Genomic DNA, 72,089 nt, shown 5'->3' on the forward strand with positions numbered 1-72,089 from the left:
TGCATCAGGTCTTCAGCAACGAAGTAAGTTCAGTTGATGAAATCGTTAGCACAATGAGTGAATGCGAGTCTCAGATTAAGGAAGAATGCATAAAAAGGTAAAACTTACAAAACCTTGCTATGGTAAAACTCAAGGTGGGATAAAAAAAAAACCCATAATCTAAGGAGAAAAGTGAGAAGAAATTGCATTAAGTAAAAACTAAACGTCTTTTGGACACAAGTAGAAAAGCTCACAAGGGTATAACCAACCCAGAATGGGTGGTTTGTTAAAGCCTAGATAGGTAGAACAAAAACTTAGTGAGAAAAATACTTATAATAGTAGGAAAAATAGTACATTAAGATAAAGTGAGTATTCTTTTAGATACTCTGGGATCAAATTGCTTGACTTCAATCTCTTGATGCTTTGCTAATGTGATGTAGACGCAATATTCCTTGTCGCGACTTCGTTGATGTATCATGTCTTGGTCTGGTTGATACATAAGATATAGTCTTTATGGATCGTCATTGGGACTCAATGAAAATAGCAAGTACTTCAAATATGCTCACAAGAGTTCTCAACCATGTCTCACATGTGGCGTAGTGAAGTGTGGTAAGTCTTGGACGATCCAAAGATTTTACAACTAATGTCAGATCGTGGATCTCCAAGGTATTGCAATATCCCTATGGATGTGCCTTACACAATTACATGGGTTTCATAATTGACATGCGTCAGCATAACAAATAAGGCAAGCATCATTTCAAGGATTAGGGGATTGGATCCCTCTAGATGCTTAGGGATAAGCTCAAATCCATATTACCTTCAACATAATGGAAAAACATCTTTAATACCAATTAAGTGGTTGCGTGTAGGCAAAGTGTTGCATCTGTACTAATAGATCAATATCGAAGTAGATGTCATGTCTAACGCAACGAGCTAATTACAACAAAGCTCAAAGTTAAGCTTAAATATGGAACTTCATATTTCATAACCTTTTCAAATGTCTCATTTGCATATAGCATATGGAAGATCAAAGTATACTAAAAGGTAACACCTTCAGAATGTATTTTTCTTTCTAAATATAGAAAGTTTTGAGTGCTGAAGTGCTAATAACACTTCTATATATATATATATATATAATATATATATATATATATTTAGTACAACGATATATTTTACATTAAGGGATGAGGGAGTTCGGCTAAGCCACAGAATGACCAATCTAATTTAGTATTGAATTCACCATTTATGAGATTCAAACCTAAGACTTCTCATTTACAAGTGAAGATGAATCCCACAAGACCGTAGTACTAAATTGTGACATCCCACATAGCTCAGGGGAGTGATCCTTATATGTATATTCCCATCCCTACCTAACACGAGGCCTTTTGGGAGCTCACTGGCTTCGGGTTCCATGGGAACTCCGAAGTTAAGCGAGTAGCGCGCGAGAGCATTCCCAGGATGGGTGACCCATCGGGAAGTTCTCGTGTGAGTTCCCAAAAACAAAACCGTGAGGGAATGGTAAGCCCAAAGCGGACAATATCGTGCTACGGTGGTGGAACGGGCTCGGGAAGTGATCCGCCCCGGGCCGGGATGTGACAATTTGGTATCAGAGCCTAACCCTGGCCGCGTGTGTGCCGACGAGGACGTCGGGCCCCTAAGGGGGGTGGATTGTGACATCCCACATCGCTCAGGGGAGTGATCCTTATATGTATATTCCCATCCCTACCTAACACGAGGCTTTTTGGGAGCTCACTGGCTTTGGGTTTCGTAGGAACTCCGAAGTTAAGCGAGAAGGGGGCTAGAGCAATCCCATGATGGGTGACCCACTGGGAAGTTGCTCGTGAGTTCCCAAAAACAAAAACCGTGAGGGAATGGTAAGCCCAAAGCAGACAATATCGTGCTACGGTGGTGGATCGGGCCCAGGAAGTGGTGCCCCCCGGGCCGGGATGTGACATAAATGGCCTATAATTAAAATATAATTAATTGTCAAAAGATTTACTTGGTCATAGGGCTTTATTATTAAATTCAAAAATTAATTTATTAATTATGGATTAAATTTTTAATTTTTGGTTATTTCAACAGACTCATCCTTTAGGAAGAAGAAATGACCCTTATTTTCAAACAGATGATCCCCAAATTCATACATGTTGCAAATAGGTATATATGTATGTTATATATACATGAATAATGCTAGGGAGACCAAATTTTTGGTTATTTCAATAGACTCATCCTTTCGGGAAGTGGCCTGATAATGCCTCAAAGGGGTCGGGTGGCCGGAAATTAGAGAACCTCGTCATTCCCTCGTCGAAGGTCCAATGACTGAGATTCTTGTCGGGTTTTACTCGTGAAAGGAAGAGCTACCATCCCCAGGTGGTGTGCCATAGTGTTCAATATTGAAAGAGAAGAAATTTGGGTTAGGGTTTTCGACAAACCGAGGTTTCTCAAGCTCACTTCGTCAATTATAAAGACCCATAAGTACAATTGAGACTAGGGTTCAACTGGGTTCGAAGAGAGGATCAATTTGACACCGGTCCCATTGTCAACGGTGGCAGGATTAAGAAGATGAGGCTGGGTCGGGTCAGCGGGTCGAAGAGGGTCCAGGTTTGGCCGGTTCCTCCTTCCCCTCTTTTCTCTTAATTCTTCCCTTTCTGATTAGCTGTCCCTTTTTTTTTTTTTTTTTTTTTTGCCCTTTTTGATTGGCTATACCCCCTTCTTTTCAAACCACAGCCACCACGTGGCTTTTCTACACCAAGAAAAAGCTCCAGCAAATTTGAAGCACTCCAGATTCACGCTAAAATGACTATTTTGCCCTTATCTTCGTTCGTTTCTATTTCATTCATTATAACTCCATTTGGTGAATGGTTTTCGCCTACACGCTTGTGGGACCGAGCTCTATCCACACATGTCAAGAAATAGTTTAAAATATATGAGGATAAAATACATCCTCATATAATTACGTTAAGCCAACTAGGGGCATTTTTGTCTTTTCACCTATCGAACAAATATACACCTAAAATATAAATACGTGGTAACTCCGAATACGAATGCAAAATACTTAAATTAATAATCAAAACTAGGAATGGAATTTCACATTTTCCCATTGAAATTTCTTAACCATTTATTGTTTTATTTCCCTATTTCCTCCACATATTCATAAATATAAATATCGTATTTATATAATTAAAAATTTTCAGGATATTACACGCGTTGGATCATGAATTGCCGATCTATAGGGTGGTGATTATGAGGGTAAGTGAGGTGGAGGGCAAGGAAAGGCGGGGATGGGGTAGTGTTGTTGCAGTTGGGAAAATAAAACCTTCAGGATGAAATGGGAGGTGTGGGGAAGACATACATGGGGGTTTGGCGTGGTGTTGGGGGGGGGGGGGGGGTGGTGGGAATGGAAGTAACCATCTTCTAACAAAAAATTTAGTTTGATTAATCAGTATAAAAATAATTAATTTATATAAGGGTAATTTAGTAATCAAGCTAGTTTTAATTCCGATTTCAGTGAATTAGTAAACAACTTATATGTAACCAACATCATTCCTCTCCGATTCCACACAATTTTGGTAAATAACATCAACATGAATCTGATTATGTTTATTCCAATTCCTCTGTTTACACCTTATTCCAATTCCTTCTTAGTTCAATTCCCCTTCAATTCAATTCCTCTAAATCGGATTACGGTTTAATAAACGAGCCATTGATTTCTGGATTTCTCAGTTCAAGTTGATCTTTCTTTTTGTCTTAGTTGTAATAGACGGCTCAGATTGAACGTTTGCAATCGATGAATGTATGACAGCTGTCATAGCATCTGATCTGTTTAAGTTGTTCGTGTTGTAGGCTAGCAACAGCTATATTCCACACACACTTTGTGTGATAGTGTACCTGAATTCAATCGAATCCATCGTAGATCAGAGAAACTTTTTGTTTTTGCTTCTTTCCTTCTTCTCCATGCAACTTGGTAAATAAATTAACTTTAATTTCCAGTGGCTAAAAACCTCTCAAATTTGAAATATACAGTCTGCAAAACATTAACACGGCCCCATAGCTTGGTTGGACTTGAATCAAGGGGTGTGAATATGAGATTTAGTCTTCTGGATTTTCAATGAAGAACTCAATTGAATCGAAGGAAGAAATGGCCGAATCTCAAGCTGAGCTTCGAGTTCCGAGCTTCACTGGAGTCAACTATAAACGCACATCCTACCCATTCTTATGATTAATGTGTGTTGTCTATTGAGATATGTTTTACACATTTAATGACATTAATATCTTGTTATCAAGAGGAATATGACATACTATTCTTAATTAATGTCACCTATATAAGAGTAAATCATCGCATTTGTGAGACTTGAGACGACTAAATTCTCTAAAGCTTCCACAAAACTAGGATATGTTCAGGACCAAAATAAACATAAGCATATGAGTTGGTGTGACATAATAGATGTGTAGGACATTGTCTCAATTTACTGCTACGGTGAATAATTCAAAATCTTCCATATCCACTACGTCTCTAAGTAAAGCCAATATGCTTTCATTAGGGTACGTTCAAGTCCAAAAGACACTTCTCCCGATGCACATCATGTCTATTCTCTCTCAACTTTGATAGGCAACCTAGCATCTACATGTTTGATATAAATGTGAGGTGTTGTTGGATTTTGAGTAGAAATTCCCTTCCATCTCATTGTCCCACTTTGATCAAGTTGAAAAGTTTTTCACATTTTATAACACCTAGTCACTTTTCATAAGTAATTCGAAAGAAGTACAATGGAAAACAAACAATGGGTTTGAACCTTGGGTTTTGGCTTTGTATAAATAATTAAGGAACTATTGTTGGCATTAAAAAAATTCGTTTTGCACTCCTTACAAGTATATTTTTGTTTTTAAATGGATAAAATTTGGAGTGCAAAATGTAACAATTCTCTAAATTTAAAATATATTTAATTGTCAAATTTTTTTTTAATTATGGGTTTATTTTTTCATTTTTTGGTTATTTCAACAGACTTGTCCTTTAGGAGGGGGAACACCCTCTTCTGTTCGAACAGATGCTCCCCAAATTCATATCTGTTGCAAACAAGTATATGTATGTTATATAGACATTCATCTACATCTCATTTAGTATAGAGAAAAATCATCTTCCTACTAGAATTACTAAAACCTATCCTACTAAAAGGACCGCAAAGATAAACCAAGTTATTCCAAAGTTGGGATCTTGGTTTAGATCGTTGAATGCTGGTGAAGGAGATGCCATTCAACTAATCGTTGAATGCTGGTGAAGGAGATGCCATTCAACTACAGGCACAAAATAGGGGCGAAATTTCGTTCCAAGAATATTGCGGTACATAAGCCTCAATCTTTGTTTTATTCGTTTAATTTGAATTTTGTTTCATTGGAATTGTATCAGTACATATAATTGCAATTTATTCGTTGATTAACATATAATTTATATGTATTTCAAATTTATTCATGTTAATCCTTTGGTTTCATCTTTTTTAGCATTAATTTCATGCTGCATTTTAGATAATGTGGGTTTTTTCTTGGCTATTTTCTCAGCTATTCTATCAACAATTGTTTTGAAGCTGTGAGTAGGGATGGGCAAAATACCTGCGGTTGCCTGCCCATTTAAACTTCACGGTTAAGGCTATGGGTAACCGTTTAGATAAACAAACGGTAATGGTTATGGATATAACTGTTTACCAATGAAATTTAAATGGGTGATTATGAGTATTAATCGCAATTATAAATGGTAACTGTTTACCCATTTATTTTATATATGTAAAATTAACACAAACCAAGTTCTCTATTGGACAAAACTTAGATCAATGCTATTGACTATAGTGCATGGTTTATATAGCTAATTATAATATAATGTAGCTCATTATATATATTATGTTAATACTTTACATTATGGGTTAAATAACCCAAGAATACTGTCTTCTAAATAGTTTTCGTAACCCAAGAATACTTAGCAAATATTATATTACCTTCATTGGTAACAATTAAAAATATCGTCCGTAAACTATTATTTCAATTATTGGAAAGGTATAAGGACTTAAAAAATTAAAATATGGAAATGTATGATGAATGTACGTATAACGGTGTTTAATTGTTTAAAAAAAAAATTATGACAAATTTTTTTTTTTTTAAATTTTCAAGTTGTTAAAAAACATGTAGACGGGTGAAAAATGGGTAATGGTAAAAAAAAAAAAAACAAAAGATAAGTGGGTTAAAGAGGGTAAATGGGTAAACGGGTATTAAACGATTACGGTTAAATAGGTATGTGGTTATGGGTATGTTTAACCGTTTATTAAACGGTTACGGTTAAATAGGTATGCGGTTATGAGTATGGTTAACCGTTTATAAATGGTTATGGGTATGGATATAACCGTTTATAAACGGTTAGGCAATTACCCAACGGGTAAACAGTTATGCAGGTATGAGCATAAACGGTTATGGGTAAATAACCGCGGTTAACCGCCCGTCATAACCGTTACCCATCCCTAGCTATGAGCTTCAACTGGTTGTTTTTCAATGGATTTTGGATTTTCCTTGTCTTTAGCCAAATCTAAATCTTTTCTAGCACTTCTATCTTTTCTAGAGGGTCTTCTAGCCTATCGATTAAGTCTAAAATTAGACTTTCTTCTTTAATGATAACACATAGATTTAGTTTGGAAGCACATTCTTCTTCTGACTCCGTGCTACTAGCATCCATTGCTGATAAACAATTTTTTATCTTCAAGAACTGCAACTTCATTTTCACTTTCTTCAGAATCAGGCGAAATTAGCATTAGCTGGCATAATTGCTTCTTTAGACCTTCATTGAGATTGAGATTGTTAATCTTTTCTTTCATTCGGCATTGAGGTCTTATATGTCTAACTTTTCCACACTTGTAGCAAACAAGGAGTTTTCGATCCGATCCTTCCTTCCCCCAATTTTGTTTGCGAGACTGGAATTTTCGCTTACGAAATGACCTATAAGGTTTTGAGGGCCTATGTGGACTATCTTCCGATTGTTTTTTGTGAAATCGTTTGGTTTTCCTAAAAGGCTTTCTCAAGGATGAATAGCTTTTAGGTTCAAACACAAATTGTTCGCAAAAATCTCCCATCTCTTTGATTGTAATGATCTTTGCTTATTAAGTTGCCTTTTCAGCTTCATATCATTACAAAGTTCTAAACCTTCAACACAAATTTCAGAGGTAAGCTCTCTATAAGTATATAGTCCATAAGATGTGATTCCTCCGAATTTTGTTCTTATTCGATTTCATAATTTCTCAGCAAATAAAGAAGGTAATCCAGAAAGAAACTTTTCTTTCCAGAAATTGGCATTACAATCAAATCTAGTGAAAACCTTGGCATAAAAAACATCTTTATACCACCTAAAATGAGACAGAATCAAACATTTTAGGTTCATTAGGAGTTCTCTAGAAGGATCAAGTTGGAGCTCAATAGGTCCAATGGAATGAAGGGTAATGGTATAGATTCAGTTTTTGTGATTGATTGTTGATTCCGTTCCAACACAACTATCATCCATTTCAAGAAATCACTTGAAATTGTTAATTACTATTATTTGGTAATCACGCTAGAGTTTTGCATAGAGTCACAAAAGTCGATTGTAAACCAATTGCCATACAACAACCAAATTTATCATACTATCAGCGATATAAATCAGAGAATGCCATTGCGATTGATTTTACACCAAGTCTTTATTTAGCTTCAAGTACTCCATGTTCTAAACCAATTCCCATAACAGCACTTCCACCGGGGGTGGGATAGGCCGTCACACAGCCAAAAAAATTAGCCCGGCACCTATGGAACTCTTTCCACCCAGCAGATTGCCTTGCACCCAGCCCAAGCTGGTCTCCAGGCCAGCCCAAAATTGACAGACCTTGGGACCAGCCCATCTGACGCCATGTTGACGTCAGTCTCTTTTTTTTTTCTTTTTTTTTGCGCCTGAAAGTGATGGCCCAAGTTCATCGAAAAATCTGAAAAAAAATGCACCGACAGCATGTTTGCATCAACGCAAAGGTTACCAACACGATTTATAAGTTAGAAACCATAAGAATAGGATTGAGAACTTACCCACTTAAACTCGTCGGAGTTTGTCTGTTTTCCTTTGTTGGGATCACATGCAGGGAGTTAAGCCCTCAAATTAACCACAAAAATTGCAACACAACAGGATTTAAAGCTCAAGAACACAATATAGTGATAGAAACATCACCTAGGTTAGAGATTGAGGCTCAAGCTCTCGGCTTCAATGGTAGGACCTCGCACCATGCACCGATGCTGCATGCAAGGCCATGGTTGGGTTCCTTGAGCTCTAGGGATTACAAAAATAATATTTTGTGTTTGATTTGTTGAAGGGTTTGAAGTGGAAGGAGAAGGAGAGCTCACAAGAGAGAGAGAGAAGGAGAGAGAATTGATGGGGAAAAGGGAAAAAGTGATAGGAATGTTTGATGGATGGGTAAGGAAATTGGTTTTTAAAACCTATTAAAATCATTATTTTAAAGGTCTAATTGAAGATGCATTTTATTTAATCATATTTTAATAAAATGGACTAGGTTATTTTTTCTTAGGGTGGAGATGCATTTGGCCTATTACTGTTTATTAAGGTCTATCACTGTTTACTGAGTGAAAAAATACGCAGGATGCTGGCACATTTTTGCTAAGGGTGAAACTGCTCTAAAGAAATTAAAAAAAATTGTAAAACCCTAATTTCTTATTCTGAGAGGCTTTAGTTGGAGCAAGACTTTGTATTGTTTTCTTGGTGGGTGAGAAATTAGAAGAGAGAGAAGATGAGTGAGACGAAGAAGAAGCAGCAGCACCAGCAGCTAATTAATAAAGATTTTATTGACATTTTGATATGTAAGTGTAACCTATCAAAGAAAATACTAGCATGGTTGATAGCCTACGATTTAAGACTTTTTAGTTATTTATTTATTTATTTTTATTAAATGACAAATTTGTTAGATTAGACAGCTAATGAAATTTGAACCTACGTTGTGATGAAAAGACAATATTTCTCTTAAGGAAACGGATCCCCTTCGGATCCATTATGTGGGGATTCTAGGAATCCTCATATCTCAACCTTTCATCGTATATTGTGCTATCAATTTTCGTCAGATACTATTTGTATTTAATTTTAAATAATAAAAGTTAAATGATTTTTTAACACACGATAAAAGACTAAGATGTGATGATTCCTATAATCCACATATAATGGATCCGGAGGGATTCGTTTCCTTCCCTTAGAGCAGCTCTAGCGGGAGCTTTTACTCTGGGGACAGGCCCGTGAACAGGGCTAGAGAGCCCGACTGATTTGGTCTAGCGTGTGGTAGCCCGAGGGACAGGCCCAGCTCGGGGGAGAGGCCTGGCACGAATTGCCGGCCCGAGAGCCCGAAGTGGGTGTGACGTCAGGGCGACGTCAGCCGCTTTTTTTATTTTTTTTTCTGTCAGGCGCGTGGCCTTCAAGCGCGAGTGGGCGCGCGTTAGGAGACATAAATTCAGAAATGGGCCCCGCGGCCCACTGAGATTTCTTACCGTTGGGGAGGCCATGTGGCTTCCCCATGTCTGTTGAATTTCAACGACTATATTTTATGGACCGTTGGATTTTCAAAGATAAAAAAAAAATTAAAAACCTCATTTAATTTCAGTCGTTGGATCTGTGATCAACGGTCCACGTTATTAGGCTATGGAAATTAAAAAAAAAAAGAAAAAACAATTTAAAATTTTGAAATGTTATAGTTGTGCCACGTGGCACAATCTGGAGTGTTGGAAATTCAAATTTTTTAATCCAACGACAGAGATTAATTAGGTGAATAAAAATTAAAAAAAAATGTAAAAAATTATTATAAATTAGAAAAAAAATGAAAAAATTTAAAAAAATTGATTTTACTTTTCTCAACTAGTTTCAACCACATTCCTATCTTTCTTTCAAAGTTTCAATCCAATTTTTTTTTTCCATGACCAATAATTGTCTTTTCGGATTTTATGACAAGTAGGACAACAAGAACGATTAAAAATCTTATCTGAAATTACAAATAAAATTATTTTGTATTATTTAATAATACTTCGGATAATGACACGTAGCGCAACGAGAACGATTAAAAATCTTATCCGATATTACAATTAAAATTATTTTGTATTATTTTATAAATAAAAAAAATACTAATATTTTATTGCCTATTGCCAGGACTATTGAAGTGTAACGGTGGAGATGCAAATGCTATTGCCAGAGCTATTACTATTCATTAAGGGTACTTACTATTCATTAGGTGGATTGAATAGTGTATAGCCTGGGAAGAGAGCTCCAACGCTAGAGTTGCTCTTAACACTGTGGTAGGGCCACTTGCGCCTATAATTCATGACTTGTTCCACCCTTATTTTTTCTTGGACCACATGGACAAAGGTCTGCTCTGCTGTGCCCATTTTTCCAACGTCCACCATCAGCCTGGATCCTCGTTTCGACACCTGTGTTCTGATTTAACGCCATGTAGCTCAGAAGTTTGACTGCATTCAATGTTCCAACTTCTGCAAGTTTTCTTACATATTTTTATGTCTCTGAAACTTGTTTGTTGATCCTTCTCTGCCGGTAATCCCACCGAGTTTCCCTTGGAGAATTCTGTATCAGAAACACCATAGGCGGTACTGCCTCCAGACTCTAACTCATTAGTTAACTACGCATAATCCCGATCTCTTGCATCTCTAAGATTGTTTATTTATGAGCAAGCCACATAACCCATATGCATATATATGTTTCGACTTGTGGGTTTGTACAGGTTATGGATATAGCTGCTTCTGCTTCTGCTGGTGGCGGCGGCGGCGGTGGTGGTGGACCTGGTGGTGCTGCTGATGTCCACCCTTCTCGAGAAAAGTATGATGTGTTTATTAGTTTCAGAGGTGAGGACACCCGCAATACTTTTACTAGCCATCTTCACGATGCCTTACTCCAGAAGAAAATTGAAACCTACATAGATTACAGACTTGTGAGAGGGAGTGAAATTGCACCTGCCCTTCTAAAAGCCATCGAGAAATCTACGCTTTCCTTGGTCATTTTCTCAAAAAACTATGCATCTTCCACCTGGTGCTTGGATGAACTTGCGCACATACTACACTGCAGGGAGACAGTTGATCAGATGGTCATACCTATTTTTTACGACATCAGTCCATCAGATGTACGAAAACAACAGGGGACTTATGCAGATGCATTTGCTCAACTTGAAATCCGTTTCAAGGACGGTATCGACAAGGTGCACAAGTGGAGGGCTGCTTTGACGACTGTTGCTAATCTATCTGGCTTCGATTACTCAAACAAAACTGGGTAACTAATTCTACGACTTCTTGTGATTTATACTCTTGAACATTTAATGCATACAGGAACAGTTAAGGAATACCTATTTACTAACTATTAGTTGTACATCATATAATTGCCAGGACGGAGGCGGATTTAGTTAAGAAAGTTGTCAACGAAATTTGGGGCAAATTGAATCAAAAATCGTCAAGCAATTTAAAGGGCCTGGTTGGAATGGAAAGACGCATTGACCAAGTTGAGTCAACATTATGCATTGATTCACTTGATGTATACACTGTAGGTATTTGGGGCATGGGTGGCATTGGCAAGACCACCCTTGCTGATGCTGTGTTTCACCGACTCTCTTCTAAATTCGAAGCTTCTTGTTTTCTTAAAAATGTCAGGGAGAAATCAGAACAAACAGGTGGACTAGATCGCTTGCGAAACACACTTGTTAGTGAGATATTAAAGGAAAAAGATCTAAATATCGGCACTCTGACTATAGGATCATATCTTGTTAGAAAGAGAATGGGAGGTACGAAGGTCCTCATTGTTCTTGATGATGTAAATGATTCAAACCAATTAAATTTTCTAGCCGGAGATCCTGCTCTATTTGGCCCTGGAAGTAGAATCATTATAACGACTAGAGATAAGAGCCTACTTCAGAAAAGTGTTGATAATGATAAGATATGCAAGGTTCAGGAATTAAATTCTGATGAAGCTCTTCAACTCTTTCGTTTGTGTGCTTTTGGAAATAACATTTCTAGAGTCGATTGTACAGAGTTGTCAAAAATTGTGGTTGATTATTGTGGAGGCATTCCATTAGCTCTTCAAATTTTGGGTTCCTCATTCCTTCACTGTGAGAGCAAAGAAGATTGGTTGGATGAATGGAAAGAATTTCCAAGAGAAAAGATCTGGAAAGTGTTCAGATCAAGTTATGATGGATTAAAAGAAATTGAGAAGGAGGTATTTCTTGATATAGCATGTTTTTATCAAGGGAAAGATGAGTACATTGTAAAAGAAATGCTAGATATATGTGGTTTTCGTGAGGCAGTAATCAAAGTTCTGATTGATAAGTCTCTCATATCAATTTCAACAAATAACTGCTTGGAGATGCATAACTTGTTACAAGAAATGGGTAGGGCGATTGTTCACGAACAATGTATTGAAGAGCCCATAAAATGCAATAGATTATTCTTTGATGAGGATGTCAATCGGGATTTGAAAACTAATACGGTAAGATCTTCAAATGCATTCAGTTTCATGCAAATTTTTTGTATATTGTATTGTAACCACATTGATACTTTGTTCTTGATTCTCAGGGAAGTGCAACGGTACAAGCCATATTCCTTAACAGGTCTGAGATTATAGGGATACTCTTGAATCATGCAGACTTCGAAAAGATGTATGATCTAAGGTTGCTATACATTTATAATTCTAGCTGTAACAAGTACTGCAAAGTAAAAGTTTCTCTTCCCCATTCTCTTACTTATCTTGGCTGGGAGGGATACCCTTTCAAATCTTTGCCATCGAAACTTTGTCCGGAAAATCTTGTTGAGCTTCAAATGCGCAACAGCAAAGTTGAGCAACTTTGGAATGAGGGCCAGGTATGTATTGCTTATTATTAAATAAATGTGGTGTAGAGATCAGTCTATGTTATTAATTATTTCCAATTATCATTGATTTGTTACAGAATCTTAAGAACTTAAAAGTGATGGATCTCCATTTGTCCGTGCATCTGATTAAAGTTCCAGATCTCTCTCAAAGTCCAAACATTGAGCATATAGATCTTTACGGGTGTAAAAGTTTGGTTGAAATTCCTTCGTATTTTCCATGTCTTGACAAGCTTAGTTATCTTAACCTGACAGACTGCGCAAAACTCAAATATCTTTCGGAGATGCCAAGCAGTATTGAATACTTATATTTAGATAGCACTGCAATAGAGGAATTGCCTTCATCAGTTTGGTCTCTTGAAAAAATTCGGTGCTTAGAGCTTCCCAAGAACATACCAATATTAGACTTGAGTGGGAACGCGACTAATTGCAAAAATCTTGTGAGTCTCCTAGAGAGCATTTGCAAATTAAAGTCTCTGAAGAGCCTTGATCTGAGTGGAACCACAATTAGAAGCCTACCTGCAATCATTGGTAACTTAGAATCTCTTGAGAAACTTGATTTGAGTGGAACTGCAATTAGAAGCCTACCTGCAAGCATTGGTAATTTGGAATCTCTTGAGAAACTTGATCTGAGTGGAACCGCAGTTAAAAGCCTACCTGCAAGCATTGGTAATTTGGAATCTCTTGAGAAACTTGATCTGAGTGGAACCGCAATTAAAAGCCTACCTGCAAGCATTGGTAATTTGAAATCTCTTGTGAAACTAGATCTGAGTGGAACTGCAATAGAAGGGCTGCCTGCAAGCATTGGCAATTTGAAATCTCTTAAGAAACTTGATCTGAGTGAAACCGCAATTGAAAGTCTACCTGCAAGCATTGGTAATTTGGAATCTCTTGAGAACCTTGATCTGAGTGGAACCGCAATTAAGAGTCTACATGCAAGCATTGGTAAATTGGAATATCTTCAGAAATTTTATCTGAGTGGGACCGCAATTGAAAGCCTACCTGCAAGCATTGGTAATTTGAAATCTGTGGATAAACTTGATCTGAGTGAAACCGCAATTAAAAGCCTACCTGCAAGCATTGGTAATTTGAAATCTCTTGAGAAACTTGATCTGAGTGGAACAGCAATTGAAAGCCTACCTGCAAGTATTGGTAGTTTGAAATCTCTTGAGAACCTAGATCTGAGTGGCACCACAATTGAAAGCCTACCTGCAAGCTTTGACAATTTGAAATCGCTTGTGAAACTTGATCTGAGTGGAACTGCATTTAAAAGCTTACCTGCAATCATTGGTAATTTGAAATCTCTTGAGAAACTTGATCTGAGTGGAACCGCAATTGAAAGCCTACCTGCAAGCATTGGTAATTTGAAATCTCTTGAAAAACTTGATCTAAGTGGAACCGCTGTTGAAAGCCTACCTGCAAGCATAGGTAATTTGGAATCTCTTGAGAAACTTGACCTAAGTGGAACAGCAATTAAAAGCCTACCTACAAGCATTGGTAATTTGGAATCTCTTGAGAAACTTGATCTGAGGGGAACCACAATTGAAAGCCTACCTGCAAGCATTGGTAATTTGGAATCTCTTAAGAAACTTGATCTGAGTGGAACTGCAATTCAAAGCCTACCTGCAAGCATTGGTAATTTGAAATCTCTTGAGAAACTTGATCTGAGTGGAACCGCAATTAAAAGCCTACCTGCACGCATTGGTAATTTGAAATCCCTTGAGAAACTTGATCTGAGTGGAACTGCAATCAAGTGCCTACCTGCAAGCACCAAGGAAGCTTCTCGGCTGATTTCACTGGGGTTAACCAATTGCAGGAGCCTTGAATCTTTACCAGATCTCCCAGGGGTACGTTGGCTTGAAGCACATGGATGCATATCACTCAACAAAGTGCTGAGCTCAAAGACTGCACTTTCACTAGGTTGGGATGAATATAAACATTCTCAAGGGCTTCAAGAGCAACTTACATTTTCAAATTGCATAGGAGTGGGAGGGGATGCTTGGCTTGATATATTGACTGATTCGCAGATAAGAATTATGCGAATGGCAACTGCGTTATCAAAGTATTTTACACAAGAAGAAATTGAAGTGGCATTTCATCTTGAATTTGAAGAAGAAATTAATGTATGTCTCTCTGTCTCTGTCTCTCTCTTTCTGTGTTGTTAAATTGAATAACTCAGGTTCTCTGCTCTCTAATACATTTATTGATGAACAGGAATATGTTTTTAGATCTCCAGTTTGCATTGTATGTCCGGGAAGTACAATTCCAAGATGGTTTCCGAACGAAGTTGACAATTCTGCACTGGCAATCAACCTTGGTTCAAACTTCTTTAACACTAGTTTTTTGGGTTTTGCTTATTCTGTTGTTGTTGCATTCGAGAATTATAATGTTGGAGGGAGTTTGAGGCTTGGGTGTAAAATCAATTTCAAAGGCTGTGGTGATCCTTTTATCTATCATCGGAGTTGCATGGTTGCCGAATATGGGGAAATCAATGACTGCAAGTTTGATACGCCTCACGTGTTCGTCTGGTTTAGTACCTTTGACCATGTAAAGCGAGGAAGCTACAATGGCGTTACCGAGGCCATATTTGAGTTCTACCCAATGATGGAGGATCGTCCTGATGACGAAGCCGTTGATTGTTCCAATATTAAGGTGGCAAAGTGTGGGATCTTCCCAATGTATGCTCCAAATGATTCTGCATTGAAATAAAAATGAAACAGGTGAGGTTGCTATACAGGTCAGACGTGATCGAATTCTCTGAATTATTTTGTAATTTTCATGCTGTTTCTTTATTTGTGCTTCTGAGATATAGTATTCTGTTTATTATGGGAATTTTCAAGACTGAAGTTGATTACATTGAGAACGTTGTTGAATCGCACGTCATGCATCAAGTAATTTAGAGGGCCTTCGTTTGATTTAATGAAAGCCAAAGTGAGCAAATGCAGGCATTTTGGGGCAGGCAAGTCTAGTTTGCTGCTCTGTTTTTAGCTGAATGTTGTTGCTAGAGAATATTTTTTTTTTTTTTAATTATGCTTGCCATGTTCATTTACACTCAATGTGAGATTTATATAAAAACCTCTAACCAGTTACAACCACATGTTCTTACCCGCATTTCGTCATTGCTTGGACGTATTTGCAGAAACTAAAAGTAGAAGAAGATACGACAACGAAGAGGCGCGGTGATGAGTTGAAGCAAGTCTTAGTGAAATTTTTGGCTCTTGTAAGGAACAAGAAGAGCTACGTCCTCAGAGAATGAATACGAAAAAAAAATGAAGTTGCGTATCAGTCGTGTCTCTTCTCACTCTTGTTGTGGAATTTTTTCATACCAGCTCTTGGAATGGAACTAAGGATGGAGCTAATGAAGGTTCACTGGGGGCATATGTCCCTTCTTAAGTGATTCGTTTGTTAAGTTGCAGACTACAATTATATAATACACACGCGTTATGTTTGAAGAAAATATATGTACCTAGTATCCAACATACTTTCATACTGCGTATACTCTATATCAAATATTATATGAGCAAAAGTGCTCTTGTTTTGTCATTCAAACCTAAAAACCTCGCTCTTGCGTAATTATGTATTAATATTTTTCTTATCACTCTGCCACTTTCCACTACTACACTGAAATTTTTATAACATTGGAATTGTGATACATTATCATTTGAAACCATCCCTATTTTCATATCGGTTATAAGCCATACTATAATAAGATCTTCTTAATTGATTTTCGAGTTACCCCCACTAAAAGAAATTTCTAACTCCGTCCCTGAATGAAACCCTAGAAATAATTCCTAATTCTGTCATTCTAGTACATGATTGTTACTGCTCATATATCTCCAATATAATGTTAAGATAGGTATGTATTTCTACATGGTTTGGGTGTGAAAGAAGAATTTTCAACATCAGTCTCCTAAAATATTGTCAACCTAATCCATTAAAGAATAAAGAGGCAAAACAGCATGAACTTGGAGTTGGGACATCTCTATGAACCCATTATTTCAGCTTGAAAAGCTGCATGAACTAATAGTATAGGAATAAAGAAATAATATAGACGATAGACGATAAAAAACGAAATAATAAGGAAGTTCTACCGCTGATTTGTATATTTTGGACAATGAGCAATTCAGTAGCTCTAAACTTGCAAAACGTTATGAACTCAACTCTTGAACACCCAATTTTCTTATTGTAAATAGGTTTTAATTCCACATGTATGTAAATAGTATTGTCTATCGTATATACATTGAGAACTTTCAACATGTTTTATATGGTTTTATAACTCGCAACATCGTGCAGGCAATTCTTGCTATTTCGTAACTTAGAATGGTGGAACTCATGAGATGATCAGTTGTCCTTTCTATTTAGGATGGTCTGACTCTAATTTAAATCCACATCACGTGTTTGTGACCTATAATGCTTTGAACATGACGAAGATGCTAAATACCCCAACTGATTTTTACAGACATGCTACTGAGGCCTATATATGTTCATTTCTGGCCAATGAGTGTTTCCGGCCAACCCACTTCCTATGTGAAGGTGGAAAATCATATATGTTGACCAGCTTTCCCGACAAATGTAAAGTTTCGTCAAGCAAACTCACTTGACCCAACGAAAAATTGTTCGTCGGGCCAAGTTTTGTCAGACAAATAGTATTTTATGGTAGTGTTTGTCGCGTAAAGGTTCCCATTTACGTGCCAAGGTTTTCTCTTGGCCGCAAAATTTTACCGGACAATCGTTGCTTTAACTCTTGAATTATGTTTGTCGAGCAGAAGTTGTTGTAAACTAAACCTAAACAATCAAGCAATAATCAAACACACCAAGCGATTTCAGAGTTCCTCCAATATAAGAGTACTTCTCTAACATCGGAAGCTTTATTGATTACCAACAAATACAAGGGAACTCACAAACACAAAGTATTCTCAAGTACACAAACTTATGCCTCTCAAAACTCTCTACTCAAACTTTATCCCACATCCATCTATTTATACTAATAGATGTCATGGGTTTACACAAAGTCCCTAGAATATAGAAAACCGAATTCCTATACTAAAACCGAATCCCAAACAAACTAGGAAACATATATTCAAATATCTTGCGTCCAAGATATCTCAATCCTTCTTTGATTCTTGTTTTAGTTTAGGCATGTTGATTTAATGCCAAATCCAACAATCTCCTTGAATGAAATCCATAACGAGGCATCTAACAACTTTCGTTGCTTCACCACCATATCACACGATCAAACTTGCTTCAACTGCACCAAATCCAAGTAGTGCTCAAACTTGGCTACATTAACCACATTTGCCAACATGTCAGCTGGATTGTCTTCTGAATCAACCTTTTTGAGACAAATCTCACTTTCAGCTATCGCTTATCTCGCAAAATGATAATGCTTAATCCTAGCATGATGTACCTGATATCTAGCCAAATAAATGGCACTTTGGTTGTCATAATATACATCCAACTTGTGTTGTTCCACACCTAAGTCTCCTAACAACCCCAGAGTCCACATTGCTTCTTTGATAGCTTCAACTATTGCCATGTATTCTGCTTCTGTGGTTGATAGTGTCATCGTTGGTTGTAATATTAATCTCAAGCATATAAGACCCTTTGCCATAGTAAACATGCACCCAGGCTTTGATCTTTTCTTGTCTAAATCACCAGCAAAGTCTTAGTCCACATATCCAATTGAGAACTTATCAATTCCTTCATCATATCTTTCAAAACAAATACCTTTGTCCTTTGTTCCATGTAAATGCCTTAGTATCCACTTAGCAGCATTCCAATGCTCTCTTCTAGGATTATGCATGAACTTACTAACAATTCCAGCTGCATGTGCTATATCAAGATGAGTGTACACCATCGCATACATTAATCCTCTAACTAAATTAGCATATGGAACACCCTTCATTTTCATCTTTTCTTCATTAGTTTTGGGACATTGTTGGATGCTCAACTTGAAGTGAGCACCTAATGGAGTTCCCACATGCTTAGTGTCTTTTTTTATTCCAAACTTTTGTAACAACGTCTCAAGATACTGCTTTTGAGACAAACACTCCAAACCTTTTTTTCTATCCATTGTGATCTCCATTCCCAATATTTTCTTGGCTTCACCAATATCCTTCATTTTGAACGTCCTTTTCATTTGCTCCTTTAACTTTTCTATCTCTGAAATATTACTATAGGCTATCAGCATGTCATCCACATAGATTAACAAGTACACAAATGAACTATCTTTCAACTTCTTGTGATAAACACAGTGATCATAGTGACTTCTTGTATTGTCTTGACCGTTCATAAACTTGTCAAATCTTAAATACCATTGCTTGGGTGACTGCTTCAAACCATAAAGAGATTATCTGAGCTTCCAAACCAATCTTTCTTTGCCCATTTCTTGATACTCCTCGGGTTGTCTCATATAAATCTCGTCATAATGAAGGAATGCAGTCTTCACATTTAGGGCAAGCAATATTCAAATGGATGAATTGACACGCCCCAACCCTGATATCCTCATATACCAGGGTAGACACGTGCTGGCCGATACCTAAGGGTGACGAAGCCATTTAAAACATGCATACAAATAAAATATATGCAATTAGAACAGTTAAACCATAGCAGGAATGTGTTCAGAGCATACAACTACTAAGAATAATATGGAAGGATTAATAGAAAAAATACGAACAAGGGAATGATACCGATACTGAAGAAACTCGAAGATACCTATGCCATAAAGCCTAACACCGTGATCATGTGCCTCAATCCTAACTCTTAAGGGGGCGCAAAAATAGAACAGGTGAGTGGACCAAAGTTATAATAATAATACTAGTAATAGGAAAACCATTTTCTTTATGAACATACTAACCCCCTGTTTTGAAAAACATATATAATACTACATATAGGTTTTATAAAAACCCTAGCTTGCCACGTAAAACCTTTGTAAAACATGTATGTGTAAAACCATGCTCAATAATGCTGAAAACGTCACCCGAAGGCAATTCCGTAAATCTCATCAATGAAGCACCCAATTAGGGGTATCATAGTCGCCCAAAGGCAGTACCTGTCCATCACCCAAAGGTGAAGCTGAATAACCTGTCCATCACCTGAAGGTGAAGCTAAATAACTTGTCCATCACCTGCAGGTGAAGCTGAATCAAATAGCATAACATCCACACCGATACTAGCCATGGCTAGTGAAGCTGTCCGACACCGCTTTCGACGGTGAAGCTGAGGGTATATAATATATCATATCTCACTCCTCCATCATCTGTGTCCTATGGCCATAGACATAATACCTGTGGTGTGCAGATGTGCCGTATGACAATCCACTAGATAGTACAAAAAAACATATCTCAAAATCTTGTATCATAAATCCAAGATATATCACCAAAACTCAAGAGTTCGAAAACTCATTATATAAATTGTATATAAAACATATTCATAAATCCAAGGAGTTTCATATATGCAATTCCAATAATTCATAACCGTTATTAAACGCAAATTTGATCAATTATAAATATTCCGTAAAACAATTTAATTAAATCATGAATTCTATATAAACCATAATAATAGAAATCCGGAAAACATAATATAAAACATATTAAATGCACAAAATATGAAATGCATGCTAGGCTAATATTTTATAAAAATATATAAGTTATGAAGGGGTCCACTCACTTGTTTTCCACTGCCCGAAAGCCACTTGAACCATCAAGAATAACGCTGCTTCCCACCAACACGTCTAAACACAATTTAGGACTATTTAGCAAAACTCTACTAAAACGTTATAATTTTGGAACATGGATTGTGGATTTGGATTCGGCACGTTGAGGAATCTCGGATTTTTCCTCTTCACGTGGCGGTCGGCTGCCCTGACTAGTCAGAAAATCCAACAACTCCAAAAATTCTCAAATTTTATAGGAAGGAAGATCTCGATGAGTGGAGCAACATTCATACATGTGACTAAGGCCAATTTGGCCGGGAAAAGCCCCAATTTCACTAAAACCCGTCGGAAACCCTAAAATTGGTGTTTCTTGGTTCGTCCTCAAATTGACTTTGACGCTCCAACCAATTATTAGGCATTGATCCTAAGCTCAAGGGAAGTACATTGGTGGTGGAAATTAAACGAAATCATTGCAGGAATGGCGGATTCACTGCCGTGGGTGCCCTCGAAGCCGTGTTATCATTCTTCACAAATTAAGGCCTAAATCCATCGATTTTTAGATGGAACGTGAAGAATGAGGTCGTGGGGTTGCTTCTAGCTAGTGGTGACAGGTCCATAACTTCTTCGTTATAACTTCAAATCATGTTTCATTTACGCCCACGCGTTCGTAGTGACGAGTACTATCCAAATACGCCAAGAAAACGAACCTTATGTGACATGACAAGGAGGTCAACAAAAGTCAATGTCTTTGCCTAGAAGAGCATTTCATAAATTCACATTTTAAAATTATAAAAACTATAATTTTTGGGGACGGGTCGTTACATGAGTGCTTAACCACAGGAGAAAAAAAAAATTCTCATTATAATATATTTCTTCCTTCTAAGCATATCCTTTAGCCACTAACCTAGCTTTAAACCTTTCCAAGCTCTTGTCGTCCACTCCATCCTTTTTTGCATACACTCACTTAGAGCCAATTACTTTCTTTCCCCTAGACAGCTCTACCAATCCCAACTCTTATTCTTGTGAAATGAGAGCATCTCATCGTCCATTGCATCATGCTATTTACTATCTTCTTCACTATTTACTGCTTCTTCAAAATTAGTGGGAATTTTAGCCTCAATTACTGGCAATGCATATACCATACAGGTCATGTAGTCCTTATATATCGTAGGTAAGCATATTTTTCTTTTTCCCCTCCTTTTGGCTATGCAATCATCTTGCATCTTTAGTTCTTCTGATGGTGTTTCTTCTTCGTGATTACTCTATTCATGTTCAAGATAATCACCTTGCCTTTCTTCTTCCATAACTTCCCTACTTGGCTATGAATTCACAATTAGTTGTCCCTAAGCTCCATCATTTGAACATCTTCCTTCAATTTCATGTGACTTTCATCAAAGGTCATATCTCTACTCAGTACAATCTTGTTCGTCTTAGGACACCAAAGTTTGAAACATCATCACCACTATTAAATCCCATAAGGACATCTTTTTTGGCTTGTGGATCCAGTTTGTTTTCTTTCACATGAAAGTAAGCATTGCATCTGAACACTCGTAACGTATCGTAGTCCTGAGCTGGTTCTCCAAACCATGCTTTAATGGGTGTTCTTCCTTCCAATGTTGCTGATGGTAGACGATTAAGCACATGACATGCATAGCTCAAAGTTTCTGCCCAAAATCTCTTTGCTAGCTTAGCTTGAGAAAGTATGCAACAAACGTTCTCAAGCAAGGTCTTATTTAGTCTCTCTGCAATCTCATTCTGTTGTGAAGTATGTCTAACCCTGAAATGCCGAGTGATCCCTTCCTTTTCACACATTTTAAAGGAAGGATCGGAGGTATATTCCCATCCATTGTTAATTCTCAATATCTTAATTGTCAATTCTCAATATCTTAATCTTCTTTCCAGCCTTGTCCTCCACCATGTTCTTCCATTCTAGGAAGATGTCAAGGACCTCGTCCTTTTGTTTCATCGTATATATCCATGATCTGCGAAAGTAGTCATCAATAAAAGATACAAACCATCTTTTTCCACCTAAAGAATTCTTTGCAGGCCCTTAAACATCAGAGTGAATATAGTCCAAAATTCCTTTCGTTTGATTAACTACTAAGCCAAATTTCACCTTTGTTTGTTTGCCAAGAACGCAATGTTCACAAAACTCTATCTCTCCAATTTTTGCTCCTTTTAAACACCATTGCTTGATCGATCATTGCAATGCTTTTTCTCCTACATGTCCTAACCTCATGTGCCATAATGTAGATAAGTCACTTTTACCACTTTGCACTTCATTAGCTACCATAGTCACTCCATTGTCCAAAGTCATTCCTTGTAGCCAAGGTTCTAAAAGACGCTAGACGCTAGTCGAGCGGCGAGTTAGGGCCTAGCACTTAGGCGCCTAGGCGGGGTCTAGGCGGGCGCCTAGACTAACTAGGCGGATTTAACTAAATCCATTATATTTCAAGTAAATAAGTGTATGTTTATACTTAATATATATATATATAATTTCATCATAAACTACAAAATATAATGACACATATATTACATATATTATGAAGTATTGGAACATAATGAAAACATGGGGAACAAGCATATAATGTGTGCTTATTTAAGTATTCGACAAGTCTCTTACAATTTATTAAAAAAAAAAAACAAAATGCAAAATGAAAGTTATCTATTTTCTGCCTAAGTGAGTTGATGCGTAAGCGGGTTTGGTCTAGGCGGGTGCCTCAGTAGGTTTATGGGCCCTTTCTTAATTTTCAAATGCTTAGGCATTAATCGGGGTGGTGACCAGCCGTCTAGCGCCTAAGCAAGGCCTAGGCGGGGATTTATAGAATAGTGCTTGTAGCATATAAAGCAAGCCATTATGAGGCCCTTTCATTATGACAAGTGCTTATTTAGCAACTTTGAGCACGTTGTTATCAAAGTAAAACTTGTAGCCTTGTGACTCGAGAATGCCTAGTGAGATCAACTTTGTTTTTAGATTTGGGACATACCTTACACCATGCAATTCTCGAATCACACCATCATGATGCTTGACCCTAATGCTTCCAATTCCTTGAGTTGTACATGGGTTATCATCTCCCATATACATAGTTCCATTCATAACTTTGAAGCTTGAAAACCAATGCATTTGAGAAGTCATGTGATAAGTACAACCTGTGTCGAGCACCCACTCTTTCATATAATCCACAGTCCTTGATGCAGTTAAGGCATAGACAAATTCCTTGAAGGAAATATTTGTGAAAACTAGTTCATTTGAGCAACATCTATACATGCAATTAACAGTTAAAAGGCGGAATCATGCTTGTATGCACTCAAAAACAAAACTTTACCCATGAAATTCAAGGCCTAGTGAGTGTGGTGAATCAAGACTCAACTCAAGAACAAAGTGAGTTAAGAGATATTATACCTTTGTTGATTCCTCTTTGCATAAGCGAAGGTTAATCACCCAAGAGGTAGGGCCTTCATTCCTTACTTTTTAGCTCCATGGATTTCTTGGATGAGGATGGTAGAATGGATTCTCCAAGTTCCCAAAATAGAAAACCTCTAAGTCTCCACACCAAGCAGAGCATTGATGAAGAGATGAGTGACCTAGAGGAAGTAAGATTGCTAGCTAATTTCCTCTAGAGTGGCCGGCCTCTTCAAGAGAAAGGAGAGCTTGTGTTCTCTCCAATCTCCTCAAAGAAAATCCTAAATGAATTTTGGCTATAAGGTTCTTTATATAGTCCCTTCACTTAAGTGACAAAAGAACCAAAACCCTTCCTTCTCTAATGTGGTTGGCCTTAAGGGTTTATTGGGCTTTCAAGCCCTTTGTGTATTCAAGTTGTCATACAACTTGAGTTAATGGGCTTGACATTCAAATCCAAGTGGGCCTTATAGCCCAAAACTAACCCGAGGTCTATAACGAACTTATTCGTTTGATTAATTAACATATTAATTAATCCAAACCATAAATAATTAGACCATTTAATTATTCTTACTCATCTCCATTGTTTCTTCAATCTCTACCTTACACGGTGTACGATCCATTAGGTTCCTTTTAGCAAGGCAGTGTGCGATTAGAACTCTTCAAATTGATTGTGAATTGAAACATACTTTCAATTCTCCCTTTAGTGATTATACACCTTTAAGGCTTCCACAAACCATGAGTGACACCTAGTAGTATGTCATGGCTACCCAAACTAATCAGAAGAGGTGGAGAACCTATTCAATTTAGGATTACAATGCAATACAGTCTTTCTCTAATACAATACTCTTGACCACATTTTTTGGTTTGATAGTTTATTCATGTCTACTATCCAATGTGATTCTCTTACTTATGTGGTTACCTTGAATGTGACTAGGAACGACTTCCTAAATCTCATTCATAATCTGGCCATAGATTCTTAATCATATCATAGAGTATTCTCCCTTAAATAGTTTGAAAGTTAGAGATCTCTTATTGCACATTCACTTGCCTTCATGGCTAAGTGGGTTAACCCCAACTATGCCGTGGACACCCTTTGACGGAGTGACTTTGACATAGTCAAAGATCAAGGACCTAACCACAAGACAACTAAGATGCCTCAGGTTAAATGACTACTTTGCATTATCCCAACCATGAGTTCTTATGTGACATGAGTATGAGAACTCCTTGTTGAATGCGTTCGGTGGACTCATTCTCTATTGAGCACGTACATGCTTGTCTTGGTGTCAGTCACACCAATGACTCAAGACCAGTCATTCTCCCTAAGAGAAGACATAGCACATACTGATCTTAACGAACTGTCAATGCCCAATTGACAATCCTATGATCAGGAACGTTTAGGCTATGTATACGAAAGAGAATGGTCTCATGAATCTAACTTCTTTAGGTCACATTCTCCCAATTACATATTCCTATTCCTTGGACTTATCGTTTAAGCATATAACATTTATATGAGACGGCTTTAAACAATAATATTTTCCCTTTATATTAAACTAGATTAGTTTAACATGTGAAATGTTTGTAAAGTATCATCATATGATTGGCCTTTAGGTCATCTTTCCAACATTCCTCATCCTCGACTTCAACCATATTTGCTTCTGAGTCATCTTTCTTCTTTCCTTTAGTCTTTTTATTTTATTTTAGGGCAGTCCTTATTCTACTGTCCTTTCCCATGACAAAAGGCGCACTCATCTTTGTTCAAGAATTTCCTATTAATTAAGACTCTTCCAGTACGAGACCTACTATTTTTCCTATACGAACCTTTATTTTATTTTATTTTTTATCTCCCTCTCACCATCAAAGCTTCAAAGTTATTCCTTTCTAGCCTGTCACGATGTCTAACGTCATGATTCATAAGAGCACTTGAGATTTTATCATACTTAATTGTCTCCCTACCATAAATCCAAGTAGTCATGAAAGGCTCATAGGATTCAGGCAATGAGTTCATTAGGATCAAAGCCTTGTCTTTATCCTTAATTATGTCTTCAAGATTTACCAGTTCAACTAGAAGCTTGTTAAACTCTTCTAGATGGCCAATGATCTTCGTGCCCTCTCTGTACTAGAACCTATACAACTTGCTCTTGAGATGCAGTTGAGACTCTGCACTCTTCTTCATGTATTTTGTTTCCAATACAACACATAATTCCTTTGCAAAAGTTATGTTCATCACACCATACTTCTGTTGTTTTCCCAAGCATAGCCTTATTGTAGAACATACATGAGCTCAATATTTCCCATTCTTTTTTCGTCATTGACAACGACATGTCTCCTCAACACAACAACCAAACCTTGTTGTATCAGGACATCACGAACCTCACACTGCCACATAGCAAAGTTGCTCATTCCATCAAATTTCTCAATTTCAAACCTAGCACTTTGAATCGCTATCTTGGTTTCACTAGAGCCATACTTTTCTTCAACACTATCACCACTGGTGGAATCACCAATCTTCATCATTGCTTGATAGTCACAGCCCACATAAGAACCTAAGCTCTAGATACCACTAGTTGTAAACTAAACCAAAACAATCAAACAATAATGAAACACACCAAACGATTTCAGAGTTCCTCCAATATAGGAGTATCTCTAACAACAGAAGTTTTATTGATTACCAACAAATACAAGGGAACTCACAAACATAAAGTGTTCTCAAGTATACAAACTTATGCCTCTCAAAACTCTCTACTCAAACTCTATTCCACATCCATCTATTTAAACTAATACATTTCACGGGTTTACACAAAGTCCCCAGAATATAGGAAACCAAATCCTATACTAAAATCGAAGCCCAAATAAACTAGGAAACATAAATCCAGATATCTTGTGTCCAAGATATCCCAATCCTTCTATGATTCTTGTTTTAGTTTAGGCATGTTGATTTAATACCAAATCCAACAGAAGTTTCTCAAGAAACCAATACGTTGACCCTTTTTTGCTCGACTAACATAGGTTTTCCATAAGGTAAAGAATATTTGCCCGACGAATTGTCTTTTGTCAGGCAAAACTTCGTCAAACAATGGTAATTTCTAGTAGTGCCACTTCCTATGTGAAGTTAGAAAATGTGGTATCAGCCCGCTGTATGCCGAAGATGCGGAGAAACGAAAACTAATGTCATGATTATGGAAAATAAAAGTAGAAGAAGATACAGGAGATGACGAGTCTGAAGCAAGTGAAAGTCATGAACCTGAAGCTAGTTCGATCTAATAAGTTTGATGAGGGTGTCGTCTCCTTGAATTATGTTTGTAGTTTTGTGGTGAAAATATGTTTGTAATTTGCTTCTTGTAGAGCCAATTGGGAAGCCGTTCATGTACTACAAAGTGCTTTTGCTGTTACTGACAAAAGTGTTGTAGATAACTATGAAACCCAACGGTACACTGATGTTAAGGTATGTTTGGCACAACTGGAAACTAATCAACCATGACAAGTAGATAAACAACTCCACTGAATAGCTTTCATGCAACTATTGTCCAAATCTTCATTCTCGAGGTCTTGGTTACTTTTTACCATTTAGTGCGGGTTTAGAGAGTAAGGTTACTATTGTAGTCCAACAACTAAGTTTTAGGTGTAGTTTGACTCACCTAATTCAATTTTATCTTTTCATAAAAAATAAAAAAATAAAACTAAGGACTTGGCTAGAGTAGATGTATGCATCAAATACGTTCACCCTCTGGGAAATGTGCAGTTGGGATTTTGTTATTTGCATCTAATGGTTGGGGAAAAAGTTCTGAAAAAAATATAAAAGACCTGCTAACCGATTAGTTCCATAAAATAAATAATAATCTAAATTATATATTAATAGAACACCTTTTATCAATTAAAAATATGAAAGTGGACTTCTCGTTATAATTATTCATTAAGATTTTGCCAAGTGTTATTCTCGTTATAATTATCCATTTTATAATGTTTTCTTCTAAGAATATCCATACAAAATTCATTATTATGTTTTTTTTTATCCAATACTAAATTCATTATGAACTCGTTGTGAGGTACAGGCCCGAAACTTCATTTTGTTTCAACAAAAACAAAAAAACAAAATTAGTTCACTAAATTCGAATCACTAAATTCGAATTTTCTCCCAATTATTAATTCCGCATTTACTAGATTAAATTTTTTTTTTTTTAAGCTTTATCATCGTAGACAATGTTGCAATGAGTTTGTAAGAACTTTCAAAATATTTTTCCGACTAATAATGAAATTTATTATGAATATTCAAAGATAAAACCTTATAAATAATAAACCAATTGAAGGGATTGATACGTAGCACATGAATGCCCGGTAGTTAGGCCGACAACCTAGTGTCCATTTGCATGTTGCAACGTGTTGTTCTCATTATATTTCATTTTTTAAACCCGAATTTGGTTCTCTAAACTCAAATTTGGTTATGAATGACTGACTGTTTCATAACTTAATTAAACTGCTTTCATCTTATAACATTTCTCTCGGCTACTAATTTCAAATTACTGGATTCAAAACTATTTTAGGACATTATCTTCAGAGGCAACATCGCAACGAGTTCATAGCAACTATCAAAAAACTATTTTTAATATAACGAAAATGTTTCAAAAGCTACTACAAACTTGTTACGATGTTGCCTAGGATGATAAAGTCCTAAAATAATTTTGAATTGAGTAAATTCGAAATTAATAGTTGACAAATACACTATAAACAATTAAGCTTAATTAAGTTGTAAAATATTTAGAACTTTAGAAGTACATAAACTAATTCATTTTTTGTTTTTTTTGAACAAGTAATATTATCTACATTAAGAGGGTGGAGGGTTAAGCCTCACAATAGGTCAGCAATAATGTGATTCAAGTTTGTCTTTAATTAATATCGAACTTAAAATCTCTCACTTACAAGTGAAGATGAACACCATTACTTCGTATTATTAAATGGCAACCTAATTCTTGATTAAGTAACTAGTTTTTTTTTTTTTTTTTTAAAAAAAAAAAAAAAAAAAAAAAGATAGAGTCGTTGGACGAAGACAAGGTCCCAAGGAGCTGTTAGCATTTTTCAAATTAATTTTTTGCATATAATCAATTCCTTTAAAAAATTTAAGATAAAATAAAGAAAATGTAATAAAATAACAATTAATAGACGTGGCATTACGCGCGCTCCAAGCGTTGGGTCCAGACAGTGGACCACTCGTGTGGAGCCCTCCTGTAATTATATTATTCAAACAAGCACATATTTTGAATATTTAATTTAATTTTATATTAAAACAACACCTTTAAACATTGCAAGGTGAGATAAAATTAATTCATATGGAAGATAACATCTTTGGCTTTTTTTTCTCGAGTGTAAGAGTTTATTTTAATGTACTTTTAAAATGATTGAAAGTGTTTTTGATGAAAATATTTTTAAAACAATTCTTAGTAAAAATACTAGTAAATCTTAGAAAATCACTTAAAGTGCTTCCTAAGAAGCACATAACTGGTGCTTTTTGTAGAAAGCACCTAAAGTGTTTTTAGAATCTAAAAATATTTTATTTGAAAATATTTTCAGTTATTTTACAAGTACGTTCAAACGATCCGGTTACGAAAATACCCTTTATAGCGATTGCCTGTGTTGATAAAGTCGGCAAATTTTTGTTGTTTCTTCTGCTAGGCTCATCTCATTTGTTTTCTTGAATATCTAGCTTGTCTCATGCATTCTCACAAATGTAGAGTTGTAGAGAAAATGAAGGGTTTACTTACTAAAAAGGGCTCCCAGGCCCCTCTTGCAATTTCTGCGGCAACAACTCTAGCCAACTTCAATTCATTATTTAACATATTGAGTCATTTAATGTTCTTGTCTAATAGTTATTTCTCTTTAGTGTAACTAAATCGTTTTAGATTCGAATTGCATGAATGTCTTTTATTCAAATCGCATGCATAATAAGTTTGATATTAATTTATTCCTTCATCCCTTAGCATAAGCATATCGTGTATCAAAATAGAATTTCGTTAAATCTTCTGGTATTTTTCAATTTTCGTTGTTTTTATCGAATAATACATTGTAACAGAGTCAAATATATAAAATTTATCCAGTGTTTTCAGTAAGATCCCAAGACGAAATAAAAATAATAATTAAGATCAAGTTGTTTGAGCCTGAATTTGGGGCAAAGAAATAGCTTGCGATGCCTCCTCAACTGGGTGGTCCTTCCACCGATTAAGTATTAGTGTTTGGGTAAAGATTTCTCCGAAGAGGGCTCCTCAGCTCTCAGCACAACTCCCCAAGGGATTTGCACTTTGGATGTGTAGTCGAGCTTTTGCCTGCTGATGTGCTGCAAGACGAGGATAGAGTTAGTTTTGAAAGGTGCCTTTGTAGGGCCTTAGGTGTAGGCTTTGAGGCTCACAATCAAAACTAACCAAGAGTTAAGTGTGCCACTGCTATCTAAGTATAGCAGATGTAGAACAAGATTGTGTTTAGTTGATTACTTACGCCTCAAGTTACTTGGACTTCTTGTTACCAAAGGATTGTCGTGGATGGGTTAAGTCCACATTAAGTTCTTTTTCTTGCCTTGCGAACAAGGACTTTCAGTTCATAGTCTTGTACGTTCGAATGGAGCAAGTCCAGATCCCCTTAAGTCATTTACTTGGTTCTTGATTGATTTTAATGATAGCATATCCATTAAACTAATCAGATCCGGATGCAAATGGAACTCTTATAATGGGAAAACTGATGGAAATGACTTGAATACATGCTGGAGAAGACATTAAGCAATAGATCTATTAACTTATAAAACAAACAAAGAGCTTTGAGCAAGATTTCACCTTGTTGGGCAAGGTTGAACTTCTTGCAATCACTTCTCTTTTGAGTTTAGAGGGTTTATTCGCTAAAAAGTGATGGATGGTAAACAAGTTTACACAAGGGAATCGAATACTACACCACTAGGGGTAATAGCAAAGTTTTAAACTAGACAAAAGATGGCTTTTGTAGGGAATGGTCTTGCAAAAGACTGAGGTCTTGGCTAATTACAGCTTTTAGATGCAAATTTGGCTTGAGAGCAGAGTTTGTATGTTTGTTTGTTTGATTGGTTGAGTGTCCTTGTCTATGGGGCCTCTTCCTCCTTTTATAAGCATATTAGCCCGATTGCAGTGACTCTGCTCTTGCCCGAAAGCACTTGGAAGGTAGTGAGTCATTAGCTTTTACTTGTATTGCCACTGAAAAGTGCTTTTTGGTTGATTATGAGTTAGTCCCCATCACTTGACATTTAAATCATAAGCACATGGCCTATGCATTAATGGGAAGGCACCAATTTGTCTTTGGACTTGATGCTGGGCTTCAGGCAAATCTTCTTTTAATTGGCGTCTTTTGGCTTCCACATACTTGCAACCCAAGGTTCAAATATTAACCCAAACAATTAGCTTCCCCGACACCAGGAGATTAAGCCTTGTTACAGCAAAAGTTACTTTGATTGAGACTTGAAGCATCCTTATTGCTTTAATTAAAATTATAAAAATTGAAAAATCAAAGTTAAACAAGGAAGCATCAGCACTCAGCTAATTGACAGTATTACTTAGATTCCAAAATAGAAACACAAAATTATTAATGGAAATAAATTAAAAACACTTCCGAATTGAAAAACCAAAGGATCTCTAAGTTTAGTAACACTTGTTGGATAGCAAGAAAATCAAGGGAAAAAATCGAATCAACAAACTGATTTTACTAAAAGGTATATAAAAATGATTATATATATATATATATTTAAAATTGATTATGCAAAAATGGTTGAGGAGGGGTTAAATTGATAACATGTATGTAGTGTAAACACGGAATTCCTGCGACAAATCAAACGAGAACACGTGTACAAAATCAAGAATTTGTATTAATGAGTGTTTACGGTTACAATCTCTATTACAACTTTGAATCCTTTGATTCGATCTTCGACATTGTAGGAGGTATGTGTATGGTCGTTGATCCAAGGTTTGTGATAATTTGATCTTAGATGAACGGATGCCCGCAAGAGTTTGGCTTGTAGCGATGGAAGGATCGGCACGTGTGGTAGTGCGGGATGATTCTTCACGAGTGTGACAAAAACCACATAGAGCTTTCTGAGTCTTCTAAGTATTTGCGTATGAGTGTGTGGATGAATTTCTAACCCTTTTATTTGTCTTGGAACCTTTTATTTATAGGTTCTCCAATAATTGATTGAGGCTTAATTTGACTTTGACTGTGGACTTAATTAATTGACGAAAGAGCCAAGATTTGATTTGTGGTTTGGTTCGTGATTTGACTCCGTCAATTAATTTGTTTTAAATTTAAATCAATTAATTTCTTTGATTTAAATTGAAATTAATTAAGAATTAATAAAGATAATTCTTTAACTATTTTCCGCCAAATGTCGATGTAAGACACCCTTAGTAACTCGTTGGTTTTGATAAGTCACACGTCATGCATACAATTTGTTAGACACATGGCGCATGTCATGTAATCCCTAGCATGCCAAAATTTAATTTGTTAGTGGACATTTATTTCACTAAAGTTTCGGTGTCTACATGTAGTTTTGTTGAAATCATACAAACGAATTCAATTAAAACTATACAAATTGATTATAATACAAAACTAGTTATACATATATTTAAAATTGATTCTGCAAAAAAGGTCGAGTAGGGGTTGGACTAATGACATGTATGTAGTTTTGTTGAAAATATACAAATTGATTCTGCTAAAACTATACAAACTGATTTTACTAAAAAGTATACAAAGCTGATTCTACATATATTTGAAACAAATTCTGCAAAAATAGCCGATGAGAGGCTGGACTGATGACATGTATGTGGTTTTGTTGAAAATATATGGACTAATTCTCCTAAATCTATATAAACTTATTATACTACAAGTATATAAAACTAATTGTAGATATATTTGAAACTGATTCTACAAATAAGGTTGAGAAGGGTTTGGATTGATGACATACATGTAGTTTTGTTGAAAATATACAAACTGATTCCACCAAAATTATACAAATTGATTATACTAAAAAGTATACAAAACTGATTCTACATATATTTGAACCTGATTATGCAAAAATGGCCGAGACGGGGTGGATTGGTGGCATGTATGTAGTTTTGTTCAAAATATACAAACTGATAAACTGATTATACTACAACTATACGAATTGATTCTACAAAAAAGTATACAAAATTTATTCTACATATATTTGAAATTGATTCTACAAAAATGGTCGATGACAGGTTGGACTGATGACATGTATGTAGTCTTGTTGAAAATATACAAACTGGTTCTACTAAAACTATACAAACTGATTCTCATAAAATATTATACAAAACTGATTCTACATATGTTTAAAACTGATTCTGCAAAAATAGTTGAGGACGGGTTAGACTAATGACATATATGTAGTTTTGTTGAAAAGATATAAACTAATTCTACTGAAAATTCTACAAACTGATCTACATATATTTGAAAATGATTCTGCAAAAATGGTCGATGATAGGTTGGACTAATTCTAGAAATAAAGAATACAAACTGATTTGACATATAGTTTCGAAAATGATCCTGCAAAAATTGTCAAGGGGTAGGGGTGGACATGGTTTGGTTCGGTGCAGTTTTGAGTGAAACTGCAACTGAAATTGAAACTTTTTGCAGTGCAGCCAAAATCGTTCGGTTCGGTTTAGTGTGGTTTCAAACGGTTTGGGTTCGGTTTTTAAGAAAAACAATTTAAAATTTACATCTATCTATGCATAACATAGTCTCACTTTCCACACAATACATTAATTAACCAACTCACATGAGAATTGTTTTCTTTACTGCTCCCCTTGGCTGAGAAGCTAAAAAAATTCTTGGTTTTATTTTTTTATTTTTTCTGAAAATTTTCTGGGTTTTGTTGTTTAATGTCAATGGCGATTACATTCACCTTCTTTCTCCAAAAACTTCTTCACCATCTCCATACTTGTTTGCTCAGTTCCTTCTTTCTTCATTTCAACTATTGCCTTCAGTTCTAACACCCAAAATTAACCATCTCCAAAAACATAATAACAAAATTTCCCAAATACTTTTCAGAGAACAAAAACACCCAAATTCAAGAGCAATTTATCAAAATCCCAGATTTATTCACGAATTATTCTCTAAAAAACAAAACCTATTTCATGATTCACAAAATTGTCCTTCAATTTCATGATTTGGATATGTTGGAATGTTGAATTGTTTGTTTTGGGCTTCGGTAGTAATCTTATTACAGTTTTTTTGGTGTCGGTTTTGTTGGTGAAAACGATGAAATGTGGAGAAATGATGAAAAAGTGTTGAGCCTCAGATTTCTGGTTTTTTAGAATGGCCTTAAAGATTTGTAGATTCTAGAAATTTCATTAAAAATTATTATTTTTTTTAGTGGTATGTATATGATATGCTCACAAATCTGAGCCAACCCAAAAATCCAGAGCTCATAACTCTCTCTTCGAAATCAAAAAAATAAAGTCATCACTTGTGAGTTTTTACAATTTATATGAGGGTATTTCATCACTTCAGTTTTGTGCATGGTGGGCACGACTTGTGCATGACCGATTTGTCTTATTTCAATCCTAAGATTAAGAAAATTAGTTATTTGTGAGGGGTATTGCTAGTATTTTAAAAAATTGTTGCCATGTTTTTGAGCTGGGCTTTAGATATTTTTGTATTTTTATCTTATTTTATCGGGCATAGATTTTAGATTTTGACAAACTTTTGGTGGTATTAAGAGATTTTATATTTGGACAAGTTTTTATAAAGTTGACTTTTGAATCATTGAAACTATTGTGGAAAGAAATCAAATGCGCGGTTAGTGGCATATTAAATTATTGACCGGTTAGTGCTTATACATTATGTAAGAATTATGGAAACTAGATTTTAATTCTTAAATAAGATAAAGTTTAGAAAAATGTCTTATACAAGATTAAAAATTGATTTTAGTTCGTAGACTCTATTTAATACTGGTATATGTATTCAATGTCTCTTTATATATATATATACACACACACACACACACATATATAATTTTATGGTGTTCATAAATTAAATTTTAGGAAAAATAATGTTTTTGCATATTTTCTTATATGCCACTAATTTACTACAATATATTTAGGTACAAACATTTTAATACCATAGCTTAGTATAATATGTTAAGTACGGACATTTCGGTGCACTAGTTTAGTATAATATATTTAGGTACGGGTATTTCGGTACACTAGTTTAGTATCATATATTTAGGTATGGAATTTTCTGTACACTTATGTTTTTGCATTTTTTCTTGTGTGCCTGTTGACCCTAAAAATTACTTTCAGTACAATATATTTAGGTATAGATATTTCGGTACATTGATTTGGTAAAATATATAAGATACAGACATTTAGGTATACTAATTAGAGGAAGTTAAATAAAATTAATGAATTAAAATGTGTATAATAATAAATTTAAAATTTAATGTAATGACATTAAATAAGATATCTATTAAATATTAAAACAAAAATATAATATTAATTTGAATTAAGTACACATTAAATAGACCGGCAATTTCTTACACGACCCGTTAATATGACACGAGAATAACGGGTTTCGGGTCAACATAATAACTAATTGGGTCGCATGATAAGAACCCATTAATAAAGAATCCTTAACAGGTTTACATGAAAGTGACACGCGGGTAATCTGTTTCGACATGTTAAGGAAAAAGTTGTTTGATGATTTTAATTTTTAAACTACTCAAAAAACTTACTATAAATGCAACAGACATAGTGTATAATAACCTATTTCGACACGTTAAAGAAAAAGTTGTTTGATGATTTTAATTTTTTAAACTACTAAAAAAAACTTACCATAAATACAATAGACATCGTGTATATGTATATATTTTTTAACAAAGGATGGTATGTCACATCCCGGCCCGGGGGGACCACTTCCCAGGCCCGCTCCACTACCGTAGCACGATCTTGTCCGCTTTGGGCCCCGACCACGCCCTCACGGTTTTGTTTTTGGGAACTCACACGAGAACTTCCTGATGGGTCACCCATCCTGGGAATGCTCTCAAGCGCTACTTGCTTAACTTCAGAGTTCCTACGGAACCCGAAGCCAGTGAGCTCCCAAAAGGCCTCGTGCTAGGTAGGGATGGGATATACATATAAGGATCACCCCTGGGCGATGTGGGATGTCACATGGTATATACTAAGGGGGAGGGGGTTGGGCTTAGCCTCACAATGAGCTAACAATAATGTGGTTCAAATTCACTTTTGGCAAAAATTGAACGTAAGACCTCTCACTTACAAGTGAAGAGGAATACCACCAGATCGTTGTGAGGCTAAGCCCACCCCTCCCTCCCCTGAGTGTAGATAATATCGATTGTTCAAAAAAAAAAAACGTATAATTGATATTATTCTATATAAATTTAAAAAAAAATTAAGTTTTATTTATTTTTATAGTATACTATAGGCAAAGAGTGAGATTAAAAAAATTATAAAACACATTAAAATAAAAGTATCAAGTAACTTAAAAATACAAACACATTAAAAAATTATAATAATTAATTTATAAGTGCGAAAAAAATATGCAAAGCCTCGTGATCGCATCCTCTATGCTATGAGTATGGGTACATCATTGTTTGAATTTTAAAACCATACAAACTCTCATGAATAGTATTTTTAAGGGAGTTCAAAATAAATAAGATTCATAATCATTATTATACAAGTCTAAAATATGTGAAAGCATAAACCTGCAAGGTTCCTCAACCTTGAAATGCAACTTCTTTCATTTTGCATATCCTTGAACATTTGGTATTTTATTGTAATGTACTAATATTTTTCTCATTAGACTCTTATTTTGGAGAATATAATACTTGAAAGACAAATGTTGGTTTTTATTTATTTATTTTATGTTTTGGAGTAATATTTGTATGATAATGTGGTATGCATATACTAATTTAGTATTATGTTTTCTATTTTTTTTTTGGTCAAATTATGTTTTTCATTTTCATTATTTATTCATTTAAAATATATTTTCTTTATTAGGTAACGGGTCGGGTCATATTACCCGTTTACTTTAACAGTGTCATATTACCCGTTTACTTTAACAGGTGTTACATGACACGACCCATTAAGATATTGCCTATGACATGAAAACGACACGAATGCCAGATCTAACATTAAAGGACTAAAATCAATATCCAATCTAACACCAAATTTTTATTAAATTTTAATCTTCTTCGAGGATTAAAGTTCAAAAACTCCTAAGAATTTACCCATTTAGTGTGAAAATCTATATTTATAACCTTTTAAATCTATTGTTTGGAGTGATGATGGTGATGGTAAATGTGGATGGAGTTTGCCGGGTGCCATTTCTGCAACGTTGTTCTCATGGGAGTTTCGCAACATTTTACAACTCTTTCACAATTAGGTCGTTAGACACGACCCGGGCCGTGGCATATAGTCAACTGCTTGAATACTTGAAAGTTTGAAAGTTTCATGCATTCCACGAAGCATTTAGTAATTTCCTTCCTATTTTAATTTTTATATTTCCGTTGGCGTTTTCCTTTCTATTTTAATTTAATTTTTATATTTCTGTTGACGTAGGTTAGGTTTTTTTTTTTTTTTTTTTTTTTTTTACATTAATATTTTTACACTAGGAGGATAAAGAGTTCGGCTAAGTCACACAATAGGCAACCTAATTTGGTATCAAATTCGCCATCCATGAGATTCAAATCTAAAACATCTCACTTCTAAATGAAAAGGAAAACCATCAGGTAATAACGAGTGATCGTACGTGAGGTTTTTAGCTTTGTGCATAGAGTCAACTGCTAAAGCTTTTGATGATTTTGAGATAATTCCTTCTCTCTGCAACCTTCTTTCGTGATGTGCCTATTGCAAAATTTGTGAAGTTTTCGGTTCCTCATTGCTGATTCTAATTTATTTGCAGGTAGTGCTTAATTGAGTTTTTAAATGAAAATTTCAACTGAGAAGGAAGAGATTGGCAAAATAAAAAATGCTAATGTTTGAGAAATTGTCTAAAATTAAATATCGACCATGTATGGATCAAATAAAACTTGCTGATGTTTGAGAAATTTGCAGGTAACTTTCTTCTCTTTCTCTTGCTTGCCTTATTGGATCCTCAGGTGAGTTGGATTTCATTCCTCTTGCTTGCTAAAAAGAAACGAGAGATGGAGTTCAATGGGTTCTTTCAAATTATCATCATCATTGCCACCGCCATCGTGACTCTGTTGTACACGTGCTTCAGATCATTAACATTTGTTTGTTGGCCTTCTACTGCTTCTTTTTCTTCTTCTTCGGATGGTGATGATGATGATGATGATGATGATGATGATGATATCCCAGCCCCTCGGGAAAAGTATGATGTGTTTATTAGTTTCAGAGGTGAGGACACCCGCAATACGTTTACTAGCCATCTTCACGGTGCCTTACTCCAGAAGAAAATTGAAACGTACATAGATTATAGACTTGTGAGAGGGGGCGAAATTGCACCAGCCCTTCTCGAAGCAATTGAGAAATCTACGATTTTGTTGGTCATTTTCTCACAAAACTATGCATCTTCCACGTGGTGTTTGGATGAACTTGCACATATACTACACTGCAGGGAAAAATATGGCCAGTTGGTTATACCCATTTTCTACGGCACCAGTCCATCAACGGTACGAAGACAAAGGGGGAGTTATGAAGTTGCGTTTGCTCAACTTGAAAAACGTTTCAAGGGCACTATCGACAAGGTCAACGTGTGGAGGGCTGCTTTGACGATTGCAGCTAGTCTTTGTGGCTTCTCAAACAAAACAGGGTAACTAATTCTAAAACTTTTAGTGATTTCTACTCATGAAAACTTAATGCATACAGAATTAATTAACGAATGGCTATTACTAACTGTTAGTTGTCCATCATATATTTGTCAGGACGGAGGCCAATTTAGTTAAGAAACTTGTAAATGAAATTTGGAGCCAATTGAATCGAAAATCTTCAAGTGTTCTACAGGGCCTTGTTGGAATGGAAAAACGCATTGACCAAATTGAGTCATCATTATGCATTGATTCACTTGATGTATACACTGTAGGTATTTGGGGCATGGGTGGCATTGGCAAGACCGCCCTTGCTGATGCTGTGTTTCATCGACTCTCGTCTAAATTTGAAGCTGCTTGTTTTCTTGGAAATGTTAGGGAGAAATCAGAAAAAAAAGATGGACTAGTTCACTTGCGAAACACACTTCTTAGTGAGATATTGAAGGAAAAAGATCTAAATATCGGCACTCCAACTATAGGATCAGATCTTGTTAGAAAGAGGATGGCAGGGACGAAGGTCCTCATTGTTCTTGATGATGTAAATGATTCAAACCAATTAAATTTTCTAGCTGGCGATCCTGCTCTGTTTGGCCCTAGAAGTAGAATCATTATAACGACTAGAGATAAGAGCCTACTTCAGAAAAGGGTTGAACATAATAAGATATGCAAGGTTCAGGAATTAGATTCTGATGAAGCTTTTCAACTCTTTCATTTGAGTGCTTTCCGAAATAAAACTGCTAGCGAAGATTATACCGAGTTGTCCAAACTTGTGGTAGAATATGCTGGAGGCATTCCATTAGCTCTTAAAATTTTGGGTTCCTCATTCCTTCACCGTGAGAGCAAAGAAGATTGGCTGGATGAATGGAAAGAATTTCCAAGAGAAAAGATCTGGAATGTGCTGAGATCAAGTTACGATGGATTAAAAGAAATTGAGAAGGAGATATTTCTTGATATAGCATGTTTCTATCAAGGGAAAGATGTGTACATTGTAAAAGAAATGCTAGATATATGTGGCTTTCGTGCAGCTGCACTTGGAGTTTTGATTGATAAGTCTCTCATATCAATTTCAACGAATAACTGCCTGGAGGTGCATAGCTTGTTACAAGAAATGGGTAGGGCAATTGTTCACGAACAAAGTATTGAAGAGCCCATAAAATGCAATAAATTATTCTTGGATGAGGATGTCAATCGGGATTTGAAAACTAACACGGTAAGAGTAAGATCTCCAAATGCATTCAGTTTCATCCTAGTTTTTTTTGTAGATTGTATTCATATTCATAATTTGTTCTTATTCTCAGGGACGAGCAACGCTACAAGCCATTTTCTTTAACAGGTCTGCGATTGGAGGGATACTCTTGAATCATGCAGACTTTCAAAAGATGTATGATCTGAGGTTGCTGTATGTTTACAACTCTAGCCGTAACAAGTACTGCAAAGTAAAAGTTTCTCTTCCCCATTCTCTTACTTATCTTGACTTGGAGGGATACCCTTTCAAATCTTTGCCATCAAAACTTTGTTCGGAATATCTTGTTGAGCTTCAAATGCGCAACAACCATGTTGAACAACTTTGGAACGAGGTCCAGGTTTGTATATGCTTATTTTATTATATAAATGCGGTGTAGATATCTATTTGGTCTGTCTATTATTAATTCTTTCCAATTGTCATTGATTTGTTACAGAATCTTAGAAACTTAAAAGTGATGGATCTTGGCTTGTGTGATCGTCTGATTAAAGTCCCAGATCTCTCTCAAAGTCCAAACATCGAGCATATAGATCTTTATGGGTGTAAAAGTCTGGTTGAAATTCCTTCGTATTTTCCATGTCTCAACAAGCTGAGTTATCTTAACCTGACAGACTGCACCACACTCAAATATCTTTCGGAGATGCCAAGCAGTATTGAGTACTTATATTTAGATAGCACTGCAATAGAGGAATTGCCTTCATCAGTTTGGTCTCTTGAAAAAATTCGGTTCTTGGAGCTTCCCAAGAATATACCAGTATTAGACTTGAGTGGGGCAGCGACTAAATGCAAAAATATTCTGGGTCTCCCAGAGACCATTTGTAAATTAAAATCTCTGAAGAGACTTGATCTGAGTGGAACCAAAATAAAAAACCTACCTGCAAGCATTGGTAATATGAAATCTCTTGAGAAACTTGATCTGAATGGAACCACAATTGAAAGCCTACCTGCAAGCATTGGAGATTTGAAATCTCTTGAGAAACTTGATCTGAGTGGAACCGCAATTAAAAGCCTACCTGCAAGCATTGGTAATTTGAAATCTCTTGAGAAACTTGATCTGAGCGGAAGCGCAATTGAAAGCCTTCCTGCAAGCATTGGTAATTTGGAATCTCTTCAGAAACTTGATCTGAGGGGAAGCGCAATTGAAAGCCTACCTGCAAGCATTGGTAATTTGGAATCTCTTCAGAAACTTGATCTGAGTGGAAGCGCAATTGAAAGCCTACCTGCAAGCATTGGTAATTTGGAATCTCTTCAGAAACTTGGTCTGAGTGGAAGCGCAATTGAAAGCCTACCTGCAAGCATTGGTAATTTGAAATCTCTTGAGAAACTTGATCTGAGTAGAAGCGCAATTGAAAGCCTACCTGCAAGCATTGGTAATTTGGAATCTCTTGAGAAACTTGATCTGAGTGGAAGCGCAATTGAAAGCCTACCTGCAAGCATTGGTAATTTGAAATCTCTTGAAAAACTTGATCTGAGTGGAACTGCGATCAAGTGCCTACCTGCAAGCATCAAAGAAGCTTCTGGGCTGATTTGTCTGCAGTTAACCAATTGCACGAACCTTGAATCTTTACCAGAGCTCCCAGCGGTACGTTGGCTTCAAGCACATGGCTGCACGTCACTAAACAAAGTGTTGAGCTCAAAAACTGCCCTTACACTAGGTTGGGATGAATATAAACATTCTCAAGGGCTTCAAGAGCAACTTACATATTCAAATTGCAAAGGAATGGGATGGGATGCATGGCGCGATATAGTTACTGATTCACAGATTAGAATTATGCGAATGGCAACTGCGTTATCGAAGTATTTTACACAAGAAGAAATTAAGGTAGCATTTTCTCTTGAATTTGAGGCTTGGATGTAAAATCAATTTCGAAGGCTATAGTGATCATCGTATCTATCATCGGAGTTGCATGGTTGCCGAATATGGGGAAATCAACGAGTTCAAGTTCGAAACGCCTCACGTGTTCGTCTGGTTTAGTACCATTGACCATGTAAAGCAAGGAAGCTACAATGGCGTCACCCAGGCCACATTTGACTTCTACCCAATAATACATGATCGTCCTGATGGCAGAGCCGTTGATTGGTCCAAGATAAAGGTGACAAAGTGCGGGGTCTTCCCAATGTATGCCCCAGTTGATTCGATATTGGCATCGAGGATGAAACAGGTGAGGGAGATAAATGTAGAGGCACACGAATCATTTCCTTATTTAGTAGATCTCATGTTTAACAGGAGGGCAGCCAGACCTGATCTAAGTCTCTGAATTATTTTGTAATTTACATGCTGTTTCTTTATTTGTGCAATTGAAATATTGTAACAACCCGTCCCGGAATTTACGTAAGAAAATGGGTATTTTTGTATTTTCACTAAGTTTGGGGGATACCTTCCTTTTTAAAATTGTTTTTGAGCCTTAATTGATGAGCCCAAGGGGCCCACCCCCTGTTTTTGTCCCCCGGTTCCTCCCCTTTCCCATTTCTTTTCTTTTTTTTCTGAAAAGTCTTCTCCTCTCTTCTCTCTTTCTTCCTCCATGCTCTCTCCTTTCCCCCCCTCTCGGTCCGACAAGAACACACACACACACACACCCAAGCCCACACCTATAGCTCTTTTCGAACCCCATGGTTCTGTTTTGGACGTCAAATCACGAAGAAACCACCTCGGAGACATTTCCCAGTTTTCCGGCAAGCACCGTCCCTTTCGAGGCGATTTCCGGCCAAACCACGGCGAGTTGGCCGGCGTGCGAGGTATCAATCTCTTCGTCTCGCTGAGTACTACAACTTTCCTTTTTGTTTCACCTAATTTCATTGAGTATTGAAGAAGTTATGCTCATTTGAATCTTACCCAGTTTCCGGCGGACACCCGTGGCTTCCAAGCTGTTTTCCGGCCAACTCCGGCCACAATGACGGGAACCAAGGGTATATTTCGATTCCTTACCTTCGGGGCTTCAATTTGGTATATTGAATGACATGTTTTAGCTGAGTTTTGAGCTCCAACGGAGCTTGGGAATTCTCCGGCCGAAATCCGGCCTTCTCCCTCTTTGGACTCCGGCGAACACCCAAGGCCTTTGGGCCTTTCCTGCCAAGCCCAAAACCTGGGCAGCCCAACCCAACACCCTTTGTAATTAGGCCTTTGGGCCGTTTGTTTTAGGGCCTCTGGCCCGTTAACCCTAAACCCATTAGACCCAAACCCTTAGGCCCAACCCGGATCCAACCCAAGTCCAAACCCAATACCCAAACCCAATTCACCTAAAACCCAAACCCATTTACCCTAAACCAAACCCAAAACCCTAAAGCCCAAACCCGTGACCCGTGACCCGTGACCCGTTGACCTTGACCCGTTGACCGTTGACCCGGTCAACGGTCAGCGTTGACCAGTCAACGGTCAAAGTTGACTTTGACCGTTGACTTGACCTCGGGTTGACTTTTTCGGTTTTCGTGCGGGACCCCCCCTAGGCTAATTTCGACGTCCTGAACCCGTTTCCGATGTCCGTTTTCCCAAATTCAACCGTTTGAGTAGAGTTTGACTAAATGTACCGTTTATGTGCTTAGGGGCGATTATCTGTGGCGTTTCCTTCTTTGCTAGATGGCGTGGCTTTTCGACGGTGAAGTACTGTGAGTGGACCCCTTCTAAAAATGCATGTTTTGATAGTAGAAATGCATACATGAAAAGAATGATTTGATGATTATGTTTTATGAAACGTTTTACGAGATAACATGCTTACTGAGGCTAGTTTGAATTATTACTATTTTTCCTATAACCCATGTTCTTATAGAATATCTGATGGATGACGATATGATATTTAGAACATGTTTAGAACACTTCTTTATAGTATAGATGATGGATGACTTTATACTATGAAGTTGATTTTCAATATATGTATGTTCACTGGTTTTATACCTACCTAGTGGTCCTTTCCGCTACGGGACGTAGGGATAGATCCGGTCCGTCCCGGGCGACGGTTTGGTGTTGGCATAGGGCCTGGAGTGTGTTTTCCTCTGACTGTCTGCTCAGAGACGGGGAGCCGGCAAGGGGCCTGAAGTGTATTTTCCTCTAACTGTGTGCTCAGAGACGGGGAGCCGGCATGGGGCCTGAAGTGTTATATCGGACATTCACTAGTGTTTATTATTTATGCGAATTATGATTTGAGACATTGCACGACATGCTAGGTTTCGGAAAACCTATGTTTATCATTATATATATGTGTTTTCATAAAACCTGGGGGTTAGTATGTTGATAACTGTTTTATTATATATATATCAACTTGGTCCACTCATGTTTGTTTTGCGCCCCCTTCAGGACTTAGAATCGAGGCATACAATCCCGACGTCCAGGCACTTCCGCATCGGCATCTTCGAGTCCTCTCGGCGTAGGACCACTCATTTGTTTCATTCAATTTTATATTATTTTCTTTTAGTGTTCTAGATTAGTGGTGTGCTCTGAACACGGTCCTTATTTGCATGTTCATTATTCTTTTATATTTATAAACCTTATTTATCCTTTATTTTCAGCATTTGCACTTAATAAATGGCTTTCGTCACCCTCGGGTGTCGGCCAGCACGTGCCTATCCTGGTATTCGGGGAATATCGGGGTCGGGGCGTGTCAGATTGGTATCAGAGCGTAGTTTTGTTCAGAGCATACTTAGGATCTTCTGTTAGTGTAGTAGTGTGTTTGTCATGACATCATTTGGATGTCACGACTTCCGGTTTTGGTGTCATTCGACATAGTTGTGCAAACCTTTCTCTGTTTGAATTGTCATCTTCTGGTTGAAATACAAGAATTCGTGTCGGGATTATGCCTCAGTGCTGATGAAGTGGATTGTTGGATGACTTTCGACATCGGATCGATACTCTACATCGTGCATTCCCTGGGAATTTCGGACATAATTTGGTTTTACCTAGGAGCATTGGGAAACGGAAAAACCCTAAGTGAGTTGACTTTGGAAGATATGAAGCGGTTTTGTACTTTACGACGTGCATTCTCAGGGAATGGCGGGCACAGTAAGTGTTACTTGGAAGCGACGTGTTCTAGAAATCTTAGTTTGAGGAAGTCTGGGCGAGACCAGTTGTAGATACGAAATGGCGATGCCACTCTGCAACATGCGTTCCCTAGGAATTGCGGGCAGAGTCGGCTCTACATCGAAATCTAGGGAAACAGAAAAAAAATCTTGACGGTACGAGTTGGTTGAGATCAACTAGAACCTTGAAACGATGACATCACTCTGCGACATGCGTTCCCTAGGAATGGCGGGCAGAGTCATATTGCAGTGGCAACTACTTGAAATATTCGAAGTGCGTGTTTGAGAAAGCAAGTAAGCGCTTGTGGTGACGACGATTAGTAAGTGGTAGTTGGCGGGAGCAAATCAATGTTCTCAGGCTCATTACCACTGAAGAAACTCGTGGGAATCGGTAGAATGAATCTTCGATGATTGTTCTATCAGTAACCTCTTTGCTTACCTCAACGGCGAAGTCAAGTTCCTTAACCTTTGACCGTTAGCTTTACACCAAATTCTTCGGGAGTTGACTTCATTTAAATTAGATAATTTCTTAAGTGACTCTTCGATAGCAGACACTATTCTCACCAATTTCCAAAAGCAATTGCGATTCTTTTGTGGTTGTAGTTGGATTTGGTTGATGAAGATCCATGCTTGTTTGGATAAACAGACTTTTTGAACTTCACCTGGGTTTGGCACTAGGCGGTAAATCCTAGCATCTTGCCCACGTATTTTTCAGTAGATTGAACTTAGCCTTTTGCTTGTAACCCAACTGACCAGTACTCTTGTCCACTAATTGTTTAGCCTTATAATTTTCAATGTAATGGCTTGAGACTACCATATTCTTCATTGTACGAAGATCGAGCTTTACTTTGAATTTCTCTGGACTCATTGAGCTTTGGTTTGCTCAAGGGCATCACTTGGAGTTAGCCAATCGTGTCATTGCATGCTTACACAGACTGCTTTGTATCTTTCTTCTTCGTCATTCTGTTGGTTCAGAGGTTCTATGTTTAATTTTTGAACTTTGAAACAGCTTACAACGTATTGTGAATTTCGAAATGTCTTTGATCTCGTCAAATCTTATTAACAGTTCTTGACTATTTCTTGAGCTTATACCTATTTCCTTTTTGGCTAAGGAACCAGTCAACCTTACCGTGTTGATTAACCAAATAATCATAAACAGTGATTTCTATTTCTGCATCTTTACCTTCCTTCGTTGGTTTGTTTCTCATCCAGATATCTTGTACTCTAGTTTTAATAGACTTGTTTTGATCCTCAAATTCTTGGGTGTTCTTTTAGCCTTCTTTACATGGTTTCTCGCTCAATTAGTGAAGAATTCACGATCGATCAATTCGGTGGAAGTTTGTGCCCAATTCTTATCATTTCAGACAGAAATGTGGGGAGCATGATCTTTTCACAAGCTTACCCTACTTACCAGAAAGAGTTCCACGTGGGTGTGAGGTTGGAGTCGTCTTGTGGTAGGAGGTTGGTGAAGATTGTGGTGCAGGTGAGCAGCAGATTGCATCATTATCTTCACGTTGAATTGAATGGTCACTACTCATTATCTTGCTACAATTCATAACCATCATATCGTACTTTGGCAGACCTTTTCGATGATGTGATGTGTTCGCCTCAACGTGGCTTTCCACTACCTTGGCACCAGGATCCTTCAGTTCGTGAGCACGTGAGCGTGATGTTTGGGCGATCTTTTATTAAGAGTTGGATGAAGGTTTGAGTACAGACGGTCAGCGGATTGTATCACCATCTTACTATAATTCATAGGCATCACATCGGTTATTTTCCAATGTTATGTGTCGTCTCAACTCATCTTTTCACTGTTCCGCTTCAAGACTCGTTTGTTGTGAGTACGTAGTTATTGAAACACTTCTAGCAGATCTGTTTAGTGCACTCTGGGTTGGCACCATATCGTGGTCGAGGCGAGAATCGAATAATCTTTACACTTTTCTCGAAAAGTGTGTACTCTCATTTATTTTTTTTTGGTTGATTACTTGAGAGTCCTTTCCATCAACTTTGACCTTGTTTTACTAGAAATCTGCAACTAAGCAAAAACTGGAGGGGTGGTTTGAGCACTACAATGATTCCCAAGAGATACCGCTTGTTGGGAAAGGTGACTTCTCGTTTTCTGCTTGCTTGGCTCGAGTTTTTGGGTCTACTAGTAACATGGTATCCACTTCCTTTGAATCCCAAGGTACAGTTTTCAAATGGGTTCTTTGTTGGCAAAACACTGGAGTAGTTGGTCACATTTGGAAGAATTGAGGAGGAAAGTATGCTTGATACTGGATAGAGTTTTATGACGACAGTTTCTGTTTTGTTCGGTTTGAGTACGCCATTTTTGCGACATGGTACGAGAGTTCTACAGGCAATACTAGTTAGCAGAGGAGTATTGGGAACTAGTATTCGAAAGATTAAATTTACGACGCGTGAAATTGGGCACCCTCAGCAAATTATTGCTTGCTTATCGAAACAACAAATGTGTGATCGATATCACGGGCGGCCGACTGTGGTATTGAAAACTTATTCGTTGGGTTCGTTAAGCAAGTGGGCAGAAAGATTCATCTTCAGCAGTTGGTACGGATTTGCTATTGTTAGGACTTGACCTAGAGACGCATCTTTTCTCGGAGTACGTGACGTTCGTATGCTTAGGCGAGACCCACTCTCATTTTTTCAGTTTTGAGTTTAGTTTTGATTTTCAGTGTAAGTATTTTAACTTCATTTTCTTTAATTATTTGTTTTCGACGTTACAAATATTTTGGGGGAAGTATTTCCATTTTCAGTTTTAAGTTAAGTGCGAGTTTTTGACCTATATGTTAGTACATATCTATTTTTACTATTTTGACGCTATAGTATTTTGCGTACTTAATTTTGACCTTATGTCAATATATATTTTCGACTTTATATCTTATTAAAGTATGTTTCTACTTTTACACTGATGGGGAAGAAAGTAAGAGCTTGGAGGCATGATAGAGGATTTGGCAAACCGCTCGCGACGGTGTGACATTTTCTCTTTGATGCACCCACTCTGACTTGAATTCTCTTTATACATATATTTTTCTTCCTATTTTCGAGTATTTCGGTTTAAGTTGTGATTTTAAATTTCGGGACGAAATTCTTTTAAGGGGGGTAGATTGTAACAACCCGTCCCGGAATTTACGTAAGAAAATGGGTATTTTTGTATTTTCACTAAGTTTGGGGGATACCTTCCTTTTTAAAATTGTTTTTGAGCCTTAATTGGTGAGCCCAAGGGGCCCACCCCCTGTTTTTGTCCCCCGGTTCCTCCCCTTTCCCATTTCTTTTCTTTTTTTTCTGAAAAGTCTTCTCCTCTCTTCTCTCTTTCTTCCTCCATGCTCTCTCCTTTCCCCCCCTCTCGGTCCGACAAGAACACACACACACACACACCCAAGCCCACACCTATAGCTCTTTTCGAACCCCATGGTTCTGTTTTGGACGTCAAATCACGAAGAAACCACCTCGGAGACATTTCCCAGTTTTCCGGCAAGCACCGTCCCTTTCGAGGCGATTTCCGGCCAAACCACGGCGAGTTGGCCGGCGTGCAAGGTATCAATCTCTTCGTCTCGCTGAGTACTACAACTTTCCTTTTTGTTTCACCTAATTTCATTGAGTATTGAAGAAGTTATGCTCATTTGAATCTTACCCAGTTTCCGGCGGACACCCGTGGCTTCCAAGCTGTTTTCCGGCCAACTCCGGCCACAATGACGGGAACCAAGGGTATATTTCGATTCCTTACCTTCGGGGCTTCAATTTGGTATATTGAATGACATGTTTTAGCTGAGTTTTGAGCTCCAACAGAGCTTGGGAATTCTCCGGCCGAAATCCGGCCTTCTCCCTCTTTGGACTCCGGCGAACACCCAAGGCCTTTGGGCCTTTCCTGCCAAGCCCAAAACCTGGGCAGCCCAACCCAACACCCTTTGTAATTAGGCCTTTGGGCCGTTTGTTTTAGGGCCTCTGGCCCGTTAACCCTAAACCCATTAGACCCAAACCCTTAGGCCCAACCCGGATCCAACCCAAGTCCAAACCCAATACCCAAACCCAATTCACCTAAAACCCAAACCCATTTACCCTAAACCAAACCCAAAACCCTAAAGCCCAAACCCGTGACCCGTGACCCGTGACCCGTTGACCGTTGACCTCGGGGTTGACTTTTTCGGTTTTCGTGCGGGACCCCCCCTAGGCTAATTTCGACGTCCTGAACCCGTTTCCGATGTCCGTTTTCCCAAATTCAACCGTTTGAGTAGAGTTTGACTAAATGTACCGTTTATGTGCTTAGGGGCGATTATCTGTGGCGTTTCCTTCTTTGCTAGATGGCGTGGCTTTTCAACGGTGAAGTACTGTGAGTGGACCCCTTCTAAAAATGCATGTTTTGATAGTAGAAATGCATACATGAAAAGAATGATTTGATGATTATGTTTTATGAAACGTTTTACGAGATAACATGCTTACTGAGGCTAGTTTGAATTATTACTATTTTTCCTATAACCCATGTTCTTATAGAATATCTGATGGATGACGATATGATATTTAGAACATGTTTAGAACACTTCTTTATAGTATAGATGATGGATGACTTTATACTATGAAGTTGATTTTCAATATATGTATGTTCACTGGTTTTATACCTACCTAGTGGTCCTTTCCGCTACGGGACGTAGGGATAGATCCGGTCCGTCCCGGGCGACGGTTTGGTGTTGGCATAGGGCCTGGAGTGTGTTTTCCTCTGACTGTCTGCTCAGAGACGGGGAGCCGGCAAGGGGCCTGAAGTGTATTTTCCTCTAACTGTGTGCTCAGAGACGGGGAGCCGGCATGGGGCCTGAAGTGTTATATCGGACATTCACTAGTGTTTATTATTTATGCGAATTATGATTTGAGACATTGCACGACATGCTAGGTTTCGGAAAACCTATGTTTATCATTATATATATGTGTTTTCATAAAACCTGGGGGTTAGTATGTTGATAACTGTTTTATTATATATATATCAACTTGGTCCACTCATGTTTGTTTTGCGCCCCCTTCAGGACTTAGAATCGAGGCATACAATCCCGACGTCCAGGCACTTCCGCATCGGCATCTTCGAGTCCTCTCGGCGTAGGACCACTCATTTGTTTCATTCAATTTTATATTATTTTCTTTTAGTGTTCTAGATTAGTGGTGTGCTCTGAACACGGTCCTTATTTGCATGTTCATTATTCTTTTATATTTATAAACCTTATTTATCCTTTATTTTCAGCATTTGCACTTAATAAATGGCTTTCGTCACCCTCGGGTGTCGGCCAGCACGTGCCTATCCTGGTATTCGGGGAATATCGGGGTCGGGGCGTGTCAAATATACAAGTCAACAACTACAATTGCTAAACTAAGTTTTCATCTAGTCTCTGCTCTCCAGTCAACTGCTATCACATCTCTTACTAGCTATTGCCTTGAGAGTCCTAAGGAGGGAAATCCGTCCTTCGTCTTTGTCTTTTCAGTCTGAACAGATCTATTCTATTTCTTTGACAAGAAGACGAGCTTGGATCTGAAATTCTCACACCAGTTGGCACTTTATGTTGCTCGTCCTCAATCCATATAACCACTGTCTTTGTAAATTTAGTCTACAAAACATCCTTGGCCTTAATTTAAGGAGCTTGGCTTTACCTCATTTGGCTTTCCGGAGTCCAATTAACTTGATAGTCAAACAGACCAAGGGGGCCTATGATATTGCATTTTGGCTCTTCCCATGAATGCGCTCCTATCACATCTCTAACTTTATGATCTTACCAGACGCAGTCCTAATCTCATGCGCCTCGTTTGATGTCTAGAATTGGCTTGGGGGGTTGGATAACTGTTACCAGACATAGACGCAAATAGTGTTGAATGAAGAAATGAATATCCACTTGTATAGTTACATGTTCTTTTGAAAGCTAATTGTACGCAAATGTAAAAACAAATTACTAAGAAGGATAATACAAACAAGGAGAATGATTCTGTGACGTATACATAAGCAAATAAGAAGGATATATTTATTTCGACATCTAGTTAATTCACATAATCATTCTCCTTTTTTGGATAAGCAAATAAGCTTTCTGGAACTATGAAACCAAATTGTACATAGATGTAAAAGTCTCTGTTCCGCACAGCCGGAAACTAACCTAACACACCGAGTAGATAAACAGGAACGCTATATAGCTAGTCTCTGCAACTTCTTTCATGCATAATTCGATCCTGAGGTGAATTAAAACGTCTTCCAATCAATCATACACTATCTCTTTTCCCAAAAAGTAAAAAATAAAAAACAAAATAAAATTATGCACTTCCCATCTCTGCATCTTCTTTCTTGATCTGAAAGTCATCCCACAGACCGACCAAAAAAAAAAAAAACAAGAAAGTCATACCACAGACTTACGCTAGGCTAGTTCTCTATCAAAAGAGCACAGCGGTAATGTGTTTATATATCTGTGTGTGTATATCTTCACTGTCCAAAGATTGTTACCCCCAGCTCATTGAAAAAGTTTGATGTACTTGATAGTTTTAGAGGCGAGGACACCCTCCGTACTTTTACCAGCCATCTTCATCATGCCTTTACAAGAAAATCGAAACCTACATAGATTGCAGAAATCACAGAGGAGATGAATTGCACCAGCCCTTCTTGATGCTATCTAGAAATCAGAGCTTTTGGTGATCATTTTCTCACAGAACTATGCGCATTCCTCATGGTGTTTGATTGAACTGGTGCATATAATGGAATGCAAGGAAAAAAATGGCCAATCTACGACATCAGTCCATCAGATTTAAGGAAAGAAAACGGGATTTATGCAAATGCAATTTTCTTAAATTTTTCCGAGCTAGGTGTCCAAAGACATAATGGGTGTAAAGAGAACTTCTCTAGAGTCAACCTATCATTCTGCCTCCCATAGAGATTAGTTGGTCAAGTGCCTCGGTTAACTGTTGTAACCCTAGTATAGGAGTACGTTCACGCATGGTTGGCATAACTCTGCCAAGTAGACATTTAGATATTAGCACAATAACTTGCACGATCCGATGCAAATGTATACCCACTAACCATGCTCTAATACCAAACTGACCCATCCCGACCAAATAACCAACTAGCTAAAGGGTCGTAAAGTGATAGCTGACACCACGTTGACAATGTAACCTCGACGTAAGGTGACAAAACACCATCAACTTAACGACGAAAGCCATAATAAGGAAATTATGATGTGAACAAATTTGAACCAACGAGGCTCTTTTATTAATTAATTCAAACTATCCTGCAAATCCTACACAACCACCCCACTTGGGGACACAACCAGGGAATACACTCCCATTATTACCACATCGAGTTCAGAGCTCACAACAGTATATACAACAGTTAACACAAATTTGAGTGTAGTGCTATGCATAATCCAAGTACGATAATGCAAAACTAGATAAAGTAGAAGTGAGATCACCCTAGTCCTCAGGTGAATAGCCTCACTGCCAAGCCCACTCGTCTCTCCCAAAAGCCTCCTTGCTTTCACTATGTCCTGAGGGGTCAAAAAACAAGGTGTGAGTGGATCATAGTCATTTATCTAGTTAAAATCTTTTCAAATGTACCAATCATCATTTTGTAAATCATATATAATTCAAAACTACATAACAGCATCTACTATAGTATATAGTCAAATAACACCATAATCCAATTCAATCAAATTCATATCAGATCATCAATCAAATGATACCAAGACAAGTCAAAGATCATACCTGAAATCAATCACAAAAACTAGCAGTTCCTAGTACAGTATAGCAAGCAAGTGAAATGGCATCTACCTGAACAGTAGCTAGCCTCTACTAGAAATATCGACGCCTGCAAATAATCCCACAGCTGTAGCTAGCTATACAAAGTGCATGATGACCATACGGTGAAAATAAATCACCAAAGTCATTAATTTAACTACAACATCAACGTTATTCATATCTACTTAGGTCTCCTCAAGACTGACTCAAATCATTCATTTATCAAAAATAGTTTAACCAAAACATAGTTTTTGAAGGATATCCACTCATAGGTAGTCTGAGCGTGTTTCCTTGTTAGGCTCCTTGCGTTTGTCCAATTTAACTGAACTTGTACCTATGAATGTATAACTTAGCTTATATAAGCACCTTTATATCATTTCGTTAATTCAACACCTAAAATTGCTATCTAGAAATTGAATTTGCACGAACGAAGGGCGCCACGTGACTCATAACGTTGAAAAACCTAAGGTTAGGTCTCAGGTCCTGCATGCACCACCACGTGCCACCATGCGTTGTTCACGCACTGCAACGAGCCGCCACACACCGGTTGATCAATGGTGCACGCGCCACCGACACATCATACTCAATGCCGCAGTTTGGACGTCACAATCGCCGTCTTCAAGGCCACGCGCCCGGACGTAAAAAAACTCAAGTGAAGGTGATGGAATATACCTTTTTTGTTGGGAGATTTCGTTAAAGTTAACGGATCCATCGTTGTTGTCGTTAATCCTAACGTCGACGACCTTTGACCACCGTCTGCCACAGTTGAAGACTCACTGAAAACTGTAGGTTTTTCAAAAAAGTTGCAGAGCTCCGTTTAGTTTGATGTCGACGGAGATTTCAATCCAACTTCAACCAAAACCTCACAAGAAGCGCATAGAACTTACCTAAACTCAAATTTGGACGATTTGAGGTCAAATCCACCCCGGATTTGACAGGGCTTGACCGGTGTAGCTCACCCAGATTCTGGATATGGTGGTTCGGTATCTTCCCAGCACCTGATCACACATGCAAAGGCACCATTTTGATCTTTAGGTCATGGTGATTCAGAATATGGTGGTTCAATCAAATTCATATCAAATCATCAATCAAATCATATCAAGACAAGTCAAGGATCATATCTGAAATCAATCACAAACTAGTATTTACTAGTACAGTTTCGCAAGCAAGTGAAATGGTATCTACCTGAACAGTAGCTAGCCTCTACTAGAAATATCGACACTTGTAAATAATCTCAAGGCCGTAGCTAGCTATACGAAGTGCATGATGACGATGTGGTAAAAATAAAGGCTTTTTAGCCAAAATAATCTATGAGATTTGCATAACTCCTCATTTTGGTCCCTAAAATTTGAAATCAATAGAATTTGTCCGTGAAAGTTGCAGAGCTCTGTTTAGTTCGATGTTGATGGAGATTTCAATCCAAATTCAACCAAAACCTCACCAGATGCCCAAAGAACTTACCTAAACTCAATTTTGGATGATTTGGGGTCGAATCCACCTCAGATTTGATCGGGCTTGACCGGTGTAGTTCTCTGGATTCTAGAAATGCAAAACAGAGGGCATGCAGGGTTGATACCTGAGTTTTTCAACTCGACTATCACATGCAGATTGAGGAAAGAGTACCTGGGATTGATTCGAGTTGGTTTCGAGCACCACCAGTCTTGAACTCGACAAAATTAGACTGGTTTCCTTGGTCGAAAACAGGGAATGAAGAACACTGTCGAAACAGAGGTTAAAATCCTCGATTTTCACATTAGAATTCATGCAGGAACTTCACAATAGGAATTAGAACTTACTTTGATTCATGTTAACGAGATTTTGGGCAGAATTCACACTGGAGCTCGACGAGTGAACTCAGAACTCTCGGGTTCCCGAGTTCAGTCTCTTCCCAGCACCTGATCACATATGCAACGGCACCATTGTGATCCTTAGGTCATGGTGATTCAGAATATGGTGGTTTTGAGGTTCGATTTGGTCGAAATTGTGGTGCTTGTGGGTGGTGGTTCTCGGTGAGTTAGAGAGAGAGTGAGGGAGTCAAAAGTTAGAGAAGGAGAGAAATGAGGGAAACAGAGAGAAACAGAGTGGGGTTAGTCCCCCTTAAAAAAATTTCCAATTTGAAATTACCACTTTGCCCGCAGTCAAATTAAATTCATAACTCGACTCTCGTAACTCCAAATTCGATTCCGCTTTCAACCGCACACTCATAAGTACGAAAACTAATGTAATAAAATAGGAAAATGTGAGAAATTGAAGTTTAACTCAAGGCTCCATAATTATTCAAGACACCCAACTAAGGGTAGTTTGGTCATTTCACATTCTTCAGGAATAAAATTTATTATTTCAAAGTATGGATTATATCACTTCTGGCCTTTGACAACCTTACTAGATATGCGAGGTTAAATTTCCCTCAGTGCATCTCTGGCCCTATCACGGTGTAGGGGTTGGCGCCTATCATGCTCTTCCGAGGACTTCGAATCATCAAAGCTCAAATGAAGGGGTTCTATCCAGGACACTCGTGTAGTGTCTAAGGGATCTAGGTCATGTTTAACCTGCATGTCCTTCTAGAGTTATGTTGCTCATGTTACCATAATTGAAGACTCTCTGGATTTTTGTAGTGGTCCCGCTAAAGTTTTCTTGAGCTTTCATCTGTGCCTCGACGTCCACAAAATTTGCATGATTCTCTGCCTGAGAAGTCATATAGGCTATTTGCAATTTATGAACAAAAATGTTGATTATCAGTAGGGTCTCCTAAATCTGATCCATAATGTGAGGGGTTCCAGTGATTAGAGCTTCACCATTCCCCTGGATGGTTGTAACAACATGGGGTTTGGTTGCTCCTTCCAAGAGTGGTGGAGGCGTCGAGAATAAGGATATTCCTAGCAGGTGCGGTGATGGTATCGAAAGTTGAACTCTCCTGTCACCATGTTAATGTTGGCGTTAACATAGCTTTGTTCTGCACTCATGTCTATGGTTGAATGATTTGGTTTGGAGGAATATGAATTCACTCTTAACGAGAGCACCAATTGCAAGAACCAAATTCGTGCACTGTCGTAAAGGGTGGAGATGCACAAATCTGTTAACCTGTAAATAGTAAACAACTGTAAGTAGCCAAAGACTGGGAGGGGAGTGCCGGTCAAAGGCTTTCCGACGGTCAAGTTAGTAAGCAATATTATGAGACTCAAATAGTAGGCAAGAGAATAAGTGTGCGATAACTGCGTTACCAAGGATAAACCTTAGAATGGTGTATTTATACCAGTTGAGGTAGAGATATTGCAGGATAGCAAATCCATATTAAATTGGGAAAATCCCAGAAGATATCTCTGAAGTAGGTATTGTATGTCAATCTTTAGATTATAAGGACTCCAAGAATATAGAAAATCTACTGACTCCTTACTATATTAGGTTTTCGTGTCATACAAACCAAGCATGGTCAATCTCGGCGATATCGTCAAACTTCGCCCACTACTCCGGAATAGGACGATGGCATAATCACTGCTCGTTTATGCAGCTTCGCTGGGAAGCTGTTGAGTCCATGACCGAACTTTTGTCGTATTTGTATTTCAATCTGCCTAACTCCAGCCCTAAAAAATCATGATACCACACATGTTGCTTGTTTGCAAAGTCTAAATCCAAAGGTAAAAAATAGAACAAGGAAACAAACATTGTGCTGCAGTTTTTGAATCCAAATGTTAAAAAATAAGAGTTGCACGAGGTATGAAGCGTGAGAGGCATGTGAGTGATGCTTGGGATTGACTTGATTCAAAATAAAATAATTTGCACACTGCTTAGTTGCAGAGTCTAAATTCAAATGTAAAAAACAAAATCAGATAACAGACACTGCAACGCAGCATCCGAATCTAAATGTAAAAACAGAACCAGGAAATAGGCATTTACGTTGCAGTGTCTGAATCCAATTATAAAAAACAAGAGTCACAAGAGGTGTGAAGCATAGAAGACGTGTGATTGACGTGATTTGAAATAAAAGAATTTGCATGGGGTCACCTATAGTGGCATGAAGTAGTAAATTTTGTTTGATTGAGGTTTTATGATGTACCTCAAAGTTTTATTAACCTATTTATAATTAGAATAAATTTGATTGATATATTTGTTTTATAATGTATCTCAAAGTCTTATTGACCTATTTATAATTAGAACAAATTTGATTGATATATTGTTAATGTCATAACATTTTATTAAGGATAAATTACACTTTACCACCTCATGTTTGAGGTCTATTACAACCTCATACAACATCTTAAAAACATTTCACTTTCATACATCAAGTACTATTTTATTTTAATATTATACATCTATTACATTTTTCATCTATTGAATTTGATCCGTTAAGAGCTGACATGGCTGCCAAATTTGTGCCACATGACAATTTTTTTTTAATAAATTTAAAATATAATAATTTACTCTATTAAAAAAAAAATAAAAAAAAAAAAACCTGAAACCCATTCCCCTTCCCCTTCCTCGCAACCCCCCCAACCCAAAGTCCCAAACCTTAAATCTCATGTCTTCTCCGATCCACTCTTCCCTGTTCACCTCCCCGACCCATTTCGTCTTTCCCACCCGAGCACCCCCTTCTCCCATCCCCCATCATCACCCACCCTTTGCCCACCCAAGCCACCCCTTCTCCCGTCACCAACCCCGTCTATCAACCCCCGGATCTTCTCTACCTTCACCTTCGACAACACAATGCAACCACCACGAAGCCTCGAGCTTCAACAATCCCCGAGTTCAACAACACATTAAAGTCCCACAAAGACCCGAAATCAACAACTTTGTTGTAGCCCTGTGTTTTCCTCCGACAAGTTTAATTTCCATGATAACCCTTCTGAGATCTGGGGAAGGTCGTTGATTGAGATCCAAGCCCAGGCGGCGAGGTTCACGAATTTGAAGATTCCGAGGAGCCACCATTAGATGACGGAGTCGTAGACGAAGTGTCAATCCATGTCGGAGGTGAGGGTTTTGGGAATTTGGGTGCAAGGGTTTGAAGACACAAGTCGACAACATGGAATCGCGGATAGTGTATGGGCACCGACGGCGGGGGAAGAACTGGAGGAGGTGTGCGAGTTTGAGAGTGAGTGAGTCTGGATTGGCTTCATTGCAGTGGCTGAGGAAAGGGAAGGTGGCAATGGTGGGCAGGGGGAAAAAAAAGAATACGAGGACGGGGTGAGAGTAGGAAATGGATGAACAGCACCTTTTTTTTTTTTTTTTTTTTAATCTTTTCTATTTTTCAAGTTTTTAATTATAAAAAATTAATTTTCTATTTATTAATCTTTTTTATTTATTTTTATTCCATGTGGATCATAGTTGGCATCCACATCAACAAAAATGTTGACCTCACATTTTCCATGTCATCACTTAACTATCAAACTGACGGTTCGACTAACGAATGTATGAAAATGCTAAAAATGATAAGTAAATCTATGAGATTGAAATGTTTTAAAGATGTTGTATGAGGTTATAATTACACTCAAGCCTGAGGGTGTAAAATGTAATTTACCCTTTTATTAATTTTATAAAAATTATCCTAGATTTTAACCCACATATAATAATAATAATAATAATAATAATAATATTTTTCGGCAGTATTAACTTACTAATTGATTAGAGCTTTTAGATTTGGACAAAAAAAATGATCTTTGAATCATGCAAACTATTATGAAGAGAAGTCAAATGCCCGGTTAGAAGTGCATTAAGTTATTGACTGATTAGTGTTTATGTATTGTGTAAGAATTACTGATTTAAAGTGAAAATCTGTACGTATAACTTTGTAAATCTATTTTTTGGAACGATGATGACGGATGATGATGAATGGTGGAGTTTGCCGGGTGCCTTTTCTACAACGTCGTTCTCAAAAGCATATTGGGAGTTTCGCAACATGTTAGAACTCTTTTCAACATCAGTCGTTAGACATGATCGGGGCCGCGGCATATAGTCATCTGCAACCAATATATGCCAAAGTCTCTTGTTTGAATGCTTGAAAGTTCCGTGCTTTCAAACGAAGTGTTTGGGTAATTTCTTTCCCACTTCAATTGTTTTTTTTTTTTTTTATGTCTGATCATAACATAAATTTCAATTGTTGGACTTGATCAAAATTAAACACCAATCACATATGAAACAGAGACAACTATATATGAACGACATACTAAAAATGATCATTTTAATGATTGCAATTTGGAATTTGAAAATTGATAATTTGGCCAATTTTCTTAATCTTTTTGAGTTGGGTGTCCAAAGACATATTGGGTGTAACGAGAACTTCTCTAAAGTCGACCTATCATTCTCTTCCATGGATATAATTATCACACTGGAATAGAAATGTTGTAAAGTGCATAACAAGGAGACCATAGGGTTGCTCGCTAGTCAGACGGCTTGATAGCAAGTCAGACGGCTTGATAGCAATTCCATTTTAATGGCTTGACAGTCTATACGGTATCTTCGAAAAAAGTGTTAGGGTAACTTCCTCTCTGTCTCTCCCACTTGCTTAATTGGATCCTTAGGTGCAGTTCAATTGATGTCATTCATCTTACTAACTTGCTAAAAAGAAAAGAGAGATGGAGTTCATTGGGTTCTTTCAAGTTCTCCTCATGGTTGCCGCCATCATGATTCTGTTGTACGTATGCTTCAGATCATTGATGTTTTCTTGTTGGCCTTTTTCTTCTTCTTCGAGCGATGATTATGATGATGATGATGATATCCCAGCCCCTCAAGAAGAGTATGATGAAGGCGACGGATTTATATTGGTGTCCCAAAGGCAAATCTGGGGCAATAACTCAAGGTTCTTAATTCACACCCTCGAGTTGTTTTTTGTCATTAGGTACGACAAGGTTTCAAACAACCAAATCTGCAAAATTAAAAGTGATAGTGTCAAAAGTTGCAGCAGAAACAAATGTAAAAGTATGTTAAACTTATAACAAAAAAAGGAAAACGAAATTAGCTAGAATGCATAAGGAAACCCCCTCAGGTTATAAGAATCCTAATACGCAGTCACCCCTTTTTTCTTTCATAAAGGTGTACTGGGTCAAAGGATAGGTCTCCCACTTTTCTTCATTGCCTACCAAGTCAAGCAGATGGTATTCGATGGTTGAAAATTAAGAAAATGTGTCTAGACCTGCTAAGGTGACCACCTAGACTGCCTAAGCACTTGCCTAACTCGCCCAAACCTGCCTAGGCACCCACCCAGGTTGTGACTCAATTAGGCAGAAAATAGATAACTTTCGTTTTGCATTTTATTTTTTCAATAAATTGTGAGAGACTTGTTGAATACTTAAATGAGCACACATTAGATGCTTGTTCCCCATGTTTTCATTATGTTCCAATACTTCATAATATATGTGTCATTCTATTTTGTAGTTTATGATGAAATCATATATATATTTTAAGTATAAACATACACTTATTTACATGAAATATAATGGATTTAGTTAAATCCACCTAGCTGCTTAGGTGCTAGACTCCAGTTCGCTGCCCGACTAACGCTTAGAGTCTTATAGAACCTTGCGTACAGTAGACTGAGCTTGTACAGATTGTCTTGGTTTTGGCAACCATTGAATTGATCCTCCAAATGTTTTAAGGATATATTCTTCTTTCTCCTGAAATATCTCTCGTATACGACATTCCCCTTCCTTCTATTCCGGCTAAAATTCTCCAAACTTTAGTCTGCTAGTCAAACAGAAATCCTGGCTCCCGAATGTCGCAACATCTTCCCCAAAAAGGAAGGATATGAAATCGTCGGCCACTTTATCCTTTATAGGCCTAAGAATAGTGTAGTGGTTCAGCTGCCCAAACCAAACAATGTGGTCCACGTGAACGAGATGACTAAAACAAGAATCCTCGAATTTGTTTAGCTGCTCCCTTGAAAATTGGCCTCTTATGTTAGAAAGACACCTCATTGTATATGATAGACACGAGATGGTGGCAAGAAACACCTCATCAGGAAGACACACAAGTTCCGTTCGAGGAGAAGATTTCACTTTTGACCTGCAAGATTTGCCTCATTTCAATCCGACAATGACAACCATAAGGTTTTATACACACATCAAATTAATAACATAAACATGCACACAGGAAATGCAAAGTATATGCACATTATATGCTCAATCTACACAAGATGTGTCGTTTTCATATGCATCAAATTCAACCAGTTCATGAAACAATTCAAGTAAGTATGCCTAACATCTACACCATATCATATGCACAGAATATGTACACCATATCATATGCACAGACTACGTACCAAATTCAAGCAAGTGTGCCCAACATCTACACCAATTCATGAACCAAACTACAACTTAATCAATTAATTTTCGGCAATATCATATGCACATGTACATAATATGTACACAATATGCACAAATGAAAATTAAATATAGATTGAACAAACCATGAACAAAATTAACTTCAAAATACATGCAATTACATAACCCTAAAGCCTAATCCATTAATTTCTCCCAAGTTAATTGTAGAAAACAGTCAATCACACCCAAAACCCTAAATTCCCAAATTGGGAAAACTTAAGTTCAAATAATGAAGATTCAATTCAAAGCATACCTCTTTTTTTTTATTTGTTCATTAAAGTTGTATGAATCATTGGGAAATTTAGAGAAGGATTTAAGTTAAAACGACATCGATGGGAAATTTGTAGAAGGATTTAGGTCGCACCGGTGGGGGTTAGGGTTCGTCGAGCTGGAGGTCGCAGTAGTTGGGGGTTATGGTTCATCGAGCTGGGGGTCGCGCCGATTGGGGGTTAAGGTTCGTCAAGCTTGGGGTCAAGAGAAAGGTTTTTAGACAAGGAAGAAGAAAATGCTTATTGGGTTGGATGAAATAACTCATTTATATGGGAAGGCAATTTGGTCATTTCAAGTTTTAGGAAAATCCTATTTCTGTCATATTGTTGTGCATGTCGTGTGCATGATCTGTGCATATCCCAAAAAGTCCTATTTTGGTCCCAAGAACAAGAAAATGGCCAATTTCTGTCAATAGCAACCCCTTGCCTTTCCTCCATGTCCAACCTCACATCTTTTTCATTTTCAAACCCTAATAAAAGTAGCGGCAGACCCTTCTCTTGTGAAAAATTATATTTATGCATATCACAATCATTGGCAAAGCTACAAAGGACAAGGAGGGTGGTCGCTCATCCGCTTATCGAAAATCGCCACTGAAAATGAGAATTATGCCCCTCTGATCTTTCAGACCTGCTGGAATCTGTGTTTGCTTCTGGTTTGCAGCACTACGCTAATGCTGCTACGTTTATGGAAGGCTTGCTATTTCCTTTCAACAATATCCTGCCCGTTGGTTCTAGAATGTTGAAATTTAGAGAACACCCCCCCTTTGAACTTTCACTTAACTTTTGATTTCCCCCTAAACTTTTAAATTGTAAAATTAAGGACTCAAACTAATTTTTTTGGCTGATTTCCCCCTGTTGTTAGTTTTTCATTCATGCCATCCAATTTTTTGTTAAATGGAAGCATGTGCACAACATTTGAGGGTAGTTCGATCGCTTTGTTCTTTAAAATAATTGAAAACCATAGATTTCTAAAATGTCGACTTGTGCAAATATGTATGATTCTATAGGTTGTGTCTGAAGGTCTAGCGAAGTGACGCTTTTGTCCTTAAGGGAAAGTTATGTGGTGTACACGTAATAAGAGTTAACATTAATTTATATGAAATCTATGGAAAACTAACGGTAGGGGGAATCGGCAAAAGAAAAGATTAGTTTAAGTCCTTGATTTTCCAATTAAAAAGTTTATGAGGTAAATCAAAAGCTAAGTGAAAGTTCAGGGAGGAAATCAGCAATTTATCCAAATTTAGAGAGAGAGAGAGAGAGAGAGAGAGAGAGAGAGAGAGAGAGAGAGAGAGAGAGAGAGAGAGAGAGCGCGCGCTGAAACTTAGATAAAGAGAATGAAGTGAAAAGTGATTGAGAAAAAAATAGAAAAAAAGTGATGATGTAGAGAACTCGTGGGTTCAATAAAGGTGTTGGGAAACCTTTTTCAGAGTTAAAAAATGCAAAATGCACCAATATCTTCCAATGGTGCCAACCTTATCCAAATATGCACCGTTCAAAAAGGGTGTCGCAACTCTAGTGTCCTGTAGCCCTTGTAGTGTCACCAAGACAATTATCATTTTCATACATCAATATGCTCATTGCCACATGGGTCTGATTACAGATTTGGAATAAATCTCAAAACTCCAAGGTTCTAAAAAACACTAAACGCTAGTCGAGAGGTGGGCTAGTGCCTAGCGCCTAGGCTGATTTAGGTAAATTTCTTATATATCTTGTAAATAAGTGCATATTGACAATTACAAAAAAATTATACTTGTATGAAATCCATGGATAAAATGCAAAAAAAGTATCCAACAAGTCCAAAATTTAAAAACACATTAAGCATATATGTCATATAACTTAAGACATTTTGAATGATTATATCTAATTTTTAAAAAATAAAGGTAAAATCCCACGTAGTGGGTTGGATGGTTCATAATAAAGAAAAAATTCTGATGTGAATATGGGTAATTCATAGTAATTTATAAAATATTTTTTAGAGATCATATTAATTTATGTTTAATTTAAAAAGAAATAAAGGTGTGAAATATGTGGATGTAGGGATTGACACCCCATCAATTTTTACGAGAAAAATCAATATGTTAGGGACTGACAGCCTATGATTTTTTACAAAAAGCAAGCAACTTGATGCTTGCTGTCAAAACTTGATTGGAGGGAAACTAAGAAAAAAAATTAAATAAGAAAAGTATGCAGAGTGTACGTGGTGTGAAGGGAATGGAGAGAAAGTTATTTCTCATTGTCTTCATCCTTTCGTCTTCGCCAAACCGTGATCCAAAAACCAAGAAGGGCAAGAATGAAGTTGATCTGCATTCTTGAAAACAAAACAAAACTGAAATTTCTGGACCGCCTAGGCCGGCCAAGGGCCACCCAGCCTGTCTCAGCGAGTGCCTAATCCCTATCCCAATTTTGCTCCCGATTTTGAGTTAATCCCCACGGCCGGCCACCACCCAGCGCCTAGGTGGCCGCCTAGGCCGATTTTTAGAACACTGCAAAACTCATGGTTATGAGAAATAAAAATATATATAATTCCAAAAGTTTCAGTTTGTTGTGTGAATTCTTACTTAGGAATTAGTGAGCTTTCAATGGGATTAGTGAAGGTCTTAAGGTGTGAAAGCTACAATTTATTTTATAAGCTTCTTACGTTGGTTTTAGTGTTATCTATTGTAACCACTTGGGTGAAGAGAGTGTTTTCTGCTATGAATATTGTCAAAACACCACTGCGTAACAAAATGAGAAATAACTGGTTGAGTGATAGCTTGGTTGTTTACAATGAGAGAGATGTTTTTGTTTTTATTGATAATGAGCCTATCATGCAACGTTTTCATGACATGAAAACTTGCTGGCAACAATTGTAACTTGTTTATATTGATGCATTATGACCAACATTAAAATTGTCTACTATCTAAAAGGAGGTTGTGCCACTTAGTATTATGGTCTAGTGGTATTCATCTACACTTGTAAATGAGAGGTCTGAAGTTCAATTCTCACCAAAAACGAATTTGAACCACATTATTGCTAGCTCATTGTAAGGCTAGGTTTACCTCCTCCCCCTTACTGTAGATAATATCGTTTGTTTAAAAAAAAAATACAAAAAAGTGGTGTCTACATTTTCTTTGAACCTTTTAAGCGTTTAAATTTCACCCCTCCCTCGACTATTCCTAGCTTTGCCACCGATCACAATGTATCTTCAGTTCTATCAGCAGACCGTTGCCTATTGCAAAACTCTTACTAACAAAAGCTCATTACTTTCCTTTTTTGGTCAGATTTGAAATCAAGCAAATCAAACAACTGCTAAACCTTAGCTTATTGTTGTTGAGGTTATTTACTTAATTGTTCAGTTGAAATTTCTTTTGGATTTTTTTCCCTCCACATTTGATCCATTCATAACTCCACTAGTCAGAGTTGGATGGCCTGAATACTAGAAAGGAATACTAGGTCCTCCCTAGTCAGAGTTGGATGGCCTGAATACTAGAAAGGAATACTAGGTCCTCCACTAGTCACTAGTCAGAGACTTAGAGTTGGATGTCCTCAATACTTTTGACAGATTCCTTTCTACTTTTTATTTAATCTCGATCTTGTGATTTTCCTGGATCCTTTCTTTGTGCTTATATATAGTCTCTGCATCTTCTTTCTATCTCACATGCTTAGTTTTGATCCTTCATTTGGTTTTTTCGCATTTAATATTTCGTCATCGGGCAGTTGATCATTCTGCAATTTTTATTGTGGTCTGGACGTAATCCACTCGATCTCTCTGCAATTTTTATCGTGGTCTGGAGGTAATGCAACTTCTTTATGGCTTGAATCCTTTTACAAGTGTCCTTACTACTCTTTTATCCCTAATTTGATTTGTTCTCCGCCTGAGTAATTTCTGGTGATTTTCTTGGATTTTTTTTTATTTTTTATTTTTTGTTTTGTTTCTGTAAGTCAACTAATTTAACCAAAAATACTACAACTCGGTGAAATATTATATAGCTAGTCTCTGCAACTTCTTTCATGCATTATTCGATCCGAATTGAAACATCTACTAATCAATCATATACCTTTATCTTTTTCTCAAAAAGTAAATAAATAAATAAATCATAGACTTCGCAGCTTCTTTCTTGATCTGCAAGTCATCCCACAGACTTACCCGGGAAGAATCGGAACTCTAGCGTTGGGATTTTGGGGATGAAATCGGTGGTGGGTTTGATTTGGAGTTTGGATTTTGAGGATTTAACTTTTATTGATTGGAAATAATTTAGCAAGAACAGGATTTTTCAATTTTTTTTTTTTATTTTTGTTTAGTTTATGATTTTGTAATTTTTAATTTTTACTATCCACGTGGGTTCATGTTGACACGTGAACGCCACATCATCAGTTAACGAAGTTCTTCACTTAAAACTTAACGGAAGTATGAAAGTGTTATGACTTTAGGTATCAGACTATAACAAAAAATTTATGCACTAAATATTGAAAATCAAGAAACTTTATAATAGTAAAGTGAGATTAACCCAAATACATACATATATATGTCTTTGAGTTCATCATTTCTTGTTATTTAGTGAAGACTGTAATTTGATGAAGAATTTTTGGTCCATCATTTCTCGTTCTCATTGAAAGATGGGGCTTTTAGATCCAGGTCCAAAAACATAGATGATTTTTAGGAGTGAGTCCAATTACCTAATTATATGTATTTATTTTTTTAATGCTCATTTTATATTTTCTAAAAATATTAAAAATCAATTAAAATCTTCTAATATTATGAATTTTCAACCCCAAAAAATATAATTAATATCTTATAACAAAAAAAAAAATATATTGACATAAATTTATTTGCAAATCATTCTACCCTAACTTAAGTAACAAATATATGAATGTATATTATACCTATAAGTAAGATATGAAACTTAACTAAAAGGTAGAAAAAACATAATATATCTACAAGTAAGACACATGAATCTTACTTGATTATAAAAAAGAATCTGTCATATAGGTAGATAAATATAATTAACCTATGATATAGGTTGATTATAAAACTAAAAACTAAAATCTATAAATGGGGTTTAAAGCGGGATAAGGAACAAGAAAGAACAAAATAAATAAATAATCAAAGAGATAATTAAGAAGAAATTTGATTTTTATAATAAATCTTATCATTTAAGAGATAATTATTGATAATAAAATAATAAGATTTAAGAAATTGGACTTATTTTAATAAATTGAACTATTCCTACTATTGACTCAAAAAATTTGACTTATATCAAATTTCCCCTTGAAAGATTGACTTGTGGGGGTTTGCAGGTTCCAAAAAGGATATGGCTTCGTCTTCTTCACCTCCGCCTTTTTCTATACCCCCAGCTCATAGAGAAAAGCATGATGTATTTATTAGTTTCAGAGGCGAGGACACCCGCCGTACTTTTACCAGCCATCTTCATCATGCCTTACTTAGCAAGAATATCGAAACCTACATGGATACCAAAATTCACAGAGGAGATGAAATTGCACCATCCCTGCTTGATGCTATTGAGAAATCAAAGCTTTCGGTGATCATTTTCTCACAGAACTATGCATGTTCCAAATGGTGTTTGATTGAACTGGTGCATATAATGGAATGCAAGAAAAAAAATGGCCAAACTGTTTTACCCATTTTTTACGACATCAGTCCATCAGATTTAAGGAAAGAAAACGGGATTTATGCAAATGCAATTGCTGATCACGAAAAATGCTTCGAGGGCAGTATGGACAAGGTGCACAAGTGGAGGGCTGCTTTGGCGGATGCAGCCAATTTATCTGGGTTTGATAATTCAAACAAAACAGGGTAATTAGTTCTGTGATTCATTTGTTTTTACTCACGGCTATTTTATTTATTTATATATTTATATACAAGCTTATTTGTAATTGGTTAGTAATATAATTAGGTAGCAAACTAACTATCCAAGTAATTTGTGAAGAAATGTACTATTAAATGCTTACAGGACTAACAGGATTAATTAAGGCATACTTATTAGTACAGGATTAATCAAGGCATACTTATTACTAACTGATTTTTGTCCTCATAATCATACATATTTGTCAGGACGGAGGCTGAATTAGTTAAGAAAGTTGTAGACGATATTTGGACCAAATTGAATGAAAAATCATCAACTGTTTTGAAGGGCCTGGTTGGAATGGAAAGACGCTTTGAACATATTGAGTCGTCATTATGCCTTGATTCACCTGATGTTTACAGTATAGGTATCTGGGGCATGGGCGGCATTGGCAAGACAACTCTTGCTGATGTTGTGTTTCACCGACTCTCTTCTAAATTCGAAGCTTCTTGTTTTCTTGGAAATGTTAGAGAGAAATCAGAACAAAAAGATGGACTTGTTCACTTGCGAAATACACTTCTTAGTGAGATATTAAAGGAAAAAGATCTAAATATCGGCACTCCAACAATAGGATCAGATCTTGTGAGAAAGAGGATGGGGCGTATGAAGGTCCTCATTGTTCTTGATGATGTAAATGATGCAAACCAATTAAGTTTTCTAGCTGGAGATCCTGTTTTATTTGGCCCTGGAAGTAGAATCATTATAACAACTATAGATAGGAGCCTACTCCAAACATATGTCGACCATAACAAAATATACGAGGTTGAGAGATTAAATTTTGATGAAGCTCTTCAACTCTTTCATTTGAGTGCTTTCAAAAATAACATTCCTAGAGAAGATTATACAGAGGTGTCAAAAGTTGTGGTAGAATATGCTGGAGGAATTCCATTAGCTCTTCAAATTTTGGGTTCCTCATTCCTTCACTGTGAGAGCAAAGCAGATTGGGTAGAGGAGTTGAAAGAATTTGGAAACGAAAAGATCTGGAAAGTGTTGAGACAGAGTTATGATGGACTGAATGAAAATGAGAAGGAGATATTGCTTGATATAGCGTGTTTTTATCAAGGGAAAGATGTATACATTGTACAAGAAATGTTACATATGTATGGTTTTCGTGCAGCGGGAATCAGAGTTCTGACTGATAAGTCTCTCATATCAGTTTCAACAAATAACAGCCTGGAGATGCATAATTTGTTACAAGAAATGGGTATAAAAATTTTTCGCAAACAATGTATTGAAGAGCCCAGAAAATGCAATCGGTTGGTCATTGTTGAGGATGTCAATCATGAATTGAAAACTAATACGGTAAGAGCCAAATCCATCCACTATATTTAAAAACTAAAATAGTAAGGTAATAGTTGTATATATATAATCACATTTTTACATGTTCAACTTCTCACATCTACACTTTGCTCTTGACTGCTAGGAAAAGGCAATGATTCAAGCCATTCTCTTTAGCAGGTCTGAGATTAGAGGGATGCACTTGAATCATGCGGACTTCAAAAAGATTTACGATCTAAAATTGCTATATGTTTATAGCTCTAGCCGTAACATGTACTGCAAAGTAAAAGTTTCTCTTCCCCATTCTCTTACTCTTGACTTGGAAGGATACCCATTCAAATATTTTCCATCAAAAATTTCTTCGGAGAATCTTGTCGAGATTCAAATGCACAACAGCCACATTGAGCAACTTTGGAACGAAGGCCAGGTATGTATATGCAAGTATTTTACTAGTTACTATATATATCTCGTAGTTTGCTTGTTTTGTTGTTTGTTATTGATTCTTTCCTTTTCTCGTTTATTTGTAACAGAATCTTAGGAACTTAAAAGTGATGGATCTTGGTTCGTGTGATCGTCTGATTAAAGTTCCAGATCTCTCTCAAAGTCCAAACATTGAGCATATAGATCTTCATGGGTGTAAAAGTTTGGTTGAAATTCCTTCGTATTTTCAGTATCTCGAGAAGCTTAGTTATCTAAACCTGACAGACTGCACAAAACTCAAATACCTTTCGGAGATGCCACACAGTATTGAATACTTATATTTAGATAGCACCGCAATAGAGGATTTGCCTTCATCAGTTTGGTCTCTTGAAAAACTTTGTTCCTTGGATATTCACTTTTGTGAAAACCTTAAGAATCTTCCAAGCAACACTTGTAATTTGAAAGTATCCGGTTCTTTTAGTCTAAAGGGCTGCTCATCTCTTGTCAAGTTTTCTGAGCTTCCCAGGAATATAACAAAGTTAGATTTGAGTGGGACAGCAATTGAAGTATTGCCCGCATCAGCACTGGAGTGTCTCCTTGGTCTTGGTGAGATTAAACTGAACAACTGCAAAATGCTTGTGAGTCTCCCAGAAAGCATTGGTAATTTGAAATCACTTGAGAGACTTGATCTGAGCGGAACCACGATCAAGAGCCTACCTGCAAGCATCAAAGAAGCTTCTCGGCTGCGTTGGCTGTGGTTAACCAATTGCAGGAGCCTTGAATCTTTACCAAAGCTTCCAGGCGTACGTTGGCTTCAAGCACACGGCTGCACGTCACTCAACAGAGTGAGTTTAAAGACTGCGCTTGCTCTAGATTGGGATGGATATAAACATTTTCGAGGGATTCAAGAGCAATTTACATTTTCAAATTGTGGAGTAATGGTTCGGCATGTCCGGGGTTATATAATGGCAGATGCGCTCATTAGAATTATGCGAATGGCAACTGCATTATCAAAGTACCTTGAACAAGAAGAAATTGAAGTAGCATCTCATCTAGAACTTGAAGAAGAAAGTAATGTACGTTTCTCTCTCTCTCTCTCTCTCTCTCTCTCTTTTAAATTTATTAACTGTGATTCTCTGCTCTCTAACACATTAATATGTTTTCACTGACCAGGAATATGTTTTCAGATCCTTAGTTTGCGTTGTATGTATCGGTGGTGAAATTCCAAGTTGGTTCCGTGACAGTTGTGATCAATCTTCCATAAGGATCAAGCTTTCTCCAAAACATTTTGGTGGAGACTTCCTAGGTTTCGCTTATTCTGCTGTTGTTGCATTCGACAACTATAATGTACAAGGGAGTTTGAAGCTTGGATGTAAGATTAATTTCAAAGCCAATGGTGACCATCGTTTCTGTCATCGGAGTTGCATGGTTGCCGACTATGGAGAAATCAGTGACTACAGCCTCAACACGCCTCACGTATTCATCTGGTTTAGTACCTTTGACCGGGTAGAGAAAGGAAACTTGAACGGCGTCACGGATGCCATTTTTGAATTTTACCCAGTAATAGACCAGCGTCCTGATGGGAGAGCCGTTGATTGTTCCAACATTATTGTGACAAAGTGTGGGACCTTGCCGATGTATTTGGGAGATGATTGGAAATTAAAAGGTTTAAAAGCTTCGTATGCCGCAGTTGATTTGATGTCAAAAATGGTGACAAGTCGACAGACACAACGCAGCTGATCGATCCAAAATGGGGTCTCTTTCCGATGACGTATAATGTACAAGTACAATGGTAATATGAAATGTATAAGCACAGTGGTTATACAAAGTTTCTGTGATAATGTGCTGGAAATGGTCGAAAGCCATTCTAGATGTACATATAAGGTCCTCCTTTCCCCGATGTGGGATTCATGTATGCTCTCAACAATCTCAATCTCTGTCTATAAGACTTTTCTAAACCAATTTGAATCACAATGGTGGACTATAACAATTAGTTACTCACATTATATCATAACGGCTTTTTTTTTTTTTTTTTGGTGAACCTCGCCGGTACTAGGGAATTTAATCATATTACTTTCCATTGGTTGACAGGGATATGAAATTCCAAATTGATTCAACAATCAGAATAAGGGATCTTCCATAAATATCGAGCTTCCTGCAAATTGGTTTCGTAAAGGGTTCTTGGGTTTCACTTTGTCGTTGCATTCGACAGTTGTCTAGTTTAATGGGTTGTGCAGTTTGGATGCAAGTACAATTCAAAACTAGCAATGGTGAAAAGCCTTGAATTCAATGTTGAATAAGAAGAGTATCCAAGATAACTCTAATGATTCCAAGAAGAAGAAAATAGAGCACACTCTTAAAGAAAGCTCACAAAACAAACTAATTAGCAAAGCTTTTCTTATTTAGCTCTAGGCTTTGTTTTTCCTTGGATGATATACAATGCTTGGGGACTTGGGTATTTATAGCAAACCAAATGAAAGCTACACCACACACTTAATTAAACTAAGATTATTTACTACCACACAAAACTCATTAATTGCACCTAATTTTTTTCCACTCAACCATACCTAACATTGCCTAACTTTGCAATTGTAAGCAATTACATCATCAAACTAGATATGGACTTGGACTTTAGATTGGGTTGTGGATTACTTATGGTTTTGGGCTGACATTAATTCTCAACACTCCCCCTCAATGTCAGCTCTCATTCTTTGCACTGTGCTGAGCAGACAGCGAAAATTTTCGAGCTTGCCTGTACTTAAACTTTTTGTGAACAAGTCCGCAACTTGATCATTCGTCTTGACCTGTCTCATCTCAATCTCTTCTTGTAGAACCTTTTCTCTGATAAAGTGGTAGTGCACTTCCACATGTTTAGTTCTTGCATGAAAGACTGGATTTTCCGCCAAGCGAATGGCCGATTGGTTATCACAGTACAATGGTACTGGATAATCTACTGGTTGATGTAGATCACTCATCAACTGTACCAGCCATGCATTCTCTTGAGCTGCCATTGCTGCTGCTCTATACTCTGCTTCTGTGGTTAACAAAGATACCGTTGGCTGTCTCTTTCTACACCAAGAGATGGTTCCAGAACCAAGCTTAAACACATACCCAGTTGTTGATCTCCTGGTGTCATGATCTCCCGCATAGTCAGCATCACAGTAACCAACTAACTTGCAGTCTTCACCTTTCTTGTACAAAAGACCATAGTCAATTGT

The 72,089-nt window shown here is 37.2% G+C and overlaps 3 protein-coding genes and 2 long non-coding RNA genes across 11 annotated transcripts; 4 read left to right on the plus strand and 1 right to left on the minus strand.

Moving 5' to 3' along the window:
• Window positions 1-10,386: 10,386 nt before the first annotated feature.
• On the plus strand, window positions 10,387-16,477 carry LOC103962446 (disease resistance protein RPV1-like). Of its 3 annotated transcripts, none has more exons than XM_048565359.1 (7): window positions 10,387-10,620; window positions 10,755-11,296; window positions 11,410-12,502; window positions 12,589-12,873; window positions 12,960-15,002; window positions 15,094-15,599; window positions 15,720-16,477. In XM_048565359.1, exons 2-6 carry the CDS (start codon window positions 10,758-10,760, stop codon window positions 15,586-15,588), a joined length of 4,455 nt encoding a protein of 1,484 aa, XP_048421316.1. In that variant the 5' UTR covers window positions 10,387-10,620; window positions 10,755-10,757; the 3' UTR covers window positions 15,589-15,599; window positions 15,720-16,477. The 3 variants fall into 3 exon arrangements, with proteins under 3 accessions (XP_048421316.1, XP_048421320.1, XP_048421327.1); XM_048565363.1 differs by having other exon boundaries at window positions 16,019-16,477; XM_048565370.1 differs by lacking the exon at window positions 10,387-10,620 and having other exon boundaries at window positions 10,755-10,875; window positions 10,958-11,296.
• Window positions 16,478-38,114: 21,637 nt separating this feature from the next.
• LOC125470301 (disease resistance protein RUN1-like) lies at window positions 38,115-42,239 on the plus strand. Its single transcript, XM_048569157.1, has 6 exons — window positions 38,115-38,176; window positions 38,549-38,743; window positions 38,856-39,948; window positions 40,037-40,321; window positions 40,418-41,563; window positions 41,976-42,239. The coding sequence occupies exons 1-6, from the start codon at window positions 38,115-38,117 to the stop codon at window positions 42,237-42,239; spliced, it is 3,045 nt and encodes a 1,014-aa protein (XP_048425114.1).
• Window positions 42,240-47,994: 5,755 nt separating this feature from the next.
• LOC125480748 lies at window positions 47,995-49,446 on the plus strand. The gene is made up of 3 exons (XR_007261018.1): window positions 47,995-48,540; window positions 48,642-48,711; window positions 49,271-49,446. It is a non-coding gene; the product is annotated as an uncharacterized LOC125480748 (long non-coding RNA).
• A 2,749-nt stretch (window positions 49,447-52,195) lies between these two features.
• LOC108866409 lies at window positions 52,196-54,808 on the minus strand. 3 transcript variants are annotated; one of them, XR_001952288.2, is made up of 5 exons: window positions 54,549-54,808; window positions 54,376-54,469; window positions 54,214-54,291; window positions 53,640-53,750; window positions 52,196-53,535 (listed from the first exon to the last, which is right to left on the minus strand). It is a non-coding gene; the product is annotated as an uncharacterized LOC108866409 (long non-coding RNA). The 3 variants fall into 3 exon arrangements; XR_007251206.1 differs by having other exon boundaries at window positions 52,196-52,502; window positions 53,425-53,535; window positions 54,214-54,469; XR_007251205.1 differs by having other exon boundaries at window positions 54,214-54,469.
• A 10,036-nt stretch (window positions 54,809-64,844) lies between these two features.
• Window positions 64,845-70,965, plus strand: LOC103937266 (disease resistance-like protein DSC1). Of its 3 annotated transcripts, none has more exons than XM_048565390.1 (6): window positions 64,845-65,103; window positions 66,586-67,124; window positions 67,383-68,475; window positions 68,597-68,878; window positions 68,982-69,947; window positions 70,045-70,965. In XM_048565390.1, the coding sequence occupies exons 2-6, from the start codon at window positions 66,622-66,624 to the stop codon at window positions 70,609-70,611; spliced, it is 3,411 nt and encodes a 1,136-aa protein (XP_048421347.1). In that variant the 5' UTR covers window positions 64,845-65,103; window positions 66,586-66,621; the 3' UTR covers window positions 70,612-70,965. The 3 variants fall into 3 exon arrangements, with proteins under 3 accessions (XP_048421347.1, XP_009345470.3, XP_048421355.1); XM_009347195.3 differs by having other exon boundaries at window positions 66,608-67,124; XM_048565398.1 differs by having other exon boundaries at window positions 66,608-67,124; window positions 70,059-70,235.
• The last annotated feature ends 1,124 nt before the right edge of the window (window positions 70,966-72,089 follow it).

This window comes from the organism of the source record quoted next, unplaced genomic scaffold (genome assembly GCF_019419815.1).
Source record: "Pyrus x bretschneideri cultivar Hongxiangsu unplaced genomic scaffold, Pyrus_bretschneideri_v1 Contig10, whole genome shotgun sequence".
Lineage (NCBI taxonomy): Eukaryota > Viridiplantae > Streptophyta > Magnoliopsida > Rosales > Rosaceae > Pyrus > Pyrus x bretschneideri.

Bases quoted from the DNA above. Each gene is read 5' to 3' on its own strand.
- LOC103962446 (XM_048565359.1), top strand. From the start codon at position 10,758: ATGGATATAGCTGCTTCTGCTTCTGCTGGTGGCGGCGGCGGCGGTGGT. The intron at 12,874-12,959 runs GTATGTATTGCT...GATTTGTTACAG, and splicing joins AACTTTGGAATGAGGGCCAG to AATCTTAAGAACTTAAAAGT. The intron at 15,003-15,093 runs GTATGTCTCTCT...ATTGATGAACAG, and splicing joins AATTTGAAGAAGAAATTAAT to GAATATGTTTTTAGATCTCC.
- LOC125470301 (XM_048569157.1), top strand. From the start codon at position 38,115: ATGGAGTTCAATGGGTTCTTTCAAATTATCATCATCATTGCCACCGCC. The intron at 40,322-40,417 runs GTTTGTATATGC...GATTTGTTACAG, and splicing joins AACTTTGGAACGAGGTCCAG to AATCTTAGAAACTTAAAAGT. The intron at 41,564-41,975 runs GTACGTTGGCTT...GACCATGTAAAG, and splicing joins CTTTACCAGAGCTCCCAGCG to CAAGGAAGCTACAATGGCGT.
- LOC103937266 (XM_048565390.1), top strand. From the start codon at position 66,622: ATGGCTTCGTCTTCTTCACCTCCGCCTTTTTCTATACCCCCAGCTCAT. The intron at 68,476-68,596 runs GTAAGAGCCAAA...CTTGACTGCTAG, and splicing joins ATGAATTGAAAACTAATACG to GAAAAGGCAATGATTCAAGC. The intron at 69,948-70,044 runs GTACGTTTCTCT...TTCACTGACCAG, and splicing joins AACTTGAAGAAGAAAGTAAT to GAATATGTTTTCAGATCCTT.